Source organism: Clupea harengus, chromosome 9 (assembly GCF_900700415.2).
Source record: "Clupea harengus chromosome 9, Ch_v2.0.2, whole genome shotgun sequence".
NCBI classification, from domain to species: Eukaryota; Metazoa; Chordata; class Actinopteri; order Clupeiformes; family Clupeidae; genus Clupea; species Clupea harengus.
The window spans coordinates 342,263-414,351 of NC_045160.1; the positions used below are offsets into that span (position 1 = coordinate 342,263).

The 72,089-nt window shown below is 42.9% G+C and overlaps 5 protein-coding genes and 1 pseudogene across 5 annotated transcripts; 5 read left to right on the forward strand and 1 right to left on the reverse strand.

Moving 5' to 3' along the window:
* Positions 1–3,052: 3,052 nt before the first annotated feature.
* LOC105905768 (olfactory receptor 52J3-like) lies at positions 3,053–4,285 on the forward strand. Its single transcript, XM_012833816.3, has one exon. The coding sequence runs from the start codon at positions 3,347–3,349 to the stop codon at positions 4,283–4,285; it is 939 nt and encodes a 312-aa protein (XP_012689270.2). The 5' UTR covers positions 3,053–3,346.
* A 14,655-nt stretch (positions 4,286–18,940) lies between these two features.
* LOC105905758 (olfactory receptor 52Z1-like) lies at positions 18,941–19,876 on the forward strand. The gene has a single exon (XM_012833803.1). It carries the CDS (start codon positions 18,941–18,943, stop codon positions 19,874–19,876), a length of 936 nt encoding a protein of 311 aa, XP_012689257.1.
* Positions 19,877–25,534: 5,658 nt separating this feature from the next.
* Positions 25,535–32,198, forward strand: LOC105905748 (putative olfactory receptor 13C6). The gene is made up of 4 exons (XM_031574101.1): positions 25,535–25,720; positions 28,262–28,304; positions 29,297–29,778; positions 32,193–32,198. Exons 1-4 carry the CDS (start codon positions 25,535–25,537, stop codon positions 32,196–32,198), a joined length of 717 nt encoding a protein of 238 aa, XP_031429961.1.
* Positions 32,199–32,213: 15 nt separating this feature from the next.
* Positions 32,214–33,194, forward strand: LOC105905739 (olfactory receptor 52Z1-like). The gene has a single exon (XM_031574102.2). It carries the CDS (start codon positions 32,214–32,216, stop codon positions 33,192–33,194), a length of 981 nt encoding a protein of 326 aa, XP_031429962.2.
* Positions 33,195–42,670: 9,476 nt separating this feature from the next.
* Positions 42,671–46,477, reverse strand: LOC116221912 (annotated as a pseudogene).
* A 20,685-nt stretch (positions 46,478–67,162) lies between these two features.
* LOC105905728 (olfactory receptor 52B2-like) lies at positions 67,163–68,110 on the forward strand. Its single transcript, XM_031574103.1, has one exon. It carries the CDS (start codon positions 67,163–67,165, stop codon positions 68,108–68,110), a length of 948 nt encoding a protein of 315 aa, XP_031429963.1.
* The last annotated feature ends 3,979 nt before the right edge of the window (positions 68,111–72,089 follow it).

The window sequence follows — 72,089 nt, forward strand, 5'->3', positions numbered from 1 at the left end:
CTGAATGGGTCACAGTGTGTGTGTGATCCTTCAGAATTTAAATTACTTTTGTAGAAAATATTATGAACAGTAGCTTTTAGTTTGTGTGTGCTCTGGTTGGTCTGTTTTTTATTTTGGTTTGATTAATACAAAATTGTAGTAATATCAATTATGTGTGTGATTTTACACAAATTTTGTGTGTAAATATATTGTGTCTGTGGTTATACAATAAAGGAAAATAATAGCTGAGCCAAATACCAGAGGTTGGTTTAATAGGGTTACAAATAACGATGAGTAAAGATGATCATAGCAGTAAACAATAAGTCAGTAAATCAGTAAGCCAGTAAACAGGCACAATGTAAAACCCATAGGTAACTACATGAAGAAGCCATCCTCAGAATACAAACATACGGTTAGTGTTAGGGTTCCGTGGAAAAAGACCAAGTGCAGATCAGGTGATAGTATTTATTTCTTCTTCAAAATGTAAACTTAAAAGGTCCAAAAATCCAAAACACAAAATCCCAAAAAGTATTCCACACGGGCAGAGTATTCACAGGAGAAAAACAGAGAAACGATACTGGCACTCACAGACTCAGATCTACCAACAAATACAAAGTTACGATCAAGCACGGGACACAGGACAGACTGAACTTAAATACTAAAGAGGGAAACAGACCATTGGTGGGAAGCAAACAAGAGGCAGGAGAAACTAATCAGGATAACAAACAGGGTGATGATTGGGAACAGGTGAGGGAAAAAAACAGGAAGTGGCAGAGGGCAGGTGGGGGTGGAGTTTCAGGACACAAACAGAAAACACAAGGCATGACAAAACAAACACAAGGAGCACATGACACACTAAAACAAACACAAGAAACACATGGCTACCAGGGCCCCGTTCGTCGTAGTTCATTTAGCGAGTTACCGAGATCATTTTCAGGATGAGATAATATAAGTCCCTCCTTTCGGTTCGTGGAAGCAACTTTGGATAAATCACCATAGCAACACATCAATTAGCTCCAACCTGGGGGGGTATTCGTCGTAAGGGCTTAAGTTAAGTTGATTAATTGTCCTATTAGCCAGTTTGAATTACCGAGATGATTGAGAACTGGATATATCGGCTTATCCGTGGTCTAACCATGTCGTTAATTTGAACCAGACTAAATGTATCAGGGCAAGTGCGCGTGCCAGTCCTACTTCAAAAAGGGGCAGGGTTGATCACCAAAACCATGATTTGTTTAACGGTGCAATGGCCTCTAAACTCAAAGAAAGAGCCTCTTTTTTTTCTCCGCTGGCGAACAGGAGATGATCATGAACGCTTATGAAGAATACAAGACCATAATCATGGCATAGCCGTGGACGACCCGATATATCCTGTTCTCAATCATTTCGGTAATTTAAACTGGCTAATTGGACAATTGATCGACTTAACTTAAGCCCTTACGACGAAAGGAGCCCAGAGTTCTTTGGTCAACAGAGGGGATACTAACAGTACCCCACCCCCCCACCCCCCACCCCCCCTAACGAACACCTCCAGGCGTTTTCTTGGTGGCATAGGGTGCTGGAGATGGAAGTCATATTGGAGCGTTGGGTCCATGATAGGGCTGCAGATGAACGGTTTGATCTTGGACACATGGAAGGTGGAGTGAATACCGCAAAGGGGACCAGGGAGGTTGAGGCGGACTGCGGTGGGGCTGATGACTCTGGTTATGAGGAAGGGTCCGATGAAGCGGGGAGTGGGCTTACAGGACTCAGTCTTGAGGGAAAGGTCCTTGCTGGAGAGCCACACGCGTTGTCCCTGGCGATAAGGGGGGGGGTTGAGAGCGACGCTTGTCAGCTTGAACCTTCATTTTAGCTGAGGAGCGGAGAAGAGCTGAGTGTGCGCCTCCACTTCCGGCGGCAGTGGCACCAATTCATTTACCAAAAGCTCTCCAAAAGCTGGAGGTAAATTGCGGCCCCCTGTCTGAAACTACCTCAATAGGTATCCCATGAAACTTAAAAACATGTTGGACCATTAACATAGCTGTCTCCTTGGCAGAAGGAAGCTTAGGAAGAGGAATGAAGTGGACCAACAAAGCAACAAAAAATATATCCTCCGAAGGGAGGCCAGTAACGAACCAGTAACGAAGTCAAGGTATATATGGGACCAAGGTTTTCTTGGGACAAGCAGGGGTTGCAGCAGGCCAGCAGGTGGTCGGGTGGAAGTCTTACTCTGGGCACAGACACCTAGGTGGCAGGGGAGCTGGGTAGAATGGCCCAACTGCAAAACCTGTGGACGAACAGAGCTATGGACATAAAGACGGTTATTAGGACATTGATTGGGCCCTGCTTCATTAACTTGGGCTGCAGTCACAATGGACTCAATATCGAACCGTGCTGCGCCTAAAATACAATGCGAGGGATTGGATAGTGTCAGGTTCTTGGGGTTTCTCATGAGAGCCGAACCTTCGGGACAGTGCATCGGCTTCAAGTTCTTGTGGCCAGGGTGGAAAGATAAGGTGAAGTCGAACTGGGAGAAGAAGAGGGACCAGCGGGCTTGGCGGGGGTTGAGTCTTTTGGCGGTGCGAATGTACTCTAGGTTCTTATTGTCAGTCCAGACCAGGAATGGCATGGAGAAACCCTCCAGCCAGTGTCTCCACTCCTCCAAGGCCAGTTTTACTGCTAGCAGTTCCCTATTGCCAACATCATAGTTATGTTTGGTGGGGATGAGGCGGTGAGAAAAAACAGCACAAGGATGGACCTTCTATAATGTAGTGTGTGATGTCAATCTATGTGGCAGTTCCCTGTAATACTGGGTGTTACCTTGAGAGTTAGGCTGTATATATACAGCTCACATTGACAATGCTTCAAGTCACTGTGGAATGAAAGCTAGGGTAAGTAAGGGATGATTTAACATAGTAGTTATTTGTAATCTTTATACTTTATACTCTATTTTAATATTCCTTCTGTTATTAGGCACTGTACTAGTTATTATATCATATGTCATATATCATATATAATATAATATATATTTTATTATATTATACTCTTTTAAAACTGGCCCAAAAAAGATTTTTATTCAGGAAGGCAGGAAGTTTTTGACTTTGTGATGAATCACTGTCACTAAGTTTTCTATTATGCTTATGTTTACTAGTTTTGTTTTATTTTATTTTATTTTATTGTTATAGTTTGTTTTTACTATGTTTTTACTATGTACTGGCTCTGTGGCACTCAGATTCTTTTGAATGAAAAGTGTGCTACAAATAAAATGCATTATTATTATTATTATTCTATCATGTATTCAGTGATTGGTTTGAAGTGGTGTTGATTTCATATAAATGTACCTTTTTTATTTTAGGTGGGGAATTTAAGAGGACATAATATTACAGCCATGTCTCTCAATTCATCAAGCCCAACAACTATACTAACTTTACCTTCATTCACCTTTCCTCCGTCATTCAGAATTCCAGCTCTTGTTTTTTCAACTCTTACATATCTCATCATCATGTGTTTCAATTTGATGATTGTTTTGACTATTGCCGTCAACCATAACCTGCACAAACCTATGTATATACTACTTATTAATTTACCTATTTGTGACATGATGGGAGCGACTGCATTTTTTCCCCAGATGATATCCAGTATGCTGTATCAGCACAGAGTTATATCATATTGGGCATGTGTGCTGCAGGCATTATTAGTTCATACATACGGTGGTGGATCTCTTCTTATATTGACAGCCATGGCCTTTGACCGCTATATTGCTATCTGCTCCCCACTATCATATAATACCATTATGACCAGTAATAACTTGATTAAAATTATAAGTGGTATTTGGCTTACAGACATCATTTTGATATTCATCCTCATTTTTATGGTACTCCAATTCAAGATTTGCACGACCAACATCAATGATATGTATTGTAACAACCCCTCTTTGGTGAAACTGGCCTGTGAAGCGACGCATGTGAATAACCTCTATGGTCTGTTTACCATAGCTTTTTTTCAGGGTATATCATTGGGTGTAATTCTGTTTACATATTTACAAATCCTTATCACTTGCATTTTCAAGAAACAGGCAGATGCCAGAAGTAAAGCTATTCAGACATGCGGTGCTCATTTAATAGTTTTTTTATTCTTGGAATTTAATGCATTTTTTGCTTTACTTTCACATCGTATTGAAACAGCACCTACCTTCTTACGGAGAGCGTTGTTGGCATCTGTGATGATATTTCCTCCTCTATTGAATCCATTGATATATAGCTTCAATACAAAGGATATCAGAAGAAATATTGTGGCATTCTTTAAAAGGAAAACATCGCCCTTCTAATTTATATTTAAGTGTTATTTGTTGATTTTAGACATCATCTACATGTGAAGAATTTTACTCAGTTATTCTCTGTGTAAATATGTATCTGTCAGGACTGTACATGCTACATTGAATATTATTAAATATGGTGATAACAGATTTAAATTACAATTATATACAGTATATGGCAATAGTTACAGTTTTATGAAACTTCTTTACATACTAATGTCACTATGATTTGTGTATCTTCAATGACACTCAAACAAGGCTTGTGATCATTTAGTAGTGGCCATTTGATCACACGTGGCCATTTTGATCACACTGAATAGTGCCAAGTCTCTCAGGTTTTGTTAAATTACTAACAAAAGCAAAGAAAGGATTAAAAATCCGGGCGTTGCTGAAATATGAGAAATGTTGCTATAGGTCAAGTTAACTGGAAAGCTCTCAGGTAGTCCTCTTAGTGTGGTACTAAAGCCATACTCAGTTTGCTGTGAACACACAGGATTTATAACATATAACCAACACTATTATCATCACCTAATGGCCAAGGATTTATAACAAATAACCAACACTATTATCATCACCTAATGGCCAAGGGCCATGGGGGCATGGTCCTCTCCTGTGTTGACTGTGTGCATTGACATTTCTCACTTCAACACTGATGCAACCAAATACAAAATAAAAGGGCAAAAACATTAACTTTTATATGGTGTATAATACAACAATAATGCACCAAGTCCACATGTAGGCCTACTTTTGATTAATGATATTCATGTTTCTAACGTAACAATCACATTAAAAAAAGTGTCAAGTGCTCCACAGTGTCGCAGATATAGGTGGGGGTGCCAACATGGCTGGCAGCAGCTACACCGACTTTTTAGACTGCAGAGGGGGTTGTGTATAGATCAGGGGTCTCAAACTCAAATTACCTGGGGGCCAAAGAGCATCCAGTCTGGTCAGATTGAATTAAAGCAAAAAACCCATTGCCAATGGCAGTGGTAAACGTTGCGGTGGCCGATTCAAATCAATGGAACTTTTTGCAACATTCTGAGGAGCCGGCGGGCCGGATGAAATCGCTTGGTGCGCCGGATCTGGCCCGCAGACCAGGAGTTTGAGACCCCTGGTCTGGATGGTTGGCCTGAGGTGGCCCATGCTACCACTGACATTTGATAGGCCACCCTAGGTGCCATCTCAAAATCCTAACCAGTAATTGGCTATCTCTAGGTCAGGGGCAGACATTCAAATAAACAAACTATAATACTCTTTACTGTAGAAGAAATGGCAGGTAGCTGCATGGTCTAGTTCAGTGTTTCTCAACTGGTGGGTGGCGACACAAAATGTGGGTCACGAAGTTATTCTGAATGGGTCACATCCCAGAAAGTATATGAACAGTAGCTTTTATTTTGAAATGAGAAAAGCTCAGTCTTCACGGCTCTCATGCCTCAATCACAAAGGGAAAAGGGAGCTCTCAGAAATAGACAGCGAACGTGTGTGAGCACCGGATGCATAACCTACTGTAAGAGTGTCCAAAGTGTTGGCCAGTTGGAATGAGCTAGTTGACACTGATCTGAACTAAAATTCAATCAGATTGTAAGGTGACAGCAGAGATTAGTAAGCACCTTGACCGAACTTAACACTTCGGTCAAGGTGCTTACTGATCTCTTTAAAGACATCGGGGAGAGGGAAGTAATACCCCACCATCACCCTGCTGTCAGTACCATCTAAGGCCTTCTGCAGGATTCTACTGGACAGAATTGACGCCGCGATTGACCGGATGCTACGGCAAGAACAGGCAGGGTTCAGGAGAGGAAGGGGCTGCATAGACCAGATCTTTGCACTGAGGAACATTATTGAGCAGTGCGTAGAATGGAAAACTCCCCTGCACATCAACTTCATCGACTTTCGCAAAGCCTTTGACAGCCTACATCGTGACACCCTATGGAAGATTGTTAGGGCCTATGGAGTTCCCCCAAAACTGGTCACTCTCATAGGGCTGTTCTACCATCACTTTGAATGCAGCGTCATTGTTAGTGGTGAGCCATCCACATGGTTCACTGTGGAGTCTGGTGTGCGGCAAGGGTGTACTATTTCCCCCATTCTCTTCCTGATTGCCATAGACTGGGTCATGCGGAATACAATTGACAGACCCAGGGGTATCCAGTGGACTTTGTTCTCCCAACTTGAAGACCTAGATTTTGCCGATGATCTTGCTGTCCTTGCACCAAAGCACATTCACCTGCAGGAGAAAACTGACAGACTGAACAAATTTGCCCAACAGGTAGGGCTGAACATAAATGCACCCAAAACCCAAGTGATGTACATCAATGCCACCCCAGATGCACCAATCACAGTGAACGGGCACGCTCTTGACTATGCTGAGGAATTTACATACTTGGGAAGCCTCGTCAGCAAAGACAACTCTGCACAAAAAGATATTAGAGCAAGACTCGGAAAGGCACAGGGTGCTTTTGCTAGGCTACACTCCATCTGGAAGTCTAAGCAATACAGCTTAAGAACAAAGGTCCGACTCTACAACAGTAACGTAAAATCTGTGTTGTTGTACGGCTCGGAGTACTGGCGAGTAACATCTCACAACATGAAAAAAGTCGAAGCCTTCCATAATGGATGCCTCAGGAAACTCTGTCGAATCTTCTGGCCTGAGAAAATATCCAATGCACATCTATACAAGAAGACTAAGTGCAACAGTGTGGTGCTAGAGATCAAACGCCGCCGATTCAAATGGCTCGGACACGTTCTCAGGATGGACTAGGACCGCATCCCCAAGATCGCCCTACGATTGACTCCACCTGGGAAAAGGAAGCAAGGCCGGCCCAAGAACACCTGGCGGCGAACGGTGACAGCGGAGCTGAAGGAGATGAACCTAACCTGGGGCGAGGCACAGCATGCAGCACAAGACAGGTCCAAATGGAGGCAGATCGTCGAAGCCTTTTGTCCCATTAGGGACGAAGAGGATTAAGAAGAGATTAAAAACATAACGTAGCGGGAACAGTACATAGGATTTACTTATCTTATACTTAACGAAGTGCACCTGTTGTTATTACAAAAGGACCACAAGTAAGACTGAATAAAATGTTATGAATATCTCAGCCTTCACATAAAAAAAACCTGTGTCACTGTGATCTGTTTCGTCATCTGACGTCCTGCCTGCGTTTCTGCCGTTCTCATTCTATGCTTATCAATGTTTTGCTATCCTTGTTGATTTATTTTATCCATATAGGTGTTTATGTTGTTCAATTTCATATATTAATTTAAAGTCGTCCAATTTCAAGTAATCCATTCTTCTACACTAGCTGTTACCTTATCTTCAATCCGAAAGTAATGTTAAATCTCCATGGCAACAGCTCTCGAGGGTTTGTGAAATAATCGGATTTATTGCTTCCTTCATTATTCACAGCAAAATAAATAATGTTAATTACATTTCATAGATCTATTACCAGACTCTATGTAAAAAGGGCCACGCACACCTTGCGGAAAATTATAAAAAATTAAAGCCAGATCTATTTCTGAATCTTCAGTGCGGACATGGGCTGCATACATTTCCATGTCTAGTGTAGCCATTCTCATTGTTTACAACGGATTAGAACTCTGCTAGTGTCTGCACCGTGTCCGCAGGGCAGAATTTCCGCCCTTCGTGTAGCGGAAGGGAGAAAGTTGTGGGAGACGACAATGATTTGTCAAATTTGCGGGTGAATCGTTGAATTTGCGTGAATTGGTGCGATCACAAAATCCTGGAGGGTCTGGTTAGTGTTAGGGTTCAGTGGAAAAAGACCCAAGTGCAGATCAGGTGATAGTATTTATTTCTTCTTTAAAATGTAAACTTAAAAAGGTCCAAAAATTCAACAAAGGCAGAGAAAAGGGAAAAACACAAAAATCCAAAACATACTCCAGAGTATTCACAGGAGAGAAACAGAGAAACGATACTGGCACTCATAGACTTGGACAGGACTCCGATCTACCAACAAATACAATGTTAAGATCAAGCATGGGACACAGGACAGACTGAACTTAAATACTAAAGGGGAAACAGACCATTGGTGGGAAGCAAACAAGAGGCAGGAGAAACTAATCAGGATAACAAACAGGGTGATGATTGGGAACAGGTGAGGGAAAAAAACCTGGAAGTGGCAGAGGGCAGGTGGGGGCGGAGTTTTAGGGCACAAATAGAAAACACATGGCATGACAAAACATGCAGAACAAACACCTCCAGGCGTTTTCTTGGGTGGGATGGGGGGCTGGCAATGGAAGTCATTGCGGAGCGTTGGGTCCATGATGTATAGGGTTGGGACCCAGCACTTCTCTTCGGGGCCATAGCCCTCCCAGTGCACAAGGCACTAGAGTCCTCGACCCCGGCGGCGAACATCCAGTAGTCGGCATACAGTGTACACCTCAGAACCATCAATGAGACGTGGGGGTGGGGAAGGTTTGGGGCAGGGTGCAAGGGGATGCAGATGAACGGTTTGATCTTGGACACATTGAAGGTGGGGTGAATACGGCAAAGGGGACCAGGGAGGTTGAGACGGACTGCGGTGGGGCTGATGACTGGTGATGGCTGTCCCTGGCGATAAAAGGGGGGGGGGGTTGAGAGCGACGCTTGTCAGCTTGAACCTTAATTTTAGGTGAGGAGCGGACAAGAGCTGAGCGTGTGCGCCTCCAAGTCCGGCGGCAGCAGCGGATGAGTGCCTCAGCAGAGGGTACCCCCACCTCTCTCTCCTGGTCTGGGAACAGAATTGGTTGATAGCCCAGGGATAACTCGAAGAGGGATCGACCAGTGGAGGACGATATGTGCAAGTTGATGGCATACTCAGCCCATGTTGGCTCCAAGAGGCGGGGTTTTGGGAAGCCATGCAGCGCAGCACCGTCTCCAGCTGTTGGTTTGCCCTCTCGGTCTGGCCGTTAGACTGTGGATGGAATCCAGAGGTTAAGCATATAGAGGCACCAATTAATTTACAAAAAGCTCTCCAAAAACTGGAGGTAAATTGTGGCCCCCTGTCTGAAACTACATCAATAGGTAGCCCATGAAACTTAAAAACATGTTGGACCATTAACATAGCCGTCTCCTTGGCAGAAGGAAGCTTAGTCTACCCGTAGAAACCCTCTGCCAATTGCACCCACCGCCACCGCACTGCCGTACACTTACTCTACCTCATACCCTATGCTAGCATTTATATACAATATATAATATTGCCACCATCAACATGTTTCTCTGTTCCTACTCCCCTTACCCCTGTAACAGTAAACCTTTGAGCACAGTGTATACCCACTAAACTGGTCTTGTTTGTATCATGTATTTACCACCGGATGTCTGTATATATATTATGTACACCTACCAAATGCAGGATATGTACAACACCTGTTGTTTCCCATCCCCTTCTGCCACACAACCCTCCCCCGATCCCCCCTTCCTATCTCCACCCGGCCGACCTCAAGCAGATGGGTCCCCCCTTATGTGCCGTGGTTCTGCTTAAGGTTCCTTCCTGACTAACAGGGAGTTTTTTCTTGCCCGTGTTGCCAATGTGCTTGCACTAAGGGGGTTCAGGCTCTGGGCTCTGTAAAGCGCCTAGAGACAATTGTATTGTTATGGCGCTATATGAATAAAATTGAATTGAATTGAATTGAATTAGGAAGAGGAATGAAGTTGACCGACTTAGAAAAACGATCCACCACAGTGAGGATCGTCGTGTTACCCTCCGAAGGGGGTAGACCAGTAACGAAGGGATATATGGGACCAAGATCTTCTTGGGACAAGCAGGGGTTGCAGCAGGTCAGCAGGTGGTCGGGTGGAGGTCTTATTCTGGGCACAGACCGAGCAGGCTTGGACAAACCGGTGGACCTCCTCCTTCATGGAAGGCCACAAGAATCTTCGGCCGATGAAAGGCTTGAGTTCGTTTGGTCCCTGGGTGGCAGGACAGCTGGGTAGAATGGCCCCACTGCAAAACCTGTGGACGGAGACAGAGCTAGGGATATAAAGACGGTTATTAGGACATTGATTGGGCCCTGCTTCATTAACTTGGGCTGCAGTCACAATGGACTCAATATCGAACCGTGCTGCCCCTAAAATACAATGCGAGGGAAGGATGGTGTCGGGTTCTTGGGATTTCTCATGAGAGCTGAACCTTCGGGACAGTGCATCGGGCTTCAAGTTCTTGTGGCCAGGGCAGAAAGATAAGGTGAAGTTGAACTGGGAGAAGAACAGGGACCAGCAGGCTTGGCAGGGGTTTAGTTTTTTGGCGGTGCGAATGTACTCTAGGTTCTTATGGTCAGTCCAGACCAGGAATGGCACGGAGGAACCCTCCAGCCAGTGTCTCCACTCCTCCAAGGCCAGTTTTACTGCTAGCAGTTCCCTATTGCCAACATCATAGTTCTGTTCGGTGAGGGTGAGGCGGTGAGAAAAAAAAGCACAAGGATGGACCTTGTTATCCTTGGCTGAACACTGGGAGAGCACTGCTCCAACGGCAACGTCAGAGGCATCAACCTCCACAATGAACTGCCGGTTGGGGTCTGGTTGGTTCATGCTGGGGGCTGAGGTGAACCGTTGTTTCAGGGTCTGGAACACTCCTTCTGATACGGAGGACCAGATGAACCTGACAGCTGTCGAGGTCAGAGCTGTGAGGGAGGTTGCCACTACACCGTAGTTCCGAATAAAACGCCGATAAAGGTTTGCAAAGCCGAGAAAACGTTGAAGCTCCCTGCAGCTAGAGGGTGCAGTCCACTCCAGTACTGCTCTGATCTTTTGTTGGTCCATCTGGATGGCTCCGGGTGAGATGACATAACCCAGAAAGGCAACAGTGTTCTGATGGAACTCGCACTTCTCAGCCTTAACAAAAAGTTGGTTCTCAAGCAGGCGTTGAAAGACCCTACGGACATGGAAGACATGATCAGATAATGACTTGGAAAAATTATTTAAATATCATCCAGGAAAACGAAAACAAACTGATTAAGTATGTCTCTGAGTACATCGTTAATCAAGCCTTGAAATACAGCTGGGGCATTAGTAAGACCAAAGGGTAAGACAAGGTACTCATAGTGGCCAGAGGAGATGTTGAAGGCTTCCATTCGTCTTCCATTCGTCCCCCTCACGGATGCGGACAAGGTGGTAAACATTTCGTAGGTCAAGTTTAGTAAAAACAGAAGCCCCTTGAAGCAACTCAAAGGCAGAGGACATAAGTGGTAGGGGGTAACTGTTCTTGATAGATATGTCATTGAGCCCCCGATAGTCAATACATGGGCGCAAGGATCCATCCTTCTTGCCAACGAAGAAGAATCCAGCCCCTGCAGGAAGAAGACGGGCGGATTATACCTGCTGTCAGAGATTCCTGGACGTACTTGTCCATGGCTTCAGTCTCGGGCCGGGACAGGGAATAAAGGCAACCTAGGGGAGAGACGTGCCAGGTAGGAGGTCAATGCCACAATCATAGGGGCGATAAGGGGGTAAGGAAGAAGCTCTGGATTTGCTGAAGACAGCCTTGAGGTCCGTATACTCTGGAGGAACAGCTGACAGATCCGGGAACTACTCCAGGTACTAGGGAAAGTTGGGTCTGGGCCGAAGTAGACAGTTGGTAGACAGTTGGAATAACAGAACGGGCTCCAGCCCACAATTCTCCTACTCACCCAGTCGATGTGTTGGTTGTGCTTGGCCAGCCAGAGGTGGCCAAGGACCATGGGAGCATGTTGAGAGTCGATAACATAAAAACGTATTTGTTCATGATGGTTACCAGAAAGGCAGAGATCCTGGCTTGTGTGATGTTAGCCAACCTCTGACCATTCAGCGCGTTGGCAACCATGGGAGTTTTTAGCTCTACAGTCGACAATCCCCACTGAGCCACAAAGCAGGAGTCAATTCAATTCTCCTCCGATCCGGAGTCAATCAGTGCCACCACCTCCTGTTGGCAGGGAGGAGAGTTTGTTGTTCTGAGGAGGGTTGTACAGGTGTCACGTTCATCAGTACCCCTCTTACTGGTGAGCGATGTCTTTTGCTGGGCAGGTGGAGATGAAGTGACCTGACTGGCCGCAGTACAGGCAGGAACGGGAGCTGAGCCTTCTTTGTCGCTCAGCCGGGGTCAGACGGTCAATTTGTATGGGCTCTGGCCCAGAAGTGTAGGAAGCAGACAGGGATGCAGGCTGGACAGCAGGGGTAACAAAAAGGGTCCGAGGGGGACCCCCAAGGGCTCTCACACGTCGGTGCTGTTGTAGGCTCATGTTGATGCGGACGGCAATGTCCACCAGGCCCTCGCAGGTGTGAGGCAGGTTTAGGGGCGACAAGCTCGTCCTTGATTTCTTCAGACAGCCCATTCAGGAATATGTCAAACAGAGCCTCCGAATTCCAACCCGAAGAGGTTGCAAGGGTCTGAAAGTCAATGGCGTAATTCGACACAGACCTGCGCCCTTGGTGTATGTGTAGTAATTCTCGTGCAGCCTCATGCCCGTGCTTAGAGCGGTCAAAGGCCCTTCTCATCTCAGCTGCAACATTTTGAAAATCACCACAAGAAGGTGACCTGGCCTCCCAGAGAGCGGTTCCCCATTCTCTGGCCCGCCCGGACAGCTGAGTGATCACATAGGCCACCTTAGCACGCTCAGAGGGGAAGGTGGTTGGTTGAAGCTCAAACACGAGGGAGCGTGAAAGGAGGGAACGGCAGGTGCCAGGCTCACCAGAGTACTGCTCAGGAGGGGGCAGTCTGGGCTCATGGTGGGGACGAGGAGGAGGTGGTCGGAGCAGCCGCAGAGGATTGGTTGAGTTGGAGTGGCTGGATTTGGGCGGTCAGGTCTCCGATACTTGAAATAACAGCTTTCAGCTGAGTCTGATGCAGCCCCAGTGAGATGCCTTGCTGCTCTAGGACAGTCCTCATCTGATTCGGATCTGCTGGGTTCATCTTGCCTTGATCGTACTGTCACGGCCCACTCACACATTTGCGCTGGAATGCGCTGATCCGTCAAGGTTAACAGATCCCCATTCACTTTGAATGGGGTGAAGTCATCCTTTGCCAAACTAAATTGTGGCTCCGTTGGGTTCCGTTGCGTTGCGTTTCATGCGTTGCTTGCGGCAAGAGTTGAAAAATATTCTACTTTTCGAGAGGCAACGCATGCGTCAGCCAATCAAATATCCTTTCATGTATAAATGACAGCACAGGTGCTAGCCAATCATATCGCGTTTATGCTCACGTCTAAAGAGCGCGAAGCACAAAAAACAAAGATGGCGGACCAAACTCCATAGATGGTCGTATTTGTACCTAAAAGTTGTTTGTTTGACTTTTTGCTTAGATTTTTTTTAAGTTACCGAGAAATACACTTTAGTGAAGGGAGAGCGTGGTTACCCCACCCAGACTCGAACCCGGGTCAACAGGGTGCCAAACATACGCTCCGACCGCCACACCAAAGAGCCTGGCTCGATAGCATGGCAGCCAGAGCACATATTCATCTGTAGGGACGATCACATCGTCACATACACACTGTACAATGTAAAAAGAAACGTTAATGTAACAAAAAAATACATCTGATAGGATTTGCGAGGTGTCTGAGCCACCTATCTAATGTTAGCATGCTACTACTCACAAGGTAAACAGCTTGCTAGTGGCGTGATTGGTTTGTTGACCTGTCAATCTCACTATGACTCCTCCTCCCTCATCCGTTGGATCAACGCATTGCAACGCACACGTCTGAGTGGGGAAAAAGACCCAAGTTCAGATCAGGTGATAGTATTTATTTCTTCTTCAAAATGTAAACTTAAAGGTCCAAAATAGAATAGAATAGAATAGAATAGAATATATTTATTTGTCATTGCACAAGTACAACGAAATTGAGGTAGCAGCTCTCAGACACAAAAACAATAAAAATATAGATTGAACATATATATATACATATTTACACTATAAAAACACAAGACATATAACACAACAGAGAGACAAATACAGGTCAGTTTTGTGCATTGTTAAGTGCTATGATGGCTCTGGGATAGAAGCTGTTTCTCAGCCTGTCTGTTTTTGCTATGATGGTCCTAAAGCGTCTCCCTGAGGGCAACAGTTCAAATAGGTGGTAACCAGGGTGTGTTGAGTCTCTGAGGATACTGTGGGCTTTTCTGAGGCAGCGTGTTTTATAAATGTCCTCAAGAGGTGGAAGAGAGCAGCCAATTACTTTTTGCGCTGTGTTAATGACCCTCTGGAGTACCTTTCTTTCTGCTGCCGTGCAGCTGGCAAACCACAGCGAGATGCCATAGCTTAGCACTGACTCCACAGAGCAGCGGTAAAAGGACACTAACAGTTTCTTTTTTAATTTGTTCTTCCTGAGTAACCTCAGGAAATACAGCCTCTGTTGTGCCTTTTTCAGCAGTGCAATGGTGTTTCTGGTCCAGGAAAGGTCCTGCTCGATGTGAGTGCCCAGGAAGCTGAAGTCTGATACCCTCTCCACTCTCTCCCCATTGATGGCAATAGGCTGCATGTCCGATTTTTTCCTCCTATAGTCGACTATCAGCTCTTTTGTCTTGGAGGTGTTGAGGACAAGATTGTTCAAGGTGCACCATGTCGACAGCCTTTGCACCTCCTCCCTGTATGCAGTCTCATCTCCTCCTGAGATGAGCCCCACCACGGTTGTATCATCTGCAAACTTAATGATGGCATTGCTCGGGTGGGTGGGAGTGCAGTCATGGGTATAGATGGTGTAGAGTAGGGGGCTCAACACGCAGCCCTGCGGTGAGCCGATGCTGATGCTGAGAGCTGAGGAGAGATGGGATCCTACTCTAACCCTCTGGGAGCGGTCTGTCAGGAAATTTCTGATCCAGTAGCAGATTTGCTGTGAGAGCCCTAAGTCCATTAGTTTGGTGACCAGTCTGCTTGGTATGATCGTGTTGAAAGCAGAGCTGAAGTCTATGAAGAGCAGCCTGGCGTAATTCCCTCTCTGTGCCACGTGTGTAAGTGTGGTGTGGAGAGCCGTGGCAATAGCATCTTCTGTAGCCCTGTTTGCTCTGTATGCAAACTGGTGGGAGTCAAAAGTGGTGGCAGGCTTGTTGTGATGTGACTCCAACACACAAACGATCCAAAAATTCAACAAAGGCATAGGCCCTACTAACAGTTAGGGTTGGCAGGAAATGACCCAATTTCAGACCAGATGCAGACAATAACTTAGAATTTATTTTCAAAAGATAAACTAAAAGATCCAAAAAGGGTAAACCCACAGACGATCCAGGCCAAAAAGAATTTCCAAAATACCAAAATACAGAAGATTCTAACTTATACAAGGGAACTAGTTCGCCAGGGGATCGATTGATTTCTGGTTGTGGCGGTGGGGATGGCAGAGGTCGCCTTGATGGCTTCTGTATTTTATCTTTTCATTTAGCCTCAGACAGGAATTATCGTAATGCTTATGTCTAGAATCTGCTGTTTGCACATAGAACAACATTGTACTTTTGTCTCTAGCCTGTCCTGTCGTATACATTCAAGCCAGAAAGTCTGCTCCGCCCTTTCACCTTCTCCTACGTTACAGACATATTCTACAATAGATTGAGTAAATTTTTTGTCAATTCTACTCAATATGATAAACTAAAAATATCATATGTACACAAGTGTGCACACCCTTTGATATGACACCAATAAGTGAGCTGAAGTGCATTTTGTTTCCACTGATACTGCTGGAGATGTTTCTACAACTTAATTGGTTATTTTTTGTGGAAAAGTAGCAATTTATAACAAAATCATATGCTTATCCTACATACACTATAGAAACTATCAAAAAACTATTCAATGAAATGAATAAGTTCTCATTTTCCTTGGTATTTTTGTGATTCGCAATGATGATTGCTGGGTAATATGTATGTTGTTGTCCAATATCAAGTCTGTATTTGATCATGTGACAATACAATACACTATAGTTAAACCAATTCGGCTTTTTAACTAGCCAGGCGTCAACTAGTCGCGAGCCCACTGAGTCAGCAGGGATCAGCATCGCTGCTTCTGCCCTCAGTGGTGTGTCAGCAACCATGCAACAGGTAACTTACGGCTATTGTGATAGATATACATTTCAAGACAAGTTATAGCCTACATACATTATGGTAGGGCAGGATTACTAGGCTACAAGTTGGGTAAATAGTGGTCGCTATTATTATTACTTTCTAACTATTTTTACGGTAAGAAATGTTCCTGCTGAGAGTCAAACAAGACTTAGTTCATTGTGTACACACCCATCGCTTCTGAAATAAGTAAGGTTGATTAATGAAACACTATTTATATTGATAATATATAATTGATACCTTTGATTAGCGTTTTTTTTAGACGTGGTTGCGGAAGTAGGGAACGCTACTTTTTTTTTTTTTTTTTTTCGTTCACTAGGGGGGCCAGTCATAATATCTTGCACCTGAGCCCGTCGTTACTACGTTACGCCACTGGAGAGAGCTAAGGTATTGTTGAACGGAAAGTTTCTGTTTAAGAGGCAAAATGACGGAACAATCGACAAAACTAAAGTTGTATGTAGCATATGTCAAGCTGAATTTAGCTATCACATAAGCAGCTCGTCTTTAAGTTATCACCTTAATGCAAAGCACCCGACAGAAAGCAGTCCCAGGTTAGATGGTCGCCAACCCACACTCCACGACTTCTCAAGGAAAATAACTAGACCAGTCCGTGAAAAGGTTACCAACACTGTAGCAGTTTGGGTTGCAGGTGAATGTCGACCCATCAACATAGTTGAAGACGGTGGGCTGACTGAGGTGTTCCGAATTGCTTGAGGGGACAATTCTTATGATTTACTGTTGAGGGGCACAAATGTGTCTTGCATACATTCCTTGTATGACGCGAGAGAGCACGAAAAAAATACTATTAAACAACAGTGTCTAAAATACACGCTGTCTGAAGTGATCACTCGTTAATTTATAAGATTTAGTCTTTAGAAGAAAAACAAACTTTTAATCACGATTAATCTAGATTAATGAATTTCAAAATGTGAGATTAATTCGTTATTTTTTTTTATCTATTGACAGTCCTAGTTTAAACACCTTTTTCAGCAGTTCTTTGAGATTCTATGATTTTTTCTCTGATTAGCAAATTTAAGTGGCTCCAACATAGACTAGTCTGAATTATGAAACTGCTACATGAACTTGTGTGAACTGTCGCTTTCCAGAAATCTTAAAACCAAACATGACCTTTCAGATTACACAATTTTTTTTGTTGCTGACATTAAAGTGCTGTAAGGCAATTCAAGATAGGCCTATAGCCTGCAACTCTGGCTAAAGGTTTTGCAGACAGTTGTTGGTTATCAAACAAAGTAACACGTTTTTTACAGCTAAACTCTCTAAGAGCTATAATAATACATCCCTTTCTATGGACTTTTATTGTTGACCCATTATATTTGGATGACAGCATGTCAAATAAACATTAAAAAAAAACTTTATTCTCTTCCTTTCATACAATTCACATTGCCATTTCAAAATGATGGTTGTAGGAGGAAGAGAGGGCCACAATAACACAAATATATATATTCTAGACTGTTGAGCCATTAGGCTACCTTTGACAGGCAGAGGGACTTACCGGTGACACCTATCTCAACCCTCTGTTGTGTGATCAAACCATTGATTATCAAAAGAAACAGGGCATAAAGATAAGATGCAAAATGCAAAATGTTTGTCTTGTGTCCACTTGGCCCCATTATCTCCTGCATTCTTTTTTACATGTCTATGCATTCTTCCACTGCATATTCAGTTTCAGTAATTATGAAGACAACATATTTTATTATTATTATTATTAAAATGATTATTATTATTTTGGTTGTTGTTGTTGGTGTTGTTGTTAATAATAATAATAATAATAAAAATTATGATAACATTATGATTGTTATTATTGTAGCAGTAGCAGTTTACTCACTCTGTGTGCCTTGGGAGCTGTAATTTACTTTGTGATGCACTATTTGCTCAGGTTCAGAGAATGAACAGATGACAACATTGGCTCCATGGACACAGCCCTATTTTAGAGCATACCCCACCCAGTTATGGGGTTTACCATGGGCTGTGGTCTAGTGTGATATGAGAGAGTATAAAACAGCTACAGGTAAAGCAGTAGTTAGTGTGTTTTGCCCACAGTGGGTAATTGGGATTGATTAATTTGTTCAGTCTTTTTGCTTTTGTTTCCTTTGTAAATATAGTGTGGGTGCTAAAAATATTGTAGTAGACAAAAGGTAGGTGAAGCTGTTCATGTGCTTTTCAGATGCTGGCACAGTTACTCATAATCCTAACGGAACAACTACTTGAGGTTTAGTTTGTATTTAGTGTCATGATGATTTCATAGTAAATATGTCTTATTAATTCTTGTTTTTAGTAATGTTGAATTTGATGTGTCTTGCTGTTCATACGTTTTGTACTTTCACAGAACATCAGGTTATTAGCAATCTAGTAACACTGATTTAGTATGTAAACGTATGTGTGAGTGTGTGTATACAGACATATATATATATATACACATACAACTCCTATGATTATGAGTTTTCTGATTATAATCTGTGCAGGCATAAAAGAGAAACAGAAATGATTATAATAATTATATGTGGGTATTGTATTTACAAGTACCAGATTGCATCCTGCTATTTAATGAAAAGAAGTTGAATGTCTTAGCTTTGCTACATCAAAAGACTAAAAGACGGGCATTCTCTACATTGCAGGTGGGAGTAAGAGTACAACCACCCATGATGTCTCCTAATATGTCTGTCTATCCAGTCTTCTCAGCTGCTTTGACACTGGAAACACTTAAATTATCACCACCAAACAATTATCTAGCTTTCATCTTTGGGACACTAACCTATTTAACCATCGTCGTTTGCAACATAGTGGTTCTTTCCGTTATTGTCACGAGTAAAGAACTGCATAAACCCATGTATATTCTATTATTCAACATGCCACTGAATGACCTGGTGGGTGCAACTGCTTTTTTCCCACAAATGGTCTTTAGTCTTTTGTCCCAGAATATTTTCATATCCCATATTGCGTGCATCTTGCAAGCATTTCTTATACACTTGTATGGAGCTGGAGCCCTTCTCATCCTAACTGTCATGGCCTATGATAGGTATGTTGCCATATGCAAGCCTCTGAGGTACAACTCCATTTTTACTAACAGCTACCTGATTAAACTCATCATTCTCATGTGGACTGTGGACTTCAGCCTGATCCTCATTCTGTTTACATTACTCACTCGACCTAAAATTTGCAGGACAGAAATAATGGACCCATACTGTAATAATCCTGCTTTGGTTAAGTTAACATGTGGTGACACAAGGATCAATAACTACTATGGTCTGTTTATAACTGCATTTTTCCAAGGCCTGTCATTGTCTGTGGTGATTTACACTTACGTGCAGATCCTGATAGCTTGTGTCTCATCAACTAATAGAACAAATGCAAGAAGCAAGGCACTCCAAACCTGTGCCACACATTTAGTAGTTTTCTTGATTTTTGAGATCACAATTTTGTTCAATGTGCTTGCTTATCGTATACAAGGCTTATCAACAGGTTTGCACAAGTTTTTTGGAGTAATGATGCTTACATTTCCTCCTTTTGTAAACCCTTTGATATATGGCCTAAAGACTAAAGAAATTAAACAGAAAATTACGATTGTTTTCTGTAAATAGATGTCATTAACTGTTATTAAAGAATACTGAGTGTTTAGTATGGGGATTTAAATGATACCTCTGAAGTTTGTATTTTATCTGTTTAGAGGAAAATGTTTATAATCCCATTTAGTGATTCAGTATAGAAACAGATGTGTCAGGAAATCAGATGGACATTTTTTTTAAATAGGATGTCTTGCTTTACAGAAAAGGGAAAGGATATGTGCCCTCAGTATTAGTAAGTGGTCTTGACAGAGACATTTTGGACTTAAAATAACATAAATAAAATGTACTTTTCCATGGGGTCACATCTTAAGTAGACATAAAATCCTATTTGAGCTGGATTCGTTTGCTAGTGATTTTGAAGTGATCTTACTGCCAGAAGAGTACAGTGAATATGTGTAATTTCATCAATTTACCTTCCATGGATCATATCTAAACATCAATGCCACCGACACACAATATTTAAATATATTTATTTAAATGTTGTCCTTTTGTGCATCATTTCCCCCAGCATCAACTATATAACAGTCACAGAAAAATAATATGAACAGCAAAACATACTGGTAATTGGTTCATTTTACACAGTAAAACATGTTAAATTACAATTGATTTTTCTTTCTAGAGACATTGTTCTTAATTAGCTTGGTTAATTTCCCTGACTTATAATTTGAATTGCACACACTCACTAAAAAGAGACATTATTGGACAGAGGGCTACTGTGAGGTCAACTGAATGGGACTGGTTTACAAAAAGGGTATTTCAACAAAATACAGATGAAAATGTGTGTTGTTTACTTAAAACATATGTGATTCCACTATATTTACCTGGTAGAGGAGCCATGTCTTGAAGGGCCTATTGAAGGCAAGTAATGACAAGCCGCTGGTTTGTGATGCAAAGCATCCAAAAGACACTACAATCTTTCAGTGGCTATGTCCACTTGATTTCCATTACAGTTTTTCTCAATTGTTTACACACAAAAACATATGACAACGTATGGAACGTATGACACAGTGACCACAACCTGTAACTCATGTGCCAACTCCCTAAACCAATTCTGCTGAACTATAAACACAATTATCTGCTTTAGACCCAGATTTCAATTGTAAACCACACTTTCTTCAAAACACTACACACAATCCTCTCTATTTTGTACACTTCATCAATGCCAAATCTCCTTGTGTTCAGACAGAACACACTGCCATTCAAATGGCAAAACTTCCATTTCCAAGGCTGTTGTGCAATTTGTAATCAAAGCTTTAGCAATATAACTGAACATGAAAAGGCGTAATGCTCCTGATAAGGCCTTCATACTGGTGTTTTCCCATTCATAGTAATGTTTTCCATTCAGCACATCAGTGTTCAATGGGTGCTTAGAAATGTATACTCATATGATGGATTGTGTGTGTCATTTGAACACAAAATACCATTTTGAGGAGACATAACATTGTTTTGAAGGCAAAGTAGCATTTTGCAGGAGATATGTAGGGTTTTGCATTTTGTGTGTGAGGTTTTGGGAAAATGAGGTATGCTTTCAAAAAATGTGTGTAAGCAATTGAGAACAACTGTAATACAGTTTTTCTCGATTGCTAACACACATTTTTTGAAAGCATGCCTCGTTTTCTCAAAACTCTAAACACAAATCCCAAAACCACTCACACAAAATGCAAAACCCTTTATATCTCCTGCAAAAGGCAACTTTGCTTTCAAAACAGTGTTATGTCACCTCAAAAGGGTACTTTGTTTTCTAATGACAAACACAGCCCATTATATGAGTAGACATTCTAAGCATCGATTGAACACTGATGTGCTCAATGGAAAACACTACTATGAAATGGGAAAACACCAGTATGAAGGCCTTATCAGGAACATTATGTTACTATACGCTTACTCCTGTAGTAAAATATAACTGTATAATGTTTTTACGCAAATATAAAACAACACACAAATATACAGTAACAACTAAAATATTTCTTTATTTTTTCCAAAAGTGCTGTAGCCTATACATCACAGCAAACACAAATGAATGTGTAAATGATTTGCACAGAACAAACAATAGGATATAGGCCAGTACAGTCAACAAAAAAAAGAAAGAAAAATGTAAAATAAAAAAGGACAAAAAACTACTGCATCCTGTTCTAGCTCAAGACAATATTGACAATGTGCTATCAGAAATTGACCTACACAGTGTTGTGAATGTTGTTGCATTTTGTGTGAGTGGTTTAGGGATTTGTGTTTAGAGTTTTGAGAAAACGAGGCATGCTTCATGTGTGTAAGCAATCGAGAAAAACTGTAACATTGGATTGGATTACAATACAGTACAGTAATGTGTCAGTGCTGATAGGATGCAATCAGTTGTGGAAATGTATATGACTTACTTGCACATAGTCATAGCATAACTGTTTGACTGTCGGAGTTTCTGACAAAAGGCACCCTGTACACCTGCTTTATTCTCAAGGTGTTCCGCCTTAGAACACAGTCCACTGTGGCTAGGCTCACTGTATTGATGTTTAGGAATATGTCTTGGTCATCAATGGTTGCACTTTGTATTTGTTTACGTAATTTTACAGATACAGTACAATGGAAAATACAAGAATACTATGCTCCTGATAAGGCATTCAAACTAGTGTTTTCCTGTCATAGTAGTGTTTCTTACCTATTCCCTCTTCTGAATGTCCAGAGAATAGATGCAACTGAGAAGCGGCTTATATTTGGTTGAACCCTCTGGCCAGCCTCCTGCATGGTCAAACCATGGTTGACCATATGGTTGACCACAGTGGCCCGAATCTCATCAGAGATAATGACTTATCTTGCTCTTTCTCTATCCTCTTCCTCCTCCTCCTCCTCCTCCTCCTCTTACTCTCACTCCTCTGCCTTTCTTATCACCTCTCACTTCAATGTTGCCATCAATTGTTCTCCAAACCAGGAGCTAACCTGTGGCCATCATATTGCTAAAGCTTTGATTTCAAATGGCACAACAGCCTTGGAAATGGAAGTTTTGCCAATTGAATAGCAGTGTGTTCTGTCTGAACACAAGGAGGTTTTGGCATTGATGAAGTGTGCAAAGTAGAGAGGATGGTGTTTAGTGTTTTGAAGAAAGTGTGGTTAACAATTTAAATCTGTGTCTAAAGCAGATCATTGTGTGTTCTGTTTTGAAGAAAGTGCGGTTAACAATTGAAATCTGTGTCTAAAGCACTAAAGTGTGGTTAACAATTTAAATCTGTGTCTAAAGCAGATCATTGTGTGTTCTGTTTTGAAGAAAGTGCGGTTAACAATTGAAATCTGTGTCTAAAGCAAATAATTGTGCTTAATGTTTAGCAGAATTGGTTTAGGGAGTTGGCACATGAGTTACAGGTTGTGGTCATTGTGCCATAAGTTCCAGTTTTTGAATGTAATCAATCGAGAAAAACTGTAACATATATTAAGTCAAAATGTAAAAATTATAATATTATATTATAATAACATAACCAACACAGTTATTATTCATGTAACAATTGTGATACACTCTGAGATTCTTCTGAATGAAGAGTGCATTACAAATTAAATTCATTATTATTATTATTATTATTATTATTATTATACTAAGGGCCAGATTTACGTAAATTTGCGAGCACAGCGTAATCAGCACCTTCGCCAAACCGCATACAGCGCACCGCATAGTATTTATCAAACCAGAACCTCGTTGGGTAATCATCGCCTTACTCCGCCCTCTCGTGTTATGAGCGCGCCGCTAAAAGAGGAGAGAATGGGCCTGTGTGTTCCTGCCACCATGGATGATGAGTTAGATTTAGAATTAGAGCTTTTGGTTCACTCCGGGTTCGCGTTGTAGTGTGGACAGGGGAAACAGAGGTTTTTAGACACGCTGACGTTCGGTTGCCATGGCACTGGGGGTAGCTTGCGCTCGAAAGGCTATAACGACAAAATATTCATGGAAGGTGAAATGAAAATGCTGCTCTGTCTCTACAATTGACTTAGTATAGTTAGAGTACTTCAGGTATAAGTACTTTTCCTGAATAGATACGCGTTACTCCTACGCAGAAGGCGAGCGCTTTACTAGCTGTGCAAAGAAGACGGTTTAAACCCTACATAAACAAATAACATTTCTGTTATATTTTCCCCTGTATCCCCACCCAAAACGCTGATGAATTGCGTCAAATTTCTCGCACACACATAGTTTTCATTTAGCAGCTGATATGTCATGCTAAAACAACTCTTGATTCGTTACAAATGGAACAGACCTGGTTTAGACCTGCTTTTATGAGGCGGAGAATTCTCACGCAAATTAGAGACGCGCTCTCAGCAGGCAGTTTTAGTAAATACCACGGAATACATAATTAGGCGCACTTTACGCATCTCCTCCCATCTTTTTGCGGCGAACACCCACTTTCCCTTATACCCTCCCATTTATGCATATGTATTAGACGGGAAGCGCAACTTGCCTATCTGCTTCAGCAGCGGGTAAGCTGCGATTTTACCCAAGTGCGGCGCGTTTGTAAATACGGTTCCTTGTCTTTACCTGCATTTTGCGTAGAAATTACGCCTGAAGTGGGCGCAATTCTGTTACTAAATCTGGCCCTTAATGTGATGCCATTATGTAGGCTTATTCTAACAGGCCTAACAGGGCCCAAGTTGGTGTAGTGAATAGCATTGTTGCCTTATAAGCAGTTGACCCAGGTTTGATTCCCGGGTCACTTTGGACAAAAACATGTGCTGAATACTTAATCCTAGCATTAATCAATTTATGTTGTCACAAAGTTCGGTTAAGTAAATGTACGGCTGAAAAATCATTGAGGAGCGACGACGGGGGGTCTGAGGGAGTGCTAGTGACCCTATTGCCCCTGTGTTGACTCAGAGGCAACTGTTCTTTTGACCCTCTCCACTGCCAAACACCATGTTCCCTAATGCTACAAAAGGGGAATAAACCATATAGAAAACAATCTAACAAAAATGTTTCCATGATAACAGTAAACTTTCACAGACAAACCATTTTGGACCGATCATTTTCAAACTATTTGAAATCTAATCTGATTCTTAATTAAATCTAATCTGATTAATGAGATTAACTAAATATATAAAAGCCTATAGCCGAGCACTAGCGAGCCTCCTGCCAGGCTTGCTCATGCAGTTGCTGCTGCTGCCGCTGTTTCTGCTTCTGCCGCTGCTCCTCTAGCTCCCACTCCTCCGAAGCCAGCCGTCCTTGCTCCCGCTCCGCCAAAGACGGCCACACCAGCTCCCGCTCCACCGAACACGGCCGCCCCGCTCGTGCGAACAAAACCAGCTGCTCCTCAAGTGCCCAGTCCCATCCTGGTCAGAGTGTGGAACACGAGCCGAAACAGGTTAACACCAACTACACGCCTGCGCCGCCCAGAAAATCAGGCAGCCCAGGTGCCACAGTCCCAGACGCCGCAGTCCCAGATGCCCCCAGCCCCAATGACCCAGGCACGGCTCAGATGCCGCAGGCTACAGTAAGCCAGGCAGCCAAAATTCCCCAGGCTCAAGTAAGCAAGGAGGCCCAGATGGCCAAGGTATCCAGAGCCCGGGTTGTTCTAGTCTTCCCACAAGCCAGTCTTGAGTACTACGCCACCCCAGAGAAGGCTCAAGCCCGTCCAGAACTGGCACTCTCCTTTAGCGTCTAGTGGTCGTCCTTTGGCATAGCCTGAGCAAGGCTAGTCAGGTAAAATGCCACAGGCGCAATTGCCCCCATCATGGTCCCAGATGCCCCTGACCCCAGTAAGCCAGGACAGCCACATGCCCCAAGCGCAGATGCGGATACCCCCTTTTTTGCCATTCCTGCTGGACTCTCGACACTGTCGAGGCCGCCTCAAGGATCATCCAGCACCCCAAGACCGAGGTGGCGACTCCAACGTTGGGGATCCCTCCTCGCCTGAATACTAATCATACTCACCTGCCACTTTCCCAATCTCCTAATTCATGCTACCTGTGTGTTATTATTGGTGTGGCAGAGGTTCATGATGTGCCAGTGCTCAATGTATACCTAGGCTGTATTGCTGTGAGTAGTTCTTGCCTGTGTATTTGTTGTGAGGTTATACAGTATTTGTTTTGAGCTTTAGGGTAATTCGAACACAGCTCATTTCATCCAATTCATTTTGGGGGGGTTTCGGGAGTATCATTTGTTATAGCATCTAAACACAGACTTTTCAAGCATTTTGTGATAAACAAGGAAATGGATGGTTTAAATACTGTAGCTAACTGGGCCATTTTGAAACAACTTCTTGCATTACCTGCCTTATTTTCAGTCACCAAAAAAGCAAACGACACAAAGCAATGACACAAACATTTAATTGGTCAACAGCAACGAGTACGAGCTGAGAAGACCTTAGTTGGTAAAGTTACGCCTCCCTCATAAAAATTGAACGGTTTGATTGGCTGATGTGTCTAACATTGACAGTACTGCTGCCCTAATGAGTCCTGGTGATTTATGGTTGGAATAAAATTGTTCTCATTTAAAGCTGTGTCATTTAACTCTTCACAACTGTAGGTACACTGGAATTCGTCCATTGTGGTTGACTTTAATCATTACGTATGTTTCATCCGGAACCTACGTCAGACTTTACCTGTCATAAAAATGTAACCTGATGCATTTCTTAACCACGCCCACCTGAGCGTGGACAATAGCCGCATCTCCCCAGATATCTCTCTCTCTGTCAGCGCCCACCTGGCAAGGACCTCTTCACCTCTCTCCCTCCGGGCATCGTCCGCGAGGAGCAAGCCTCTTTGACCTCCTCTCACCTCAGGCATCGCCTGCACACGGTGAAGAGCAACTCTCTTTGTTCTCTCGCAACAAAGAGAACTCACTTTTGTCTTACGGCCGACACACGCCTAAGATCTCTCAGTCAACTGACTGCTAAGTGAGACGAAGTAAGTTCAGCGAAAGCAGCTAACAATAGACCTGCTAGCTAAATTGCAGAGGAAAGCAGCTAACAATAGACCTGCTAGCTAACTCTACCCAACGGGAACAGAAGGCAACCTGCAACGAACGAACGGTCAAATCCTCCGACCTAAACTGCGGTGAAACAGACATCCCAGCAAGGACAACTTTCTCCAGCTACGGACGGCATCATCTCTTCTCTGCCGTTTCAACATAGGACTCGCCAGCACGACCCTTTTCATAAAGGACTGGTAACTCTGACATTAACTGGGCATTTAGCTATCCTAGCTATTCACAACCTGGCTAAGCATAAGACTGTTTACATGCCATTGTTCATGTGTTTCATATGTTTCGTTTACTGAACGTAACTGTTTATATATTTTCATTGTTAGTTGGTAGTTGGCTTCACCACACCATCTGGGTTATCGTTAGGATTGCTTCTCAGACACATCAGGTCTTGCATGCATCACTAACCATTCCCCTCTCCTAACATGGCATCTAAATCGCGCACGATTACATATACATTGGCCTTCACATAGCCACACACGCGAAGAGAATACTCGAACTTCGCGCTGCATATAGGCTCGCCCTTGTTCACATCACATGTATGTTCGCGTACGTGCACACACATGCACGCGGAACTACGGTGATCAAACAAAGGAACACACACACATTCTTTCTGGCGCGCTCCTAACAGCGCAACCCCGAGCTCACAAGCTCACACACATATCCCCACACTCCTTCAATTCATTGGTCAGTTACATTTAGCTAGATTACATATTGTGTGTTATTTTCTTATCATTGTGTAAATAAATACTTTGATTTATATACGCTGGTTTATTTAATGTTGCACAAGAGTGGACGTTGCCAACCTCTTCTATTCAGAATTCTAATGACCTTCAACCATACTATTAGTAAGGTAACTTTGGTTGTAGTTATTAATTTAATTATTAATCAGAGTTCCAAATTGATAGTATAATATATTTTATGAGACTGATATATTTAACGAGACTGATTTGTGGATTATCATTATTTTGACCACGTAGAGAACACTACACTTTGTGTGGCGCCCCCTAGGTGTTCAACTTAATTGATCTGCCTTTGTGTTGAATGGTTGATGCCTGTCCAATCGGGTGAGATTACCAACATATTGTTGCTGTTGCAAGGACAGCACCAGTGTGTCTTGGTGGCCCTCGCAAAGACGGTATCACAATTTACACACAATTGCACCCACATTCACCCGGCTCCTGCTCACAGGGTAAGTTACCTACATAGTCTGGTACTCCCATGTGAGGCTGGTACCAATTTCACCTACACAACTATAACGTGCTACTTTGTATGATGATTTAGATGTAAAGAGCGGTTGGGATTGGGCCAATCAACAAGCATTAAACCAATTCTCTATAGAATGGTTTTGTATAGTGTAGAGTATAAGGTCAAAACACTGACCAGCAAGAAAAGCAAAGAGATCAACGGTAAAACATGTTAAGTTATCCATAAATACTTGACTGAACCAGTATTTTATTTTTATTATTATTGTTTTCTTATTTACCTTGATAGCATTCAGGCTACGTTCTGTGCCCTCTGGGTGATATGGAAAGTCTAGGGCCAGCCCTGCCTCCTGCCACTGAATCCCTGGTGATCAAAGCCATCATAGAACTTCTCGAAGTCATTCTCAGAGCATCCCACCACATAGTGGAAGACAAAGTATATAAGTACAAGAGTCAACTACAGCAGACTGGAGAAGGTTAGGGTTAAGTCACTACCTACTATCTATTCCAGGCCATATTCAACTTACAAATCAGGGATAATACCTTAAAGCTACTAAAGCCAATTACAAACAATGTCTCTATGAAGACAGATGAATTGTTATTAGACAGCCTTTGCTGTTTAAAGTGAACCAATTACTGGTAAGTTTTTCTCTTATTATTTCCTCTGTGACTGTTATTCTGTTGGTTTGATTTCTGCAGTGTAAAAATTCTGACGATAAATTATGTTACAACTCACACTGAGCTTTATTATATTGACTTAGCATTATCATTTTTTTTTATCTTCACCAAGGAGGTTATGTTTTTGGTTCAGTTTGTTTGTATGTCTGTCTGTCAGCAGGATTGCATAAAACTACTAAGCTGATTTTCATGATAGTTGGTGTTGGGCATTTGGCAAATTTTGGAGTGGATCTGAATCACAGGGTGGATCCACAAATTATTTTACACTTTCATTAACATTGCAAGATGGGGCATTTGGCCTTAGCGGAGGTCTGGGCTCTCCAAGTGCCCTTCCAGTTTTATATGTCATTGAGCTTATAATAGCTTGTAAGGCATTTACAATGAACTCTTACATGAATGTCCTCAATGTCTCTCTTTTTTTACAGTTTTAACCGGGAGAACAAATGATGGCTGACGTCTCGAATGCATCAAAAGAAATTATGTTAGAAACTCATTTCTTAAATGTCTCTTCAGTTTTATTTCTGCAAAGTTTCTCTCTGCCTCCTCACAGTGTTATTCCTGCTGCTCTGTTTGCCAGTCTTAATTACATGGTCATTATCTTCTGCAACCTTGTGCTCCTCCTCACCATCCTCTTAAACAAAAGCCTGCATCAACCCATGTACTTGCTACTGCTGAACTTACCCATCAATGACATTATAGGCTCTAGTGCTCTGTTTCCGCAGGTTATAAATGAGCTACTGTTAGACTCTCGGAGTATACAATACGCTGCCTGCATTACCCAAGCGTTTCTTATTCATATCTATGGAACTGGCTCTGTGTTCATCTTGACTGCCATGGCTTATGACCGATATGTTGCTATATGTTGTCCTTTACAATACGGAACGATTATGACTAATGCTCATGTTATGAGAATAATCAGCTTAGTGTGGTTATGTAACTTATTCGTAATAGGGGTTCTGTTTTTCCTTCTTTTGCGTTTGCCCCGTTGCGGGTCCCAAATGGCACATTCTTACTGTGACAATCCCTCTCTCCTTAGACTTGCCTGTACTGACACAACTGTTAACAACATTTATGGGCTGGCGTTGGTAGCGGTAATACAAGTTGCAGCTCTTGGGATAATTTTCTGCACGTACATTCAGATCCTTGTCGCTTGTTTCCGAAGCAGAAGAGCAGACACTAAAAGTAAAGCTCTACAGACGTGTGCAACACATCTGATTGTGTTTCTGTTTTTCGAATGCTTGGGTCTTTTTACAATAATTTCATACAGGATACCAAATCTTTCTTCTGAAACAAGACGATTCATTGGTGTTTCTACTATGATATTCCCTCCCACTGTAAATCCAATTATTTATGGCCTAAAGACTAAAGAAATCAAAGATAAAACCTTTACATTTTTTCGTTCAAAAATTATTCCAAGTGGAGGTTGAGCTCAGATGAAGCTCTGACATAGCTATATATAATTGCATGAGTTTTACAATGTTAATGAATGAATGTTAAAATATGAAATAAATATGCCTTGTGCAGCCATAAGAAATCCTGCATTACCCTGCATTGTTTTTGTAAGTTAGTACAGAGGTACTCATGGATGATGTTCTCAATTCAACTCCTATATGCAAGCACAGATTTGTTCCTTTATTTTGATACCACAAAATTCATCTTTATTGGTGAAATGAGTCTATGAAAAAAATTATTCAGTTGTTTGTCCACCAGGTGGTAGAATGGTGTGACTTTGTCTGACCTGGTACTGGTAAAATGATGCATTTTCTGTTGTTTGAACAGCTGCTGGTAAAGAAACACTATAATTAACTTAACTGCCTTTACTCAGGTGTGCATTTTACTCAGGTGTAATTGAGGCTGTAATTGGAGCTCAGTAACTACAGCCCAGTACACTGCCTATGCAGTAGTCTTCAGTGTTAGTATTGTTGTTAAGGGTGCAATAACTAGTCTCATAAAATGCGTACAACAGCAATGATCTTCTGAAGTCGTGCGATAGTTTCCCATTGTTCTTGTACATTTTGTATTATTCCAGTGCCCCTATGTCTGTTGGTCACCTTTCATTTCAATAAATTACATTTTTAGGCCCTGAAAAACTGAACTCAAACCTATTTGAAACATCTGTAACCAAATCAAGATACATAGCATGCACACGACAATGTGTCCCACAATCCTGTCCTCTGTTACTTTAGACAACCAAATCAACTTCTAACAGAGATGCTGATAAAAACACTAATAGTCTGTTAGCTTAAGCCTTATTACAAAGAAAGTCTATGGCCAGCCCTGCCTCCTGCCACTGAATCGGTGGTGATCAAAGCCATCATATAACTTCTCACAGTTTTGGCTTCTGATGCAGCACTGAACCAACTAATGTGAAAAATAGTGGCCTTCAATTAATTCTATTGAAGGCATCAGTGCCAGAACACCACTAAAGGATTCAAGGGATTATTTATTCACTGTAAGAATGAATGCAAATTATCTGTTGAAGATCGTGCTTAACCCATCATTGGCATTGAGACTCTTTATTATCTCTTTACAAATATCTCGATGTTTCAGTGTGAAGTGAATGATACTGCTGGCAAATTCACGTGCTGTAGCATCCACTATGCATGACCTCTTCATGACCTCTTCAGGCATATTGTCTTTATTATCTCTTTACAAATATCTCGATGTTTCAGTGTGAAGTGAATGATACTGCTGGCAAATTCACGTGCTGTAGCATCCACTATGCATGACCTCTTCAGGCATATTGTCAGACAGAGCATCATGTTGAGTCTGTTCTCCCAAGAGAAAGGTTTTCTCAGAGCAGCCCTCCACATAGTGGAAGACAAAGTATATAAGTACAAGAGCCAACTACAGCAGACTGGAGAAGGTTAGGGTTAAGTCAATACCTACTATCTATTCCAGGTCATTTTCAACTTACAAGTCAGGGAAAATACCTTAAAGCTACTAAAGCCAATTACAAACAATGTCTCTATGAAGACAGATTAGTTGTTATTAGACAGCCTTTGCTGTTTAAAGTGAACCAATTACTGGTAAGTTTTTCTCTTATTATTTTCTCTGTGACTGTTATTCTGTTGTTTTGATATATGCAGTGTAAAAATTCTGACGATAAATTATGTTACAATTCACTCTGAGCGTTATTATATTGACTTAGCATTATCATTTTCTTTGTATCTCCACCAAGGAGGTTATGTTTTTGGTTCAGTTTGTTTGTATGTCTGTCTGTCAGCAGGATTGCATGAAAACAACTAAGCTGATTCTTTTCATGATAGTTGGTGTTGGGCATTTGGCAAATTTTGGAGCAGATCTGAATGACAGGGCGGATCCACAAATTATTTTACACTTTCATTAACATTGCAAGATGGGGCATTTGGCCTTGGCGGAGGTCTGGGCTCACCAAGTGCCCTTCCAGTTGTATGTGTCACTGAGCTTATAATAGCTTGTAAGGCATTTACAATGAACTCTTACATGAATGTCCTCAATGTCTCTTTTTTTTTTACAGTTTTAACCGGGAGAATAAATGATGGCAGACGTCTCAAATGCATCAAAAGAAATGATGTTAGAAACTCATTTCTCAAATGTCTCTTCAGTTTTAATATTGCAAGGTTTCTCTCTGCCTCCTTACAGTGTTATTCCTGCCGCTCTGTTTGCCAGTCTTAATTACATGGTCATTCTCTTCTGCAACCTTGTGCTCCTCCTCACCATCCTCTTAAACAAAAGCCTGCATCAGCCCATGTACTTGCTACTGCTGAACTTACCCATCAATGACATTATAGGCTCTACTGCTCTGTTTCCGCAGGTTATAAATGAACTACTGTTAGACTCTCGGAGTATACCATACGCTGCCTGCATTACCCAAGCATTTTTTATTCATATCTATGCAACTGGCTCTGTGTTCATCTTGACTGCCATGGCTTATGACCGATATGTTGCTATATGTTGTCCTTTACAATACGGAACGATTATGACTAATGCTCATGTTATGAGAATAATCACCTTGGTGTGGTTATGTAACTTTTTTGTTATGGGGGTTCTGTTTTTCCTTCTTTTGCGATTGCCCCGTTGCAGGTCCCGAATGGCACATTCTTACTGTGACAATCCCTCTCTTCTTAGACTTGCCTGTACTGACACAACTGTTAACAACATTTATGGGCTGGCATTGGTAGTGGTAACACAAGTGGCAGTTCTTGGGATAATTTTCTGCACGTACATTCAGATCCTTGTCGCTTGTTTCCGGAGCAAAAGGGCAGACACTAAAACTAAAGCTCTACAGACGTGTGCAACACATCTGATTGTGTTTCTGTTTCTCGAATGCTTGGGTCTTTTTACAATCATTTCATACAGGATACCAAATCTTTCTTCTGAAACAAGACGATTCATTGGTGTTTCTACTATGATATTCCCTCCCACTGTAAATCCAATTATTTACGGCCTAAAGACTAAAGAAATCAAAGATAAAATCTTTACATTTTTTCGTTCAAAAGTTATCAAAAGTGGAGGTTGAGCTCAAATGAAGGTCTGATATAGCTATATATAATTGCATGAGTTTTACAATGTAATGAATGAATGTTAAAATATGAAATAAATATGCCTTGTGCAGCTATAAGAAATCCTGCATTACCCTGCATTCTTTTTGTAAGTTAGTACAAAAGTACTCATGGATCATGTTCTCAATTCAACTCCTATATGCAAGCACAGATTTGTTCCTTTATTTTGATACCACAAAATTCATCTTTATTGGTAAAATGAGTCTATGAAAAAAATCATTCAGTTGTTTGTCCACCTGATGGTAGAATGGTGTGACTTTTTGTCTGACATGGTACTGGTAAAATGATGCATTTTCTGTTGTTTGAACAGCTGCTGGTAAAGAAACACTGTAATTAACTTAACTGTCTTTACTCAGGTGTTCAATTTCCTCAGGTGTAATTAGAGGTTGTAATTGGAGCTGTCACGGACGTCAGGACTCAGAGATGGAAGTCAACAGAGTTTATTTGGAAACAGCCAGGGAACGAGGAAATGGGGAAACAAACAGGGAGGAAACAAACAGGGACAAACAACAAACGCAACAAACGCAAACTGGGATAACGCTCAGAAGTTGGAATGTTCAAAGAAATACAAAGCAAAGAAAATTGTCCAATAAACAAAACACTCAGAAGAATTATCTTTAACAAATCACAACGTATAGTGGTGGAGGGAGTGACAGGTGCAGGTAATTAGCAGAATGGGAAGGTGACTGAGGCAGGTGTGTCGAATAAGGAGGGGGAATGGCAGGAGCAGGGCTCAGCGCTGGCGTGACAGGAGCTCTGTAACTACAGCCCAGTACACTGCCTATGCAGCATTCTTCAGTGTTAGTACTGTATTGTTGTTAAGGGTGCAATACCTAGTCTCGTAACAGGCGTACAACAGCAATGATCTTCTGAAGTCATGCGATAGTTACCCATCGTTCCTGTGCATTTTGTATTATTCCAGTAGTCCTATGTCTGTTAGTCACCTTTCATTTCATTAAATTGCATTTTCAGGCCCTCAAAAACTGCACTCAAACCTATTTGAAACATCTGTAACCAAATCAAGATAAATGGCATGTACATGACCGTGTGTCCCATAACCCTGCCCTCCGTTACTTTAGTTACAAAATCAACTTCTAACAGAGACGCTGATAAAAACACTAATAGTCTGTTAGCTTAAGAAGTGAAGTTAGGTCTTTGTTTACTGGCCTGTGGATTCTGTGTGCACACGGTCCTGTGGTTGCATGCCCTTATAAGGAGCTGGTGGGGTATTTATTTGTGTGTGTGTGTGAAGCAGGCCCATTCAAAATATAAAAAAAACACTGCTTTTCGTTTGTGCTGGTTTGTGCCATAGAACATATCGTTTGTGCTAATAAGGGTTTTGAGTAATTCAAAATTACATTTTCTGGCCTGTGACGTCACTCAGCCCTCGTCCATGTCCAAATCTCATCAAAATAGTCGCAATAGTTTTTGCTACATTATTGCTGGTTTGTGCTGTTAAAAGAAATATTTGTGCTATCGTTTGTGCTAATAAGGGTTTTGAGTAATTCAAAATTACATTTTCTGGCCTGTGACGTCACTCAGCCCCCGTCCATGTCCAAATCTCATCAAAATAGTCTCAATAGTTTTTGCTACATTATTGCTGGTTTGTGCTGGTTTTAAAGTTATTACCGTTTTTTTTTTTCACCCGTGTGACGTCACCAACCCCGTCGACGTCCAAATCTCACCAAAATGGTCTCAATCGTTTGTGCTAGGTTTTTGCTGGTTTGTGCTGTTAGAAGAAACATTTTGTGCTATTATGGATTTTATGCTTCAAATTCAAAAGGCCAGAACAGTAGATGAGGCTGTAAAATGAGCCTGATCGTGCATCAACATGAAGAATGAAAAGGTGGCTTTTGTCTTGCCTTAGTGTTCCTTATTAGCCACATTGTTGCAATATCAACTGTAAGTAGCAGGGTCATGAGATGACACACAAGCAAGGGGCTGCAGAGTGTGCATCACCCAGAGCAGCAGCAAACCACTGGACCAACTGGAGAGCAGTTCAGTTAGGTACTTAGTCAAGGGCTTCAGCTGGATGCTGAGGATTAAGATGGTGCTGTTTATCATTACCCAAGTCAGGGAATCAAAGTGATGTAGCTGGAATCTATCTTTCCACCATAAATCAAAGTGATGTAACTGGAATCTATTGTACCATCACAAAATACTTTCATTGCTATTTCAACTAGCCTAAGATTGACAGGCAAAGCAGAGGAAACTGCCTAGGCGACATCTATTTTTGCCACTTGTCACTAACACCACACCAAAATTTTGACCAGCATTGGAAGGCTTTTTTTTGTGAGGCAGTGATGATATTCACACATCATGTGTGTGTAGCAGGACGGGTTAAATCTGACGTCACTGCACCGTCTGTTGATGGCGGACTTACACATTTGCGTTGGAATCCGTTGATCTAACGGATGACAGAGGAGGAGTCTGGCGCATGGGGTTGTGTTGATAACAGAGACGTTATGGTGAGATTGACAGGTCAACAAACCAATCACGCCACTAGCGAGCTGTTTACCTTGTGAGTAGTAGCATGCTAACATTATATAGGTGGCTCAGACACCTCGCAAATCCTATCAGACGTATTTTTCAATTACATTAACGGGGGTTTTTACATTGTACAGTATGTATTTCTCTGTAACTTTAAAAACATCTAAGCAAAATAAAGTCAAACAAACAACTTTTAGGTACAAATACGACCATCTACGGAATTTGGTCCGCCATTTTTTTTTTTTGAGCTTCGCGCTCTTTAGACGTGAGCATAAACGCGTTCTGATTGGCTAGCACCTGTGCTGTCAGTTATGCATGAAAGGCAATTTGATTGGCATGAAACGCAACGCAACGGTACCCAACGGAGTCACAATTCAGTGCGGCAAAGGATGACGTCACCCCATTCAAAGTGAATAGGGAATCCGTCAACCTTGACGGATCAACGCTTTCCAACGCATACGTGTTAGTCCGCCGTTACTTCTTCCCGTTCGTCTAACGGCACATTCACACGGTTGGGTTGGAATGCGTTGATCCAACGGATGGCGGAGGAGTCTGGCGCATGGGGTTGTGTTGATAACGGAGACATTATAGTGAGATTGACAGGTCAACAAACCAATCACGCCACTAGCAACTGTTTACCCTGTGAGTAGTAGCATGCTAACATTAGATAAGTGGCTCAGACACTTCGCAAATCCTATCAGACGTATTTTTCAGTTACAATAAAGGGGTTTTGACATTGTACATTGTCTATTTCTCTGTAACTTTAAAAAAATCTAAGCAAAAAAAAGTCAAACAAACAACTTTTAGGTACAAATACGACCATCTATGGAGTTTGGTCCGCCATCTTTTTTTTTTAGCTTCCCACTCTTTAGACGTGAGCATAAACGGGATCTGATCCGCCCCATGACATTTTGCATGCCTGTTCTGTCTCTGTCTCTACAACAGGTAATTGGAACCAGGTGTATGGTTGATTGGCTGGGCTGCAAAAGCCCTGATCAGCCAGCAGACGGGAGAGCTTTGGTCTTCCCTTCAGTTGGTTATCGTTGGTCGTGGAATAGAGATTGGATTGTGAATTGCCGCTGGATTGTGAATTGCCGTTGGATTTTGGATTGTCGTCGTCGTCTGTTTTATATTACCCTTGAACTGACTGTACATTACACTATTGGTTTCTATTCACAACCCTGACTTTCACCACACGTTTGCTATAATTATTATATAAACCTAAATCTTGTATCATTAAATAAATAACTTAAATTATTATTATAAATTCTGCGTGGCCTCCCCTTTATGTTTCGTACATCGAGTTTGTACGTTACAGGTCCGCCATCTTTTTTTTTTTAGCTTCCCGCTCTTTAGACGTGAACATAAACGGGATCTGATTGGCTAGCGCCTGTACTGTCAGTTATGCATGAAAGGCAATTTGATTGGCTGACACATGCGTTGCCTCTCGAAAAGTTGAACATTTTTCAACTCTTGCTGCAAGCAACGTATGAAACGCAACGCAACGGAACCCAACGGAGCCCCAATTCAGTTCGGCAAAGGATGACGTCACCCCATTCAAAGTGAATGGGGATCCATCAACCTTGACGGATCATCGCATACCGACGCAACCGTGTGAATGGGCCGTGATTTACACGTAATTAAGTGGTACTCTGTTAGTCTGCCCAGCCCCTATAAATGGGCAACAAGGTGCCATCTGGGCATGCGTCGTATTTCACGGTACCTGTTGCGTCAAGCTCAAGTCCACCAGTTTCGTAGTCGGGTGGATGACATGACACATGATTTTTCTGTAATGAAGTGTGAATGTTTATTTAGATGCATTTTACCACTTGAACAACACATGGTAGTGAAGCATACTATGGTACTTTGTTTTAAACTTATGATTTTGTATGAAAAATCTGTTATGTTTTGATTATATTTTAAGGTGAATACGCAAAATGTCCTGCGGTGTGACCGTAACATAGGTGAAGCATTAAACTTACATATGAACTAAATAAACCAGAAATATCTGGAGCAGCTAATAACTGCCTTGGCATTATATTGTATATATTTACATTATTAATATTAGGTTTTAATATGCGCAAAACTAGTAAATTAGTATTTACAGGAAAATAACTTTCGTAACACAAATGCAGTCCTGTGGCGTGACATGGAAAATCAGATTTTTGAAACGGCAGTTACATGGACAACTATAGGGGTCCTTAGTCAACCCCCCCTACCAGGAAGCCCCCCAGATGTTGGAATGTACAGTGAAGGTTAAAAGGTGAGTGTTTCCCTCTGATTAATTTCATAAATTTCACTGTTTCTGTCAGACAATGAATGTGTCATTTTTTGTCCTGTAGTGTGACAGCTGTAGTTCAAAATTTGTAAAAAATATATTTTTTAAATTAAACATATTAAGGTTATAACGGTGTAATTATTAAGTTAGCATAATAGCTAAGGTCAGTCTTGTATAGCAATGACTCAAAATGGCCACAACGATGAAAATGCCCTGCGGTGTGACGGCCATGTCATGTGGTGTGACGGCCCTGTCCTGTGGTGTGACTACCCTCTCCTGTGGTGTGACATAAATAAGTTAGATGTCTTGTTTGGTCTTTATCTGATATTCTTTAAATGTTATATATATTAGGTATTTGAGTCAATGTGACATAATCGTTTATTGTATGTGGAATGTAAACAATCACATTAAAGGTCTTTTTGTCAATTTTTATAGCATGAGCAAAGAAAGGACTAAGCAGTACCGGGAAAGGTTAAACCAGGATGAAGCCAGGCGTGAGGAGAGAAGAAGAAAGTAAATAAGCTGATAATAGGGAAAGGGAGTTGAGGTATTCTTTAAAATTTACACTTTGTGTAGAAACTGTGCAACAACTGTCTCTGCTTTATCAACAGATATCAAGGAAAGAAAGCTAAGGGAGAAATTCCACCAAGAAATATAAGTTGCCTCCCAAAACAAAAAAGAGAAAAGCGTCGTGAAGAATGGAGGCAGACAAAGGCAAAGAACAGGAAGAAGAAGAAGGATCTGGCAGCTATTTTAGACATGACTCCCCCATCACCTGAAGGACTTGTCTATGGTTCTCCTGTGCATAGTTCTCCTTCTCTATCTCCCATTTCAAGTCCTTCTATTCTGTCAACAATAAGCCATAACCTTCCCTTAACCCATCCACCAAGCAATAGGCGGGAGAAAACAGTGTGTCAAGCCAAATTGAGAGCCAAAGTCAAGAAGCTGGAAAAAGAGAACATGACGCTTAAATCAGAGCTGGATGGCATAAGAAAAGTGAACAGCAAAAGTAAGGAATCTGCCCATCAATCCACCATCAGACGAGCAAAGAAAAAGGTTGCTACAGAAAAAAAACAACAAGTTATTCATTTTCTAACCAGAGATGAAAACAGTACGCTCTTGGCGGGAAAAAAGGATACCGTAGGGCGGAAAAATAAAATGCAGCGGCGTGTTCTGACCAACACATTATTGGAGCTCCACACCAAATTCAGCCAGGAATGCACCTTGGTGCATCAGATGTCATACCGTCAGTTTGTGAGGTACAGGCCCAAGCACATCACGGAGGCCAGACCCACAGACAGGAATACTTGTGCGTGTTATCAGCATGAGAACATGCATCTTCTCATAGAGTGTTTGGTACGTAAAGGCCTGATCACAACTAAGAGCCTTTCCCATCTTCTGTCTGAGATCACGTGCAATGCTGAAGATCAGCAGTGTATGAAGAGGCAGTGCACAAACTGCTGTTTTGATGAGGTGTAGCTCAACACACATGATACCTCTGAATTGGCAAGGTGGGAGCAGTGGGAGCAGTGGCAGCGAGAAGATGTGACTGTGGGTGACAAGGTGTACAAAAACTGGGTGAAGAAAGGGGTGAGTGGAACACTGGGACAACTTGCAGAGGCCTTCTATCATGCCTTGGAGTCGATAGCATCCCACTAGTGTAACTGGATGCACCAAGCATGGAAAATAAGAGAGTTGAAGGGAAATTTGCAGGAGAACGACCTAGCTTTACATATAGATTTCTCTGAAAACTATGGTTGTAAACTTAATACTGAGATACAAGCTTTTCACTTTGGTGGAAGTAGGAGCCAGGTTACCCTCCATACAGTTGTTGCATACACCAAAACGGCCACTCAGAGCTTTGCAACCATATCAAAGTCTCTGAGGCACGATGAGCGTGCTGTGTGGGCTCACTTACAGCCGGTCATTGAGGACCTCCAGATCCAGCATGGCTCACCGTTTGAGTCACTCCATGTAATCTTTTAGTTCGTAAAATGTAAACTTTTAGTTCAAATTCATGCTCTTAGAAACAATATTTTAATTATATTTTGATAAATGTTAAGTTAAAAAGGCAAATGGTTTTGTTTGTTACAAAAGTATTTAATACATTTTACCAATAAAGTTCATACAATGTCTCATCTCTTCCTGTGGTGTGACGGCACGTCCTGTGGTGTGACATCACTTCAAATACAATTAAATTACTTTTCCTAATGTTAACTAACTTTTATTATTATGTGCATATGAAAATATTGCATAATTTAACTATCAAAAAGAAAGCAGACATTTTCATTAGGGTTTTTTTTTAATTTTATAGAATATTTCCACTAGAGTGAGTGATGAAGGATGGCACAAGTGAATAATCAAATAAAAAACAGCTGTGAAAAATAATCATATGCAGAATTTTAATGAACATTCTGAAAGAGTACTTCTTAAACTTTAAACATACCTAATTTGTACTTGAAATCAATAATAGGAAAATATTTTAATTTTGTCATAGTGACATGTCACACCGCAGGACAAATTGTGGCTGAAGCTATAAGAAAAGCTTCAAAAATAATGAAATTATACAAAAAATCAACGAAACACTAGCAGTTTAAAAAAATTCAGCAATTGAACATTATAATTTCACACAACCGTAATCCTCATTAGAACTTTATTTAAAAAAATACTTGTGGTAACCTAGCCAAAGACACGGACCACGAAGAATGATATATCGAGTTGAAGCTTTATATGAAATAGCAGAGGTTGCAATACAGAGTATACTCAGGTACTTTACTCGTGCATACAGAATCAGGGAAGTGCTAAACTGGTGTTAATTTATACTAGAGCTCCACCTAGTGGTATAACAAAAGACTGATATCGTAAACATTACAACACTCCTTCCCCACTAAATTCCAACATTTCACGAATACAAATCAACTTGTTAAATTAAGCTAATTTAGTGTCGTTGTCTTTTTACACCTTAACTTTAACAACATTTCTATTTGGCATATACACTTACAACTGGCACATTCAATTCAATTTAACACATACAGTGATTAACTAACAATCAGTCAGGGGTGACCTGCGCACCATCTCCGGGGCTGTAGCTGGCACTGCCGGTGTAGGTGTTTTGGGTGGTTCAGGTGACGGGGTCACAGGAGGTGTCTGTGGGTCCATAGTCAACTGTCCCTCCTCTCCAGGGGGCGCAGACACTTCCCCGAGTGACCTATCCTCTGGTGATACTCCCACACAGTGGCGGCGCCAGACATTTTTTTCTGCAGGTGCTATGGGGGAGCTCTGCGTTTTAGCGAGGGTGCTATGAAATGAGGGGGATAGCCTATGTGTCACAGGGTTCTCTACTACAACAATTCCACACCATATCGTCTATCATCTGTTTACATGATTACATGCTCTCTGAAGCGTCTTTGGGGTCCATGAAAAGCGCTAAACAAACCGATTGTATTGTTATTATCATTTAGGCAACTTCCGACTGACGCGTACATCTGCAACGGCCACCGACAAAAGGCATACAGCATGTTATAGAGTCCGCAATCCCAAATACTTAAATTACTTTGAAACACTAGGGCGTTAGGGTTAAAGTTGTGGTAGTGAGGGTTAAAGTTGGGCGCCAGGTGACCACTACCATGTCAGACAGAGTGAAATGAATCTTGGAATAGCAGATAGAATGAACTAGAATCAAAACAGAGTCAGAAATACGTTAAAAAAGTATATATTATTTCAGTTCACAATCCTCAATCATCACATAGAACCGTATGTATACCTAGCACACAGACAGACTGCTTGTCCTAGGTTAAAGAGTCTCTGATTTTTTTTTTTAAAGCGGCTCCAAAAAAATCCAAAAAAGAGGAAAAAGGCAAAAGTTAAAATCTTCGACAAAAAAGGGCATCTTCGTTGCTAATCAACTGCAACGAGTCTTCCGCGACACAGGGCAATCAATGCATGCAACAAATCAGACAGCTTTCATTAATTTTACACAGCTAACAATACCTTGGTTACATTGTACTCCAACCACCAGACTGTTCCAACCAGCTTTTACAAAAACTCATTTGTTGGACTCCAAACATGCGAGGTGGATATTTCTGGGGTTTTGATCTTCTCGGACCATCCTGAGCGTTCATGCTAATATCACTGATGGTTAGCACCCTCACCATGGTTAGCACCCTCAGTAGTGGTGGAGGGTTGACCTCCTTGACCACAACGTTCCTCTCCTTAAAAATCCAAAACAGATACCGCTGGAATCTCTTATTCTTCTACGTCACTCTCGTTTCTTAATCATTCTTCCAAACGTGGACATTTAGGTAGCAAAAACTGATGCATTGTTGATGTTAACTTGAAACTACTACGCACTAGCTCGCCTTCTCCTGCAACTGTCCGGTAACGTCAACATTCACGCGTGCGACGTGAAAATTGGGTCAAAGGTTATGACAGAATGATTGCTCTGTGTCTAAAACAATCTGTTAATTTCAATCTGTTATTATTTTCTTTTGTGAGTTAAATATTATTATCACACAATAAATAACGTAGACTGAAATTAAATAACAATAATAAAATAAACCATTACTTTCTTGGGGGTGCTATGGGGGTGCTATGGCTAGTCCAGGGGGAGCTAGAGCACCACCTAGCCCCCCCCTGGCGCCGCCCCTGCTCCCACAGTAGGCTGGCTCACCAGGGGAAACTCTGAGGTGCTGATGATCTCTGAGCCTGGGTCATGATGTAGGCGGACGTGGTCTTGATGTCTGCGGAACACTCGTCCATCAGTCAGCTCAACAACATATGAGAGAGGACCTCTCTGCGTCAGGATAACCCCAGGTAGCCATTTCTGACTAGAGTTGCTGCTGAAATTTCTCACATATACATTGTTACCTGGTTTCAGCTGTCTCTCTTGTGCATGTTGATCATGTCCCTCCTTCTGCTTTTCCTGCTTCCTCATCACCGTGGCCTTTATGTCTGGACGCAGCAGGTCCAACTTTGACTTAGGCCTACGCCCCATCAACATCTCTGCTTGAGCACGAGCAGTAGTGGTCTGTGGCGTCAGACGGTATTTAAACAGAAAACGGGAAAGCCTGGTACTTAGAGTGTCACCTTTCATTCGCTTCAGACCCTCCTTCACCATCTGGACAGCGCGCTCCGCCAATCCATTCGAGGCTGGGTGGAAAGGAGATGTACGAACATGCCGAATTCCATTCTGTTCCATGAACTCACCAAACAGCTCACTGGTGAACGTCGGACCATTATCCGTGACCACAGTGTCAGGCAACCCATGAATTGCGAATATTTGTCTGAGCTTGTTTATGGTTTTGGGGGCTGTTATGTTGCCCATGATGTGCGCTTCTATCCACTTGGAGTGGGCATCCACCATTATGAGAAACATCTCCCCCATGAACGGGCCAGCAAAGTCCAAATGTAGTCTAGACCAGGGGTGGTCTGGCCACACCCAGGGATGCAAAGGGGCTGGTGGCGACATGTGCTGATTAGACTGACATTGTGTGCATGATTTCACCTTGTTCTCCAGGTCTAAATCCATCTTTGGCCACCAGACATAGGACCTTGCCAGGCTCTTCATTCGCGACACACCCGGATGGGTCTCATGTAGCTCTTTCACAATCTGCCAGCGACCTGGGGGAGGGACGACTACTCTCGCACCCCAGAAAATGCAGCCATCCTGTAGGCTGAGTTCAGTCTTACGTGTGGCCTATGGTTTCAGTTCCTCACTGTCGACCACACTGGGCCAGCCCTGTAGCAGGTAAGTCTTTACTTTGGACAGCACCGGGTCTCTCTCTGTCCACTGCTTGACTTGGGCTGCCTTTACAGGTGTCTGTGACAACTTCTCTAATGAAAAAACAGTCGCCAGAGGCACATATGTTGAGACCGGTGTCTCAGGCAATGGCAGGCGACTCAACGCGTCAGCGTTTGCGTTGTCCTTCCCTGCTCTGTACACTATGCTGTATTGGTAGGCTGACAAGATGAGTGCCCACCGTTGGATTCTTGCTGATGCTAGCGGCGGAATGCCGCGCGTTTCACTGAACAGGCTCTTCAGGGGTTTATGGTCAGTATAGAGCTTAAAAACACGGCCATAAGTAGTACTGATGGAAACGCTTTACTGCAAAAACAATGGCTAGACCTTCTTTGTCTAACTGTGAGTAACCTTTCTCTGCTGCTGTCAGTGTCCTTGAAGCAAATCCCACAGGTTTCTCTGAGCCATCTTCCATGACATGTGAAAGGACTGCCCCCACTCCATAGGGCGAGGCATCACATGAGAGCACAATGGCCCTCATTCTCGAACATTTTCTGAAGTTTCTTCTGAAATGTTTCTTACGGGCTTCGGAAAAACAACGTAAGCAAAAGACATCCGCCAAATTCATGCACGCTTGAAAATGTGGTCCTACGCAGCAGAAGTTTTCTGGGCTGTGCTCCCCCGGAAGAGTTTTCTTAAATTGAAAGCGCGTTCTCGTGCTCCTGAATTTGCATACATACACGCCCTGCCAGCTCCTTATAAGGGCACGCAACCGTAGTGACGTGTGCAGTCGGAATCGACCGAATCTACACGAAAGCAACTCGTAAACGAGTCATGTCAAAGCGGAAAGCGATCACCCTCGAGTAAACGCAGATCTAACTTCAACTATATATGTCTATGACTTGAACGGTGCAGAGATGGACTGTTGCAGGATGTAGATGTGTCCATTCTATTCCACTATAGCTATATCAACGTAATTGAGTTTAGTGCTTATTTATTTATTCACTTACATTTGCAGTGTTCGTGTACATTACATTTAGTCATTTAGCAGACACTTTTGTCCAAAGCGACGTACAAGGGATAGAACAGTCAAGCTACGAGCAATAGAGACCTAGTGTAACAATAAATACTACTTTACATAAGAAATAGAAAAACGAAGTAGGAAATAAAAACGAAGTGCAGGAATGTAACTGCTATAAGTGCAAGTTAAGCACTAGTCGAAGTGCCAGTTAGGAAGGGAGGTGCTCTCTGAAGAGTTGGGTCTTCAAAAGCTTCTTAAAGGTAGAGAGGGACGCGCCTGCTCTGGTAGTGCTAGGCAGTTCGTTCCACCAACGTGGAACTACTTGAAAATTCTGGATTGCCGTACTTGCACAGACGGCAGTGCCAAACGACGCTCACTAGACGAGCGCAGCATTCCGGTGTAGTGCTTTTATTTATTTTATGACATCACAGTGCCTCGTAGAATCATGACTATAGGCCTACATGTGAAACGTAATTGTTAATGATACTTTAATCCGAGGATCTGTAGAGTTGATGTGAACGCAATCACCAACGATTTCTCACAAATTCATTAACACGGAGAGTTTTCTTAAATGCGATTCCCCAAAAAACCACAAGATGGCCCACGGGGCCATCTTGTGGTTTTTTAAGGAATCGCATTTGAGAAAACTCTGGCCGAGTTACGACTGCTATTTCGAGTTCGGAAAGTCTTCTGAAGTTCAGAGCAAATCCCAGATGAGAAAACTTTCATGAATGCCAAATGTTGTCCTAAATCCAATTCCTATTAAATTCCTCTTAAATTCCTCTTAAATTTTTCTTAACTGCGTTCGAGAATGAGGCCCAATGTCTTTATCTGGATCATAGTGAACGAGCAGCTTTGCTGAATGAAGGAGTTCTTTCACTTCTTTAAACGCTTTCTCCTGCTCTGCGCACCACTGCCACTTTGTGTCATTGTGCAGCAGCTTGTACAGTGGGGCTAACACCTTCGATAGATCCTGCAGGAATTTTCCATAGTAATTCACCATACCTAGGAATGAGCGGAGTTCTGTGACGTTCTTAGGGCTTGGAGCTTCCTTGATAGCCCTCACTTTGTCCTCAACTGGACGGAGCCCCTCTGCGGTGATTGTATGTCCCAGATAAGTCACCCTCTCTGCCATAAACACACACTTTTCCCGTCTCAGGCGCAGCCCTGCGTCTGAGAGTCTCTTGAGCACCTGCTCTAAGTTTTCAAGGTGCCTAGCCTCAGTAGCCCCTGTGATCAATATGTCATCTAAGTACACGGCTACATGTGGAATCCCTTGCAATAGAGTGTCCATTGTCCTTTGGAAAATGGCTGGGCTGGACGCCACTCCGAACACTAGGCGATTGTACTTGAATAATCCTTTGTGTGTATTTATTGTGACATACTGTTTTGAATCCTCATCTAGGAGTAGTTGCTGGTAAGCATGGCTCATATCCAGCTTTGTGAACAGCTTACCTCCAGCCAGTGTGGCAAACAGGTCGTCCACCCGTGGCAACGGATATTCCGTCAGCTTTGAGACTTGATTTACGGTCAGCTTGTAGTCTCCACAAATCCTTGCGGTTCCATCTGCCTTCAAAACAGGAACGATGGGCGCTGCCCATTTTGAAAACTGGACAGGCTCCACGATGCCAAGCACCTGCAAACGTTCCAGCTCTTCCTCCACTTTGCTTTTCATTGCATAGGGCACCACTCTGGGCTTAAAGAAACGTGGCGCTGCCTCGGGATTTCAGGCGTAATTTCTGCGGGTAAAGACCTAAAATTGTATTTCCAAAGGAGGCGCACCTGAGTAAAAGCGCAGATTACCGCTGCTGGGAGGGCATAAGGGAAAGTGGGTGTTCGTAGCAAAGAGATGGGAGGAGATGTGTAAAGTGCGCCTAATTATGTATTAGTAACGAAACAAGAGGTGTTTTAGCATGACATATCAGCTGCTAAATGAAAACGATGTGCCTGCGAGAAATTTGAAAAATACAAACATCATAAATGTTATTTTTTATATTTGATATATCATTTCATATAGGCATATACAAAATTGTCCCACCAGCTAGCTGTTCGGCAACGTCTTACCCAGAATCGCCACACATTGTATGGTTTAAACCGTATTTTTTAGGGATGCACGATAATATCGGCACAACATCGGTATCTGCAGATAAAAGCTTCAAAACTTAATTATCGGCATCTGCAGATATGAACATTTCTGCCGATGTACCTGGCCGATAAGGTGACGTTTAAATTATGCGCACGCGAAGCAAATTTTTTGGTTACTATGAGCGCCAACAACGTAATTCAACACGTCGGCTGTGTGGCAGTACTTCACAGTATCAGAGGATGTTGACATGCTATTTGTCAGGAAACTTTTCAGGATATGGAAGAGGAGACGACAGCTTGGCCGTTACTTAGGTTGCATGCATAGATGCAGACCACCCGCGTGCAACGCTTTGCAACATTACCTGTCGCGCGCTAATAGAAGTTAATAAGTTGCTAGTTAGCTAGACAACACTAGCTAGTGAGCTTGCATGCTACGTGACACCAGTGAAGTTGATGATCTCATTTGACGGGAAGTGAAACGTTATGTCACGAGCCCACGCTATCTGTACATGGCTTACTTTTGCATACATGGAATTTATATAGCTAACTTGGCAATAACGTTACATAGATTAGTCTAGAAATCCTAGAAGGGATGTTATTAAACTGTAAGTCAGTTAACCAACGTTAGCTTGCCAAGTTAGCCAAGTTGCATTTCCAGAGTGTAGTTGTTCAAGTTCAAGGAGGTACTGTTCAAGTATGAAAATTGTGACGTGAAAATATAATTAAATCTGCCATATTTGAAATCATTTCAATAGTTTTCATGAGTGAATGTCTATTTCTAAAATGATACAAATCAAGTTTTTAATGTCCTGTATCTACAGCAATACCCTATCATAATAACAGATTCATTCTAGTACAGGAGAGACTTTTCAATAATTAAAAAGCAAAGGTGTATATATCGGTATCGGCATCAGCAATCGGCCAAAATGAACTTATAAATATCGGCATATCGGATATCGGCTAAAATTCAATATAGTGCATCCCTAGTATTTTTACCCATAGTTCAAGCACACCGAGTACAGTGCTCGCCTTCTGCGTAGGAGTAACGCGTATCTATTCAGGAAAAGTACTTGAATTTGAAGTACACTAACTAAACTAAGTACATTGTAGAGACAGAGCAGCATGTTCATTTCACCTTCCATGTTTATTTTGATGTTATAGCCTCTCAAGCGCAAGCTACCTTCAGTGCCATGGTAACCGAACGTCTGAAAACGCTACAAGTCCAGTTTTCAAATGTATCCGCCTAGGGCAGCGTTTTTGAAAAGCATGGTTTTCAGTGTTGGAATACGCCGTTTTAAAGTATGGGGTGTCGTGTATTCCTACCAGACTATTTAACGGGATTGTGACGCCCCGGCTTTGCCGTGCCGTTTGGGGTTACGCCTCTTCCTCCCACTGCCTATTGACACTAGGCTCTGGGGTTCTATTTGGTTATGACTCCTGTTCTCTGTTCAACATGTAGGAGGAGCTGAGTTACAGGCTGTTGCTAATCAGGGGCGGGGCTTCAGGTGATGGCCATCACTATATAGCCGGTGTCCCGGAACCTCAGAGAAGGACTCTCTTTTCTGCTCTAGCTGACGCTGGAAGGCGGGCTGCAGTATTCTCATTGCCTAACTGTATGCATTACACATAGTCTACATTACTGACGCGCATGACACTTTGTTTTACCGTTCCTCTCACTTACTTACTTGTGTATATTTTGTAAATAAATGTAATATTTGTTAACCTGACGGTGTCTCGTCTTCCCTCTGTCATGGCTACTGCGAGCTAAGTAGTCGTGACATGTGGGGGCTCGTGCCGATTTTTCTGATCCGGAAATTGTCTGCTTTATGCAGTGTTAAAATTGACTGCTTTATGCAGTGTTAAGGCCCATGTTGGCTGTGATAGCGACGTGCGGTGATAAATCTAGACTATCCTACGTTTTGTGGTGAGGTGTGTAGGTCTAGTGGTAACTGGCGAGGGGTATTGTGAATGGAGTTGTAGTTGTAGGCGTGGTTTGGGCCTGCTGTTTACTCGCCTGGTTGTTTGGGGAGACCTGCACTGTCTAAGTGGTAACATTAATTTAAGGCATATTAGGGGAATTGTGAACTTAGATCTCGGTATTGGTGAGTGTTCATTTAATTTGTTCACTGATCCCCGGTTCTTGGGCTCCGTCTGAAGCTAGGTCAGTTTAGTCGGGGGGTAAATGTTTAGGGGGAATGCTCCCTGATTTGTTTGCCCTGCTGTGTAAGCCGCGTTTGCACCTTGTTGATTTGTTTGTTTGGATATTTGTGGATTGGGAGATCGAGTTTGGTTGTGAGAGTGTACTGTTGGTCGTGAACAGTGGTCACCACATGTTGCATTCATTTGACCGTGAATTGTTAAGTGCTGGGTTGCACTGGTTATGAGCGCAGTGAAAAACGTTTTGGATGCTCCTTTGGAGAGCTTGTTGCTGACGCTAACAATTAAGGAGTTGATAAGTGTCGCGGATTTTTATTCGATTGAGATTATGCTGCCTAGATCTGCAAAGAAAGACCAGTTGGTAAACTTCATTCGCGAGTGCTTAAAAACAAAACAGGTGTTGCCTTTTTTTTGTACTCTGATTATGGATCCAGAACAGACGACTGGTCAAAAGTCAGATGCTGCGGCGTCCGCTATTAATCAAAGTATGTTAACTTTCGAACAGCAAAAAGAGATTTTGCAAATGCAAATGGAGCAAAAGAGGTTAGACGCTGCTGAAAGGGAAAATGAACGTTTATTGGAACAGGAAAAAATGCAGTTAGAGCGCACTCGTCTAAACCTGATGGCAGAGGGGAAATACGGCAATTCCAATCAGCCATCAGGCCTATCAAATATGGTTAAGTTTCTCCCGAAGTTCAACGAACGGGACCCAGATGTTTTCTTTTCCTTATTTGAAAGTGTCGCTAGTGATCTGAAGTGGACAAGTGAGGACAAGGTTTTATTGCTACAGACTACTTTGTATGGGCATGCCCAAGAAGCTTTTGTTGCTCTGTCTGCTATTGAGCGGAAAGACTACAAAACTGTAAAAGATGCCGTGTTAAAGGCACATGAGCTAGTCCCAGAGGCTTACCGACAACGTTTTCGGAATCATCAAAAGTCTCATAAACAAACTTATGCTGAGGTAGGCAGGGAGCTGTCCAATTTGTTTCATCGTTGGCTTGCAGCTGAGGCTGTTGAGGATTTCGAGTCATTGCGCGATTTAATGATTGTTGAGCAGTTCAAGAACATCTTGCCTGAAAGGGTGGCTATTTATGTAAGCGAACATAAGGTGAAAACGGTATCTGAGGCTAGTTCCCTCGCTGATGGATATTTCTTAACATACAAGAATAATTTCTGTGAATTTTCGCCACGCAAAGACTATTATCAGCGGGAGCAGCGCTCTGATCGTGTTAATAGCGTCCCACGGTTTAATGCTGGTCCTACCGTGAGATATAACACTGCGTCGGTGGGTAAAGGGAATGATGGGAATCTTGATATGTGTCATAAATGCCATAAGCCAGGTCACTGGAGACGTCAATGTCCTGAGTGGTCCCGTAATAGGCCTAGAGAAGGCATGGTCAGCACCAAAGACGTAGGGTGCGTGTCTTCTGTTCGTTTTGCTGGTGTGAGGAACGCACAAAACGTAGATGGTATCAATGCCTTCCCTTCCAAGTGTTCTATTTCAGGGGAAAACGAAAATTTGAATGTTGTGCCTACAACTATTCCTGACGCTGATTACACTCCGTTTGTTAGTGATGGCTATGTGTCCCTGGTTGGTGACTCTAGTAGAGTGCCAGTCAGGATATTGCGCGACACTGGCGCCTCGGAGAGATTTATTCGTCAGTCTCTTCTCCCTTTTTCCTCGGCATCAGACACTGATAGTGTGGTCTTGATTCGAGGAATTCGTTTCCCGTACCGCTGCATAGGATTGAACTGAATTCTGGCTTTGTAAACGGTGAAGTGATTATTGCTGTTCGTCCATCGCTGCCTGTGGACGGCATTGATCTGATTATGGGCAATAATCTGGGACATGATTGTGTTTTTCCTTGTCAGTCTCCGCCACCACCTGTGGTCAGTACAGGCGTGTTACTGTCACCTGAGTCTGACAAATGTCTTGAGGATTTTCCAGAGGTGTTCACTGCCTGCGCGGTGACTCGTTCTATGGCTCATGCGCAGGTAGAGAAACCGTCAGACGTTTCTGGGACGTTGTCTAAATTGTTCATTCCCGATTTACCAGCACCATTATCTGTAGATCAGGTTATTGATGCTCAGGAAAATGATACTACTTTGGAAAAGTATGTTGCTATGGCTACTGATAATCAGATTGTAGGTCATGGTTATTTTGTCCTAAATGGGTTGCTGCTTCGCAGGTGCCTGCCTCAGGCAGGTGCTGCAGGTGGTAATGCCCGCAGTGTATCGTGAGTTGGTGTTGAAAGCTGCTCATGGTGAAACATCTGGTCATTTTGGTGTAAGAGACTTATAACCATGTGCATTAAACGTGATGTTGCAAGATTTGTCAAATCATGTCACGTTTGCCAGGTTGCTGGGAAGCCCAATGAGACCATAAAACCTGCGCCTCTGAAGCCTATCCACTCGGTTGGTACTTCTTCTGAGTACTTAATTATTGACTGTGTTGGACCCCTGCTAAAGTCAAAGTCTGGTATGGAGTATATGGTCACGCTGATGTGTCAGGCTACTCGTTATCCTGCAGCATATGCCGTGAGGTCGATAAGCACTAAGGATGTAGTGAAGTCATTGTCTCATTTTATTTCCATATTTGGCATACCGAAAGTTATTCAAAGTGACCGTGGTTCAAACTTTACATCTAAGACCTTTGCTGAGGCATTGAAACAGCTAAGCATTAGGCATAATCTCAGCAGCGCATATCATGCGCAAAGCCAGGGGGCACTGGAGCGTTGTCATGCCACCTTGAAGTCCTTGTTGCATGCTTATTGTATAGAGCTGAAGCGGGAATGGGAAGAAGGATTGCCATGGCTCCTGCTGGCGGCACTTGCTGTCGTGCAGGAGAGTACAGGGTATAGCCCTAATGACCTCGTCTTTGGCCACAAGGTGAGTAATGCTCAAAAGAAAATGAAGAATCTGTATGACCGTAAGGCAGTGGTAAGGGCTTTTAGTCCAGGTGATCAAGTTCTTGCATTGCTGCCTATAGCGGGTTCACCGTTTGAGGCCAAGTACTTGGGGCCGTATACTGTCGTCCGCCAGGTCTCAGAGATGAATTATGTTGTGTCAACTCCTGAAAGAAGACGCAAAACACAGCTTTGTCATATTAACCTGCTCAAGCCTTAGTAGAGCTTGCAGTGGGGTCAGACGCACCCGACATCACTCAGGTGGCAGCTGAGGATGGCGTGTGCGGGCCTGATGATGCAGTGTTGCAGGCTCGGCTGGGTAATAGCGAAATGCTAGCTAATTTGGATAGTCTTGGTCATTTGAAGAGGGAACATCAGGAGCAACTGAAAAGTTTAATTTTTGAGTTTTCATCGCTGTACCAGCGTGATCGAACATGACATAGATGTGGGAGACGCAAAACCGGTTCGTCAAAGGTTTTATCGCGTCTCACTTGACAAGCGGAAAAGTCTTGATTCATCCGTGCAGTACCTCCTGGATAATGGTTTAGCCGTACCATCTTATTCCAGCTGGGCTTCTCCTTGTCTGCTGGTAAAGAAATCTGATTCTTCCTTCAGATTTTGCACAGACTATAGGAAGGTTAACACTGTGACCAAAATTGACGATTTTCCGTTCCGTTTTTGTTACAGGTTGATGCCAGCCAAGTTGGTGCGGGCGCAGTCGCAAAAGGACAACACTGGGGTGGACAGGCCAGTGTGTTTTTTTTCACGGAAGTTCAATAAAAATCAATTGAACTACTCTACAATTGAGAAAGAGGGTTTAGCCTTAATATGGGCTCTCCAACATTTCAATGTTTATGTGGGGGGAGGCTTACATCCCGTTGTGGTGTTCACAGACCACAATCCCCTCACATTCATCCAGTCTCTCCAAAATTCTAATCAGCGCTTAATGCGCTGAGCACTTTTTCTGCAGCCGTACAGACTTGACATTCGGCACATCCGTGGCCGGGAAAATGTAATGGCTGACACCCTTTCTCGAGCCCCAGAGGAATGAATGAATGAATGTGTCTGTCTGTTTGTTTTTCTGTCTGTCTCATGACTTATTCTGTTTCAGCTGTCCCGTGTGTCTGGCGCCGGATATATGGGAGGGTTGGACGGTATTAGGGCCATGAGTGAGACTGTGTGGACTGGTTGAATGGTGGTTTGGTGTGAAGGTGCAGGTGTGGGTGTGGGTGTTCACTTAAGGGTCTTTTATACTCGGTTTTTACGCAGAAACGTAAGCACGTAAGATACATAAGCGCAGTTGTTTTGATTTATAGTTCCTTTAGGTTCCCCAAGGGTTGTGCGTGTTGCAAAGCGATTCAACGCCAAAACAGTAGGTGGAGTAACGTTTTTTTGCCTACCCCATGACGCGAATGGACACGATGAACGGGAGATTTTTCTGTTGAAAATGCCTTACTTTATAAACAATAACGATCATACACCCCCATTGCACTAAACAACAACACTCAAACAAATAAATATTGTATTGTTAGTCTATTAAGTATTGTATTTTATTAATTAGCCTGTTGTTAACCTTTCCTGCTAATCGTAGTCTGAGATTACAGGGGAGACTTTTGTTTACTGCTCCAGAGCCGAAGAGATCTATATTCTTAACTCCGGGGTTATCTCCCTTTCCCTTCTGAATGTTGAGTGAAGTAAGCGTATTTATTGCAGCGGGACAAAGGAAAATGAATACATTTGTTACACGAAATACAAAGGTTGGCAATTCAGTACCAGTGGTGAAAAAGACAGATCACATGATGCAGAAGTTCGTTTATTGACACATCTTTTAAGGACGGGCACAGCGCTTTAAAACGACGTGTTTATAAGTTACATTATTCAAAGGTGAAAGATAAAAGGCGAGAGAATCGGCAGGTGTAGGCTTACCTTATCATCATGAGTGTAGCTATGTTGTCAGTATTTGTAATACAATGTGTTGGCCGCAAGTTAACTCCACTTCACGTTAATGATAGCTTTTGTATGAGCAGATCGGGCTCACGCTTGCCTCACGGGTGCAATAACATATGCCGTTTAATCATATTTGGTAGAATGAAGGACAAATTAGTTGTGAATACTATCACCGAGTATGAAAGGTATTGGTCAGATAATAGCCGAGTGACAGCTGATTTTCTTTCTGATTTGACAGTAGCCTACATCTGTGTGTTTTAAGCAAATAAAATGTGGAATAGGCTATTTACCAACGGGCACCTGCTATCTTGGATTATACAGTAAATAAGTTGCGAAATGAAACAAAAACACATCACAGTTAAAGTTGTATTAGTATTGATTGATTCACATCGATATGAATGGATGACATGACTAACAAGTGGCGAAAAATGAATATGAACGTATTTGTTCGGTGAATTAGCGCGTTCTCTCCAAACAGACGTAGTAAACTTTTTTTTAAATGTCAACACAGTATAGCCTCCTAACTATCACCTAACTATCATCTGAAATATGACGGTATGTCAAAACAAACCTTTGATCTAAACAGAATATTCAGTATGGAATAGGAATATATCAGAGCAGTATCTTTTATCGCGTTTGACAAATATGCTCAGATTGCTGTTGCTGATTTCTCCTGTGAGAATGGGATAGTAGCCTATTCTCTCCATGAATTCGCGGTCATTTGAGCGTCCTTATAAGTGTTTAAAGAGGGTTTGTAAAGATGCTCATATCTTCGGACCTCTTCTGTTATGTTTGTTCATAATCAACAAGAAGAGGCTTTTAAGACGGTCTGCAGGCTATTCATGATTCAAAAACATTATAGTCTTGCCTTGGCCTTTAAAAATGGCGGTATTATGCTATGAAACCGGAAATGTGAGACTCCTGAAAGGATGTGGTTAGCAGCCAATCACAGTCTTTGCGGGATGCGTGGGCACACCGTGTTTTTGTTGCATAGTGAGAATTTTGGCGGACGCACTTACGTGTTACGTGACTGCTTAAAGGGGCTTACAACAGCGTTTATGTAACTTACGTGTTACGTTTCTGCGTTAAAACCGAGTATAAATTGCACTTTAGGCCTATGAGTGTGCACATGTTTTTTGGTGTTTTTGGGTTTATAAGAATAGTTAACTATTAGTAGAAATATTGGTGATTGGGGTTTTGAGGTTTTCCCAGAAACCCATGGTATGGACTCCTGTCTTTTGGGGGGGAGTGATGTGACGCCCCGGCTTTGCCGTGCCGTTTGGGGTTACGCCTCTTCCTCCCACTGCCTATTGACACTAGGCTCTGGGGTACGTTCGTCTTAGGATTGAAGCTAAGTTAATCAATTGGCCTTTTAGCCCGTTAAGATTAGCGAGCTGATTGAGAACAGCAAATATCGGTTCGTTAACGGCTGATCCGCATCCTAATCATGTGGTTAATTTCAACCAGGCTAAAGTTATCATGGCATTTGCGCGTGCACGTCCTACTTCAAAAGGCAGGAAAGGTCGATCACCAAAACCATGATTTTCTAACGGTATACTGGTTCTAAACTCAAAGAAAAGGGCTCTTTTTTTCTCCGCTGGCGAGTAGGAGATGAACATGAACGCTTATGAAGAATACAAGACCATAATCATGGCAAAATTCAACACCACCACCGCTGTGAGAGCAAGGTGTGTTGGGATGTTTATAGGTTGATATCTATGTATGAATACCTGACGGCAAGTGTCAGCTGGTACAGAGGTTTCCTCTACCGGTTTGAAACTGTATGATTGCTAGTTCAAATCCCCTCACCTCCTTCCTCGATGTAGTTTTACATTTCCTTGGAAGTCGCTTTGAATAAAAGCGTCTGTTAAATGACTAAATGTATTAATAACAAATGCAATAAATTGAAGCAGTGAAAATAAATTGTCTGTATTTCTCTCTATTCTTATCATGAGTCCACCGTAATCATTTTCTACAATAATGATATGCTAAGGTGTACTAATAACACAATAATTATGAGTGCTTTGTTCTCCGCATCACAGACACTACAAAAATGTACCACTCGCAAAAAAGCGCAAGACAGTCAATGTGGTGTTTGCAATAAATGACTCGAGAAGGTCTTGTAAATTAATGATTCCTTGTCGGCTGAATCGGTAGCGCTCATACAAGAATAATGGATCTTGGCGATCGCAAAGAACTCTCTCCCTCCGCTAATCTAACTCTAATATCAGTCCTTGGTCAATGGGATCCCTCCTTTTTCCGGGAGTGGCAAGCTTATCCAGCTACACTTAAGTTAGCCTGCCCTGGAGCAGGTTAGTGCTAATCGATATGTAACTATGGTGATTTATCAAAAGTTGCTTCCACGAACCAAAAAGAGGGGCGTTTTTTATCTTAGCCTGAAAATTAGCTCGCTAAACCGTTTAGCGAGCTACGACGAATACCCCCCTGGGGTTCTATTTGGTTATGACTCCTGTTCTCTGTTCAACATGTAGGAGGAGCTGAGTTACAGGCTGTTGCTAATCAGGGGCGTGGCTTCAGGTGATGGCCATCACTATATAGCCGGTGTCCTGGAACCTCAGAGAAGGACTCTCTTTTCTGCTCTAGCTGACGCTGGAAGGCGGGCTGCAGTATTCCCATTGCCTAACTGTATGCATTACACATAGTCTACATTACTGACGCGCATGACACTTTGTTTTACCGTTCCTCTCACTTACTGACTTGTGTATATTTTGTAAATAAATGTAATAATTGTTAAACGTTACCCGACGGTGTCTTGTCTTCCCTCTGTCATGGCTACTGCGAGCTAAGTAGTCAACCTGGCTAAGCAGTCAACCTGGATATTAACTATCCTAGCTATCTCTAGCTTAGGGAACCATCTTAACAGTTTGCAGTTGCCTGTGTGTGATTAACTCATGTTAATATGTGTGAATATGAACTCCTGAACATAAACTCGTTAATATGAAGCTGCACAGGCACCCTGAGGGGTAACCATAGTAACCCAGAAACTAAATGTTTGCTGAAAAGTTTAATTTTCCAAAATCAGCTCACCAATAAAAGACAGTCTTGTATTCAAAGTGATCACAACTTTTAGTGTGGACGGAAGGGCTAAATGGAGAAATATTTATGAGTTTCTATATATACCCGGGTTAGTTTGCTGTAACCTCGTGAACCAAAAGCTCTAATTCTAATTTTAACTCATCATCCATGGTGGAAGGAACACGCAGGCTCTGTCTTCCCTATTTTAGCTGCGCGCTAAATAACACTAATGGGCGGTGTTAGGCGCTGATTACGCTGGTAAGGCGTCGACACATTCAGATGAGGTTCTTGTTTGATAAATACGATGCAAAATACCGTGCGCTATATGCTGGTTGGCAAAGGCGCAGATTGCGCTGCGGTCGCAATGTTAGTAAATGAGGCCCTTAGTGCATACATAATGTGTATAGACAGTACTGTGCAATAACTACTTTTGTTTGTGTGTCCATGTGAAAATATGTGAGGCTTTTGACACTGTTGACCATCTGCTTTTACATAAATTATCACTAATCGGCTTTGACCATATGTGACAGAGCGCATGGCGACTGTCACGTGAAGTGGTGGTTTCCCCGCAGATCGTAATCACTGAGTATATGATATGTTCGGATGGACATAAATATGAACGTTGGAATATGTGATTATGTTGTGTGAGGTGCATAGATGTAATATGATGTGGGGACTAACACGGGATGGGTTTTCTGTGTGCAATGATCAGTTGACGAGATGTTTAGCTCACCTGTTGCCTGTGTCTTCCGGGAACGTGGGAAGCAAATGGGGATGCGGGGCTCGGCATGATTATCTGTGTTTGTTACGCACGCTGCTAGGGATGCGCCCATTGAGGCAGGGGTGTTTCTAGTGTGTCTAAAGAACTTCTTGTAAAGAGTGTAATGACAAAGGTAGTACGATAACATGCACGTATATCTGTAATGGGTTATGCCGGTATGCATGTAAGGAGATAATACTGTGTGCAACGGTTAATTGATTAATGCTTGTTAATGGTAACGGCCAACTGTTTAAATATGTGCCGCACAGCTCAGTTCGGGAGAGGTTGCTGACGTGAGCAGACTTGAGCAGTGGATGGTTGCGTTAAACCAGGAGAATAGCTAGCTAGCTTGGGCATTGTCCCAGTGTTTGTTTTATTTTACATTCAGTGTTTTGTTTGTGCGTTTGTATTGTCTGTTTTAACCTACTGGTAGTAACTGGAAGAAAATGAAAGAAAACCTTTTTGGAGGTTTTTGCCTGTCATCCAATCCTCATAGTCCGACCAAACCAACCGCTCGGGCACACTCCTTTACATTTGGTGGCAGCGAAACTACAAGCGTGCTCAGGTCAGACTAGAAGGTGACGGATGAGGAGCAACAATGCCAAGGAAAAAGCAGCAAGACCACAAAGATGATGACTGTTCCCAGTCAGCTGTGGAAAGTTCACTGCAAGAACTCCACAAAATGCTCCAGAGGCTAATGACTGCCCAGGAGAAACAGGAGGAACGTACCAAGCAGGAACAAGCCCGCCAAGACCAGAGGTGGAAAGGTATGGTGCATAACTTCAATGTTCTCCAAGAGGAAGTGCGGCAGGAGAGATGGGAGCTTGGGAAGGGCCAGGGCAAAGTCAGGCTGTTGGAGGGGTTACATGGGACGTCAACATCAGCTCCAGTGTCAACGGCAACAAGTCCATTACGAGCTGGGACGGGTGGAGCCCAGATAGACCCGTGGTGGGCAGCAGGAGGTCAAGGCTCAGCGGCAGCAGTCCCGACGGTGGTCCCAGGCACAGCAGGAGTAACAGGGGTTCCAGGCACAGCGGCAGCTCCAGTCTCAGCAGCAGCAACCCAAGCGGCAATGATGGGGGTCCAAGAGCCGACACCGGATGTGCCGGTAATGATTCCAGTTCAATTCACTGGGTGGAAAGGCCCCAAAATGCAGGAGTACAATGAGGATGAGGATATAGAGCATTTCCTATTAACATTTGAATGCATTTGCAACAGCAAGTTGGTGTCCAAAGTCAGAGTGGGCACTTAATCTGGTGCCACTACTTTCTGGCAAAGCAAGAGCGGCGTATATCGCAATGGACTTTACTGATGCAATGGACTATGACAAAATCAAAGCGGTGATCCTGGAGAAATTCGAGATCCATCCAGAGACCTACCGGCAGCGATTTCGATCCACACAGATATTACCTAATGAGTCATGCAAAGAACTCTTCACCAGACTGCGGGAGCTGTATGAAAAATGGGTTTGTCCACAGGCCCATACAAAGGAGGAGACCGGTGACGTGCTGGTCCTGGAGCAGTTCCTGAGGATGGTGAACAGCGATGTAAGGCTCTGGATAAATGAACACAACCCCAAGTCTGCAAAGGAGGCAGTGGTGCTAGCAGAATCTTTCATTGCTGCACGCCGAGCGTTAGGACCTTACCAGATGGCCTGGGTGAAAGAGAGCCACGCAGCATGGCCAGGTAAGCCTGAGGGTGGTCGGGATGGTGGTTATAGTAGCAAAAGCCCTAGGAATGTCAGTGCTAGTACAGAGGAAATTGTGTGCTATTACTGTGGTCAGGCAGGGCATATGAAAATCAATTGTCCTCGCAGAAAGCACAAGGATGCACAGGTTACATTTATCCCAAAGACTAGTAAGGGGGGAGCCAGACTAGATCAATGGGAGTCCCTACTAGAAGTCCGGGTGGATGGGAAACAGGCTCAGGCTCTGGTGGACACTGGGAGTAGCCAAACCATTGTAAGGGCAGACCTGGTAGCCAAACGTAACACACTTGCTAATGGGGAGGTGCTTATCCGCTGTGTACATGGGGATGAGGTATCCTACCCTACTGCAGAGGTGTACCTGGAGGTGGAGAATGTGTCATATTTGGTCACAGTGGCATTGGCAGAGAAGCTGCCATACCCGGTAGTCTTGGGGAAGGATATCCCAGGGCTAGCAGCACTTGTAGACCAGGAGGAGAGTTGCAACATGAAAGTCACCCGCTCAAAGACTAAAACGCAAGACGGGGACAGGTCATGGGACACGTTACCTTTTGGTGACTTAAACAAACGTAAGACAAGGAGCCAGAAGAGAAGTGAGAAGTTTAGGGGTACTAGGCGGGTAGAAACTGATCCACACCCTGAGCTTGACAGTGCATTGGATAAGGCAATTCCTGCAGACATAGTTAAAGCTCAAAGAGCAGATGTGTCCCTTAAACCATTCTACACAGATTTAGCTGAAGATGAGCATGGGGATGCTACAGTCCCCAAGTTTAAGCTAAAGGAATATTGTATCGTCAGGGGGAGGAGGGAGAGCAGCTGGTTGTACCAGGTCCTCTCAGAACCATAGTTATGGAGCTAGCACATGCTAGTGCATGGGGAGGGCATTTAGGCCAGAATAAAACATGGGACAGAGTAGTTGACCGTTTCTATTGGCCTAAGATGTATGCAGAGCTAGTTCAGTTCTGTAAATCCTGTGAAGCCTGTCAGTTAACTGCCCCAGGCAGGAGAGGGGATAGAGTGCCATTAGTCACCATGCCTATAATAGATGTTCCCTTCAGTAGAATGGCAATGGATATAGTGGGCCTATTAGAACGCAGTAGCAAAGGCAATAGGTACGTTCTGGTAATTTCAGATTATGCGACTAGGTACCCAGAAGCGTTCCCTCTACGCAACATCAAGGCGAGGCAGGTAGCTAATGCTTTTCTTCAGCTGGTCTCACGGGTGGGGATCCCTAGGGAAGTGCTTACTGATCAAGGAACAAATTTTACGTCTAAACTTCTTAAGCAGGTGTACAAGTACCTAGGAGTCAAGGGCATTAAGACCACACCATACCACCCTCAGACTGATGGGCTTGTCGAAAGATTCAACAAGACTCTGAAAAGCATGCTCCGCAAGTTCGTGTCAGACTCTGGGTCTGACTGGGATGATTGACTGCCTTACCTCTTATTTGCCTACAGGGAAGTCCCACAGGCGTCCAATGGCTTCTCTCCATTTTAACTTCTGTATGGCCGGAAGGTGAGGGGTCCCCTCGACGTCTTGAAGGAGGCCTGGGAGGGGGAGGAGCCAGAACAGAAGATTAACGTCCTGACGTACGTCCTGAAGATGCGTGACCACATGCAACGCCTGACTGAGCTGGTGCAGGAATATGCAGTCAGCTCAAGCCAAGCAGCGGAAGTGGTATGATGCCACAGCCAGAGACAGATCCCTACAGCCAGGCCAGCGAGTGTTGGTGTTGCTACCCACGTCAGAAAGCAGCCTTCTCGCAAAGTGGCAGGGGCCTTACCTAGTACAGCGGCGGGCGGGCAAGGTCACATATGAAATCAGCACGCCAGACAAGAAGAAACCAAGCCAGACTTTCCATATCAACATGCTTAGACAATGGCATGAGAGGGAGAGACCCGTGGAGCAGCATTTCTTTGCCAGGGCTGTGGGGGAGGAGGCAGAGGTTGAAGAGCAGTACTTCCCGGGCCAGCAGGAAGAAACGACAGAGATCAACCTGGACCACCTTTCCAAGGCCCAGCAGCAGGAACTGAGGGCATGTGTGCCAGAGGGGGTGTTCAGTGGCATTCCTGGCAAGACACCACTGGTCAAGCACCGCATTGGGCTGAAGTCACCTGGTCCAATTCGGCTCCCCTGTTACCGGATGCCAGCCCAGCTGCTCCCAAAGATTAAAGAGGAGATTGATGCCATGCGGAAGATGGGAATCATTGAACCATCCAACAGTGAGTGGTCAAGTCCCGTGGTGCTAGTGCCAAAGAAAGATGGGACCTTGAGGTTTTGTATGGACTTCAGAAAGGTAAACGCCATTTCGTCTGTTGATCCATATCCAATGCCAAGAATAGACACTTTGATTGACCGCCTGGGCAGTGCCAGGTACCTGACAACACTGGACCTTAGCAAAGGGTACTGGCAAGTGCCCATGGCAGAGGAGTGTAAAGCATTGACAGCTTTTAGAACACCATTTGGCTTTTACCATTTCTGTTATATGCCCTTTGGCCTGCAGGGGGCGCCAGCAACGTTTCAGCGCCTCATGGACCAGGTGTTGGAGGGGGCGGAGTCCTACTCCTCAGCATACATCGATGATGTCGTCATCTTCAGCCGGTCATGGGAGGAGCACCTGGTCCAAGTGAAGGATGTGCTGTGGCGGCTGAAGGACGCAGGATTGACCATCAACCCTCAAAAGTGTGCTGTGGCCCAGCAAGAGGTGCAGTACCTGGGCTACGTCATTGGGGACGGGGCCATCAAACCTCAGGTGGGGAAAGTCAGCGCCATCCTGGAGAGCCCTGTGCCGACCACCAAACGCCAAGTGCGTTCCTTCCTGGGCGTGATTGGTTGCTATAGGCGGTTCGTCCCACACTTCTCCACAAGGGCGGGGCCCCTGATTGACCTCACACGCAAGGCGGCACCTGTCAGAGTGGTTTGGAGTGACCAATGCTCCAAGGCCTTTGAGGATTTACGGACTTGTTTGACCAGGGATCCTATTCTACAGAGTCCTGATTTCTCTCAGCCCTTCCTGGTTCAGACGGACGCGTCTGGAGTAGGGCTGGGGGCAGTCTTGCTGCAAGGGACACCGGGGAGCAAAGGCCTGTGGTGTACCTAAGCAGAAAGTTGTTTCCCAGGGAGACGAGGTACTCGACCGTGGAGAAGCAGTGCCTTGCCCTTAAATGGGCGGTAGACTCTTTAAGATATTATCTTAGATATGGAGAAAGACTTAGTTCTGGAGACAGACCATCGGGCCCTGCAGTGGCTGGACAAAATGAAAGACACAAACTCCAGGGTCACTAGATGGTATTTGGCATTACAGCCATTTAGGTTTACTGTGAAATATCGTGCGGGCCCAGACAACGTTGTAGCGGACTACCTGTCTCGAGTGCACGAGGACGTCCACTCTTGAGGGGGAGGTAATGTGACAGAGCGCATGGCGACTGTCACGTGAAGCGGTGGTTTCCCCGCAGATCGTAATCACTGAGTATATGATACGTTCGGATGGACATAAATATGAACGTTGGAATATGTGATTATGTTGTGTGAGGTGCATAGATGTAATATGATGTGGGGACTAACACAGGATGGGTTTTCTGTGTGCAATGATCAGTTGACAAGATGTTTAGCTCACCTGTGTCTTCCGGGAACGTGGGAAGCAAACGGGGATGCAGGGCTCGGCATGATTATCTGTGTTTGTTACGCGCGCCGCTAGGGATGCGCCCATTGAGGCAGGGGTGTTTCTAGTGTGTCTAAATAACTTCTTGTAAAGAGTGTAATGGCAAAGGTAGTACGATAACATGCACGTATATATATAATGGGTTATATGACGGTATGCATGTAAGGAGATAATACTGTGTGCAACGGTTAATTGATTAATGTTTGTTAATGGTAACGGCCAACTGTTTAAATATGTGCCGCACAGCTCAGTTCGGGAGAGGTTGCTGACGTGAGCAGACTTAAGTGGATGGTTGCGTTAAACCAGGAGAATAGCTAGCTAGCTTGGGCATTGCCCCGGTGTTTGTTTTATTTTACATTCAGTGTTTTGTTTGTGCGTTTGTCTGTTTTAACCTACTGGTAGTAACTGGAAGAAAATTAAAGAAAACCTTTTTGGAAGTACTGTTGTCCCTGTCATCCAATCGTTATAGTCTGACCAAACCAACCGCTCGGGCACACTCCTTTACACCATATGAGCCTACTTTGACCATATGAGTGGTTTAACAGTTATCTCACTGGTCGCTCCCAATGTGTAAAGTTGGGCAATATAACATCACATTTTTTTTTATATTGACAAGGGAGGAACCCGAGGCTCTGTCCTTGGGCCTATATTTTTCATAATATATGTTTTTTTTTTGTGCCAAAATGTTTCATAATTTATGTTTTTTTTTGTGTATAATTGTGCCAAAACAAAATGGATTATGTGACGGGGCACCTGTGTGACCCACCACTGCAGCCTGTATACTGCTGCCTTTAGTGGACTGGGTGCAGGTGTTTTGTGTGTGTGTTGCGTGTTGCGTGTTTGATGTTCGTGTCTTTGTTCAGTTTAAATAACCACACAATTTCAATGTCTTGTCATATAAATGTTCCGTTTATTTAGTTTAAAAAGTATACATCATATTGTCAAATCTCATACTGTTGTCCTACCGTTGTTTAGGGTCTCGTCGTTCGTTTGTTTCGTGAATATAGCGCAATTAAGCACGAGTTTTAAAACTCGATATAACTTCCAGGTTAACCCGAGTTACGTATGTTTTATTATATTTCGGCTGAAATTGTATGTCACTCAGCATTGATACTACATGAGTAGTTCATTTTCCCAGCTATATGGGTCTTTATTTATGGCTGCTATAAGCCAAGTGTTTAAATATGTCTGATGTGAGCCAAAGGTGTTGATGCCTGCCTATGACACACCTGCAATTCATTATTGCCATGAGCCAATTGCGGGTGAGTGTCTAGGCTATTTAAACTTGCCTTTTTCTTTGCTTCGTGAGAGTTGCCGTGTTAATAGGACGTAAGTCTTACAAGCTTTCTCATTGACCAGTTAATGTGATCTTTTTATACATTTAGTCGACTTTAATTTGTGTATTGTATTGTGGCTATGATGCCCATTTATTTGTCTTTCGGAAAAGTTTCATTTATATGTATTTATTATTGTCGTTGTTTTTACTGCCCTATGGGCCTTATTTGGGTGTAATAAAAACCCCATCTTTTCAACATCTTCAACCTCCAGAGTGCTATGAGTTTCCATCTTGCTCTAAGCGCAAAAGCTATTCCGACCTTTAACAGATTACTTTTACTAAATTTAGAAGCGCTGATTTTAACAGTTTAAAACTCTGCTCTAGAAATGGTACCACTCTGGAAAGGGTCACCAGCTATAAGTACCTAGACATTTGGGTTGATGAGAAGCTTGGGTAACGCTTTAGGATAACCCTTGTTAATAAACCGTTTATGAAGCATTTGTTCATAGTCTGTTCATCATTTACAAATCATTATTACAACATTTATAAATGTTAGTTCACTATTTATAAATGAGTAGTAATGTATTTATGAACATGTTTCAAATTATTTTCTAATGGTTTATAAGATCGTTTATAAGGTATATGATAATGGTCTGCTCACATTTAATAAATCCTTTAGAAATGACAAATCAACCAGTTATAAATGATGTACTAATGATTTGTAAAAAGTATGTGATAATGGTCTACTCACCATTTATGGGTCATTATGAATAACCTTTATCCTACATTAGCTATTGTCTAGTTCATGAGTGAATTCATAAATGTTAGCACATGTAGCAATACCTCAGTTGACGCTTAACATAGGCCTTTAGAAACCATTTACTAATCATTGGTAAAGTGTTTAGCAGTGCTTGATCTAAAGCGGGCACTATCTATACTTTATAAAACATTTATAAATGGCCTGTTACTCAGGGACATACCTTTAGTAGACACTCCTGCAGCAAAGTCTCCAAAAATGACCACAGACGTTAAGATGTTAAACATATCAATGGCAAAAACACACAACACAGCGTCAAGGAAATTAAGTGAATTTGCTGCAGGAGGCAATGCATGCGTCAGCCAATCAAATTGCCTTTCATGCATAACTGACAGCACAGGCGCTAGCCGATCAGCTCGCGTTTATCAAAAAAGATGGCGGACCAAACTCCGTAGATGGTTGTATTTGTACCTAAAAGTTGTTTGTTTGACTTTTTTTTGCTTAGATTTTTAAAAGTTACCGAGAAATAGACACTGTACAATGTAACTGAAAAATACGTCTGATAGGATTTGCGAGGTGTCTGAGCCACCTAGCTAATGTTAGCATGCTACTACTCACAAGGTAAACAGCTTGCTAGTGGCGTGATTGACAGTTCAACAAACCAATCTCACTATAACGTCTCTGGTATCAACACAACCCCATGCGCCAGACTCCTCCTCCGCCATCCGTTGGATCAACGCATTCCAACGCGTACGTGTGAAAGCACTGTAAGTGCAAACAATCAGGGCGGGGCAGACAATCACCAAGGCGGGGCACGCACAAGGGCAGGGAGTGAAGTGTCTGAAAATGAAAGGAGAGGTGAGTATACAAGCATAAATCAGGAAATGAAAGGAGAGGTGAGTATACAAGCAAAAAAGAGGAAATGAAGAATAATTCACGGGCCAGCCCTGCCTCCTGCCACTGAATCGGTGGTGATCAAAGCCATCATATAACTTCTCACAGTTTGGGCTTCTGATGCAGCACTGAACCAAATAATGTGAAAAATAGTGGCCTTCAATTCATTCTATTGAAGGCATCAGTGCCAGAACACCACTAAGGGATTCAAGGGATTATTTATTCACTGTAAGAATGAATGCAAATTATCTGTTGAAGATCGTGCTTAACCAATTATCTGACATTGAGACTCTTTATTATCGCTTTACAAATATGTTGCAGTGTGAAGTAAATGATACTGCTGGCAAATTCACGTGCTGTAGCATCCACTATGCATGACCTCTTCAGACTTATTGTCAGACAGAGCATCATGTTGAGTCTGTTCTCCCAAGAGAAAGGCTTTCAAGATTTTCCACGCAGTGGAAGACAGAGTATATAAGTACAAGAGACAACTACAGCAGACTGAAGAAGGTTAGGGTTAAGTCACTACCTACTATCTATTCCAGGCCATATTCAACTTAGAAATCAGGGAAAATACCTTAAAGCTACTAAAGCCAATTACAAACAATGTCTCTATGAAGACAGATAAATTGTAATAAAACAGCTTTTGCTGTTTAAAGTGAACCAATTACTGGTAAGTTTTTCAATTAATATTTTATTTGTTGGGAAGAACACTCCTGTTAAGTTGTTTCCTACAGTGTAAAAAATCTGACGATGAATAATGCTTAAATGTTTATGTTACAATTCAATCTGAACATTATAATATTGACTTAGTATCATTCTTTTTTACCTCCGCAAAGGAGGTTATGTTTTCGGTTAAGTTTTTTTGTTTGTCTGTCTGTCAGCAGGATTACATGAAAACTACTAGGCTGATTTTCATGGTAATTGGTGTAGGGCATGGGCAAGAAGCTGCTACATTTTGGAGCAGATCTGAATGACAGGGCGGATCCACAAATTATTTTTCACTTTCATTAACATTGCAAGATGGGGCATTTGGCCTTGGCGGGGGTCTGGGCTCTCCAAGTGCCCTTCCAGTTGTATGTGTCACTGTGCTTATAATAGCTTGTAAGGCATTTACAATGAACTCTTACATGAATGTCCTCAATGTCTCTTTTTTTACAGTTTTAACCGGGAGAAAAAATTATGGCAGACGTCTCGAATCGATCAGAAGAAATGATGTTAGAAACTCGTTTCTCAAATGTCTCTTCAGTTTTAATTTTGAAAGGTTTCTCTCTGCCTCCTCACAGTGTTTTTCCTGCCGCTCTGTTTGCCAGTCTTAATTACATGGTCATTCTCTTCTGCAACCTTGTGCTCCTCCTCACCATCCTCTTAAACAAAAGCCTGCATCAACCCATGTACTTGCTACTGCTGAACTTACCCATCAATGACATTATAGGCTCTAGTGCTCTGTTTCCGCAGGTTATAAATGAGCTACTGTTAGACTCTCGGAGTATATCATACACTGCCTGTATTACCCAAGCGTTTCTTATTCATATCTATGGAACTGGCTCTGTGTTCATCTTGACTGCCATGGCTTATGACCGATATGTTGCTATATGTTGTCCTTTACAATACGGAACAATTATGACTAATGCTCATGTTATGAGAATAATCAGCTTAGTGTGGTTATGTAACTTATTCGTAATAGGGGTTCTGTTTTTCCTTCTTTTGCGATTGCCCCGTTGTGGGTCCCGAATGGCACATTCTTACTGTGACAATCCCTCTCTTCTTAGACTTGCCTGTACCGCCACAACTGTAAACAACATTTATGGGCTGGTGTTGTTAGTGTTAACACAAGTGGCAGCTCTTGGGATCATTTTCTGCACGTACATTCAGATCCTTGTCGCTTGCTTCCGGAGCAAAAGGGCAGACACTAAAAGTAAAGCTCTACAGACGTGTGCAACACATCTGATTGTGTTTCTGTTTCTCGAATGCTTGGGTCTTTTTACAATCATTTCATACAGGATACCAAATCTTTCATCTCAAACAAGACGATTCATCGGCGTTTCTACCATGATATTTCCTCCCACTGTAAATCCAATTATTTATGGCCTAAAGACTAAAGAAATCAAAGATAAAACCTTTAAACGTTTTAATGCAAAAATGATCCCAAGTGGAGGTTGAGCTCAGATAAAGCTCTGACATAGCTATATATAATTGCATGAATTTTACAATGTTAATGAATGAATGTTAAAATATAAAATAAATATGCCTCGTACAACCATAAGAAATCCGGCATTACCCTGCATTCTTTTTGTAAGTTAGTACTGAAGGAATATTTTTAATAGTTGTTGCATATGGATTATTTGAGTATAGAGTATAATTGGCGTTATTAAGGCAGTCTGTGATGAAGTCGGCGTGGTGCCAAACCGGTAACACGCTCCTGTTGAGGGAAAGTCGGATAGCGGGGGTGAGATCTAATTGGCCGTGTGGTCAATGTTGTGGCTGATTGCTCTGTTTCTTTCCTATCAGAAGACTGGAGACTGGTTGTAGAAATCTGGAGGTTTATTATTGTAATCAATAAGCTACAATAAGGAGATGGTCCATGGATTAGCTCGATCTCTCTGTATGAACGTTCTGCATCCTATTTTAAGGCCTGATTTATGGGGTGTGTCCTGTTCTGGCTGTTTGCCAAAACCAATCAGATCTATCTATTTCCCATTTCCTTAACTCATCTAATTACCCCTATGTGCGTGTGTCCCTGAGATTCTTGTGTGTGTGTGTGTTTATCCTGAAACCCTCTGACCCCTTGTGTGCCTGGGGCTCCTCTGAGAACATCTGACCCCTTCCCCATCTGGTGTGGATATCCTGAGGCCCTCAGTTAATTGTTAATTGTTAATTGTTAATTGGCGCCTGTGTAATGGTCTATGTCTGCTTCCTGTTAAGTCTACTCTTCCTAAAGTGAGACTCTCATACTGATAAGCTAATCCATGTTCATCTTAACATAAGAATATCCCATATCAACCAAACAAAAGATAGATGGGTGTAACCAAATTACTTTTAAAAGATGAACGCGCCATTCATACAAGGAGATCCGAGAGTAGAATGTCAGATCATCCATGGACATCTTCTGTTGAAAGCTCCTTAGAGTCTTTCAATAAAGAAAACCGCAGATACACGTGTTTGGCCTTCTCATCTTCTGATTGCGAAACAGGGGCTTAACTATAGGAGGTGCAGCAGGTGCGGCTGCACCTGGGCCCGTTGGGTGTCGGGGCCCGTGGTCGGGCCCAAAGATATACATACGTCTCTCGATGGGCCCCTCTAATCCTGCGTCAAATTTCCGCCTGTCATTTATGCTTGTGTTCAAAGACGAGCTGTTTTTATAGTACTGGCAGTGTCTAATACTTTATATGCTCTTGAAAAGGCAAACTTATCTCCATCATGGTTTTCATTATTTGTGGGGGAAAAGTAGCAATTTAAAACAAAATCATATGCTTATCCTACGTACACTATAGATATAGAAACTGTCAAAAAACTATTCAATGAAATGAATAAGTTATTATTTTCTTTGGTATTTTTGTGATTAGCAATGAGGATTGCTGGTTAATATGTATGTTGTTGTCCAATGTCAAGTCTCTATTTGATCATGTGACAATACAATACGCTATAGTTAAACTAATTCGAAGGTCACGACAACCTAGTTCATTGAGCACAGCACAACTAGTAACAATGCCTTTTCAGCATATGAGTGGAAGTAGAAAAAGGCAAGAGGAAAAAAGAACAGGAGGAGAAGGCGACAAAGCTGCCTAAATTAGATTATTTTGGCGTTTTAACTAGCCCGTCAGCTAGTCGCCAGCCCTTATAGTCCATCACGGACCCTGCTAGCAGCAGTGCAGCAGTTCAGCTGGGATTAGCATCGCTGCCCTCAGTGGTGTGTCAGCAACCATGCAACAGGTAACCTACGGCTATTGTGATAGATATACATTTCAAGACAAGTTATAGCCTACATACATTATGGTAGGGAAGGATTACTAGGCTTGTAGCTATTTTTATTACTTTCTAACCCGTCATAATATCTTGCACCTGGGCCTGTCGTTACTACGTTACGCCACTGTTGCGAAATATGGAATGAGTTGCACTTTCCTCTGCAACAGTATTCAACTCCTATATACAAGCACAGTTTTTTTTCTTTATTTTGATTCTTGAGACTTAGATTGAATCCCCTCTGCCATATTATAGGGTCCTCTGATTAGTGAATCAAAGCCTTCTGATTGGCCCCTCAAACGGTCAAATTAAAGAACTGATGGAAGCTTACATTTTTTGGAGTAATGGGGTAAATGTGGAGCCATGTTTTTTTCTGAACTACTCTAGCTCTGAATGTTTATGGAGTTAAAACAGAAACTTTAAGTTTGGCATTGAAAAAACAAATTCACTATTGATTTAAAAAAACGAAACAGAAAAATAGAATAGAATATTGGCATTGAAACACTTTTCATGGCATTGAAATTAAGCAGAGCACACACACGACTACGCCACCCTGGGAAATAGTTCAGATGGATCACATTACCCAATAAGGGCACACAGGTTCGTTAACTGAGGAAGCAGAGACGTTGTCACGTCAGAGCCCGGACCTGCACCAGCCACGCCCCCGTTGATTTCCACTCGCTCACTCTCACCGGAGTACTGATCACTCACACCTGTATCCTCACTCACCTGCACCGCGTTTACACTCACCGGGTTCCTAATCACCCACACCTGTCACAGCCCCTACATATACCTCACACTCCCTTCACTCGGTGTCTGGTATCGCACTTCAACAGATTAACAACCTTGGATTTCCCGCGGCCTGACTTTCATGTAGTGATGGCGAAATGAAGCTTCATGAACCTTCAAAGCTTTCCAGCCAAACGTGTTGAAAAAAGGTTCACTACTCGAAGCATCGTTCGCTCTCTAGTGACACCTGCTGGTCAATAAAAACAAGGTGTAGGAAAGATTTTCTCGGGACAGTGAATTTGTTCAATTTGTTGTGGTGCGCAAGGCCTGCTAAAATAATATGCACACAAACGTATGGTGAAAAAAAACGTACCTCCATTAATTCAAATTTCGTTGTATGCGAATGCAATGACAATAAAGGCTTTCTTTTTCTATTCTTTCTTCTAGTAATTGTTTGACCTATAGTTTTAGGGATTCTATGGTGGCACTGCTAATTATTTAACTGTTCCGCTCGCCAGCTCCTCCAGCAAAGGTGCCCACCAGGCGAGGCTGGCAGAGACACCCCTTCCGCCCTCCAGCTCAGCCTGCAGCACAGCAGCAGCCAGCTGCGCGCACACAGTGCAATCGCACCCCCCAATTTTTTTCAAAACCATGAGGGGGCGACCCCAGATCTCGTCCCCCTCCCTAGGCGGAGTGGGTGCAGATCTAGGCTTAGACTCATTGACCATGAGCGGGTTAGTTCCCGACAAATTCAACTCAAAGCATAACCTGGCTGGTTTGTGCGGCGACTTGGCGCGCATGCGCAGTCTCACCATGGGTGCTGAGAACGGTCACAAAGGGTTACGTGCTGCAAATCGCCCGTCCCCCTCCGCCATTCAGCGGAGTGATCCAATCCGTGGTGCAGCAGGAACAGTCTCACTTCCTACAGGAAGAGTCTCCCTGCTCAGAAAAGAAGCAATAAGCATAGTTCCTCCCGAGGAGGAAGCTTCAGGCTTCTACAGCCGGTCCCCAAAAAGGACGGGAATTATCGGCCAATATTAGATCTACGTGTGTTAAACAAAGCACTCATGCCGCTACGGTTCAGAATGCTGACCCCACGCCGGCTCGTGCAGTTTATAAGGCGAAACGATTGGTTTATCACGATAGACTTAAAAGACGCATATTTCCACGTTCCGATCCACCACAGACATCGGAGATATCCACCATCGGAGACACCAAACTCCTTGATCTGGGCCTCAGCTACAGCCTGTGTATGTGGATTAAGGATTTCCTAACAGATCGCCCCCAGACAGTGAGACTGGGTCCTCACCAATCCTCGAGCCTGTCCCTCAGCACCGGAGCTCCACAAGGCTGTGTATTGAGTCCCCTGCTCTACTCCGTCTACACATATGACTGCACCAACACCCATACTTCAAATACAGTAATCAAATTTGCAGATGACACGACTGTG

Coding starts and splice junctions, on each gene's coding strand:
- LOC105905758 (XM_012833803.1), top strand. CDS start 18,941: ATGTCTCCTAATATGTCTGTCTATCCAGTCTTCTCAGCTGCTTTGACA.
- LOC105905728 (XM_031574103.1), top strand. CDS start 67,163: ATGTTAGAAACTCGTTTCTCAAATGTCTCTTCAGTTTTAATTTTGAAA.
- LOC105905768 (XM_012833816.3), top strand. CDS start 3,347: ATGTCTCTCAATTCATCAAGCCCAACAACTATACTAACTTTACCTTCA.
- LOC105905739 (XM_031574102.2), top strand. CDS start 32,214: ATGGCAGACGTCTCAAATGCATCAAAAGAAATGATGTTAGAAACTCAT.
- LOC105905748 (XM_031574101.1), top strand. CDS start 25,535: ATGCCACAGGCGCAATTGCCCCCATCATGGTCCCAGATGCCCCTGACC. Junction 25,721..28,261: donor ACCGAGGTGGCGACTCCAAC/GTTGGGGATCCC, acceptor TGACTGAACCAG/TATTTTATTTTTATTATTAT. Junction 28,305..29,296: donor TTTCTTATTTACCTTGATAG/CATTCAGGCTAC, acceptor TCATTATCTTCT/GCAACCTTGTGCTCCTCCTC.